The 72089-nt window shown below is 44.6% G+C and overlaps 1 protein-coding gene across 3 annotated transcripts; it reads right to left on the bottom strand.

The window, feature by feature from the left end:
• Positions 1-23336: 23336 nt before the first annotated feature.
• ISL1 (ISL LIM homeobox 1) lies at positions 23337-47405 on the bottom strand. Of its 3 annotated transcripts, XR_008332707.1 has the most exons (7): positions 46783-47405; positions 45357-45546; positions 40480-40739; positions 35109-35395; positions 31637-31804; positions 29701-29822; positions 24736-24822 (listed from the first exon to the last, which is right to left on the bottom strand). XR_008332707.1 is itself a non-coding variant. In XM_053408216.1 (6 exons), exons 1-6 carry the CDS (start codon positions 46808-46810, stop codon positions 24706-24708), a joined length of 1047 nt encoding a protein of 348 aa, XP_053264191.1. In that variant the 5' UTR covers positions 46811-47393; the 3' UTR covers positions 23337-24705. The 3 variants fall into 3 exon arrangements, 2 of the variants coding, with proteins under 2 accessions (XP_053264191.1, XP_053264190.1); XM_053408216.1 differs by lacking the exon at positions 29701-29822 and having other exon boundaries at positions 23337-24822; positions 35109-35392; positions 46783-47393; XM_053408215.1 differs by lacking the exon at positions 29701-29822 and having other exon boundaries at positions 23337-24822; positions 46783-47388.
• Between the last annotated feature and the right edge of the window lie 24684 nt (positions 47406-72089).

Raw genomic sequence — 72089 nt, 5'->3', positions numbered from 1 at the left:
ATCTGTTTTGCATGCTGAAGGTACTGGCTTCAGCCCCTGGCATCTCCAGGTAGAGCTGCTAGTAATGTCCCTGTCTGAAAGCATGGAGTGCCACTTCCAGTCACTGCAGACAATACTGAGCTACATTGACATGTGGACTAATACAGTACAGGCAGTTTCCTCTGCTCCTAGTAGTCAGATCTGCATGAGAATGTCTCTTAATTTCTGTTGTTCTTAGACAGGATCGAGCATTTGGGGGCTATATGCCCGGTGAAAGTTTACAGGTTCCCTAGAAACACATTTCTTTCCCCTCTCATTAATCCAGCAGAACCTCTCTTGCTCACGTTTGTTTGCACTACTTTCTCCCTGCTTTTTTGGCCAATAATCAAAACTTGGGGTCAGTGCACATGCTTGACAGAGCATGCCTCTGAGGGGTTTCCATTTATTCCTATTGGAAAAGAATAATGCACTACATTTGGACACTATTGTGCTTGTTCTGTTTTGATTAGTGAGCTCAGAAGAGGTGAGACTTCAGTAGTACCCTGGACAGAAGAAGAGAAGAAGAGTTTGGATTTGATATCCCGCCTTTCACTCCCCTTCAGGAGTCTCAAAGCGGCTAACATTCTCCTTTCCCTTCCTCCCCCACAACAAACACTCTGTGAGGTGAGTGGGGCTGAGAGACTTCAGAGAAGTGTGACTGGCCCAAGGTCACCCAGCAGCTGCATGTGGAGGAGCGGGGAAGCGAACCCAGTTCCCCAGATTACGTGACTACCGCTCTTAACCACTACACCACACTGGCTCCATGAAGGACTTAAACTGGATATTCCATGAGAGCAGCTCTCATGTTGTTTCAGCAGCAGTCATCCTCAGAGTAAGCCTGTTTTGAATGACAGAAGCCTCTTCATTTAAAGGAGGTGATCTTGCTTTAGGAGTCTATAGAGGGAGGGAATACAGTAAAATAAAAAAGATACAAATAATATGTAAAACACACACATTCTCCTCCCTTTAAGCCAAAACAAATAGAGTGTGGTTTTACACCCTCACAAACTTTCTCATTCCAACAATAAAATAAGTCACCCATCTTTCAATAAATTTATTTTAATATAATACAGTTCTCTTACATTACATTATAAGTAATGCATAATATTATAAGTAAGTAAGTTTATACAGTGTTGCTATGTCCCCAAAACCACTCAGCAGGGCGGGGGGGGATTCCAATATGCTAAAATTTACATTTTAGTTGCTCTTAGCAGGACAGTCATCATTTCAATGACTATATTTTGAATATAGCCCTCTGAGTAATCTAAAAGTACATTTTATGGGTTCTTTGGGATTTCCTACCTGGTTATTTGTTTGATATTAGCTAAGATGTGGCTCCAAAAGTTTTTAGTTTTGCTGCATTAAAAAAAACGCATGTAAAATACCGGTAGTCTGCAGTCCCTTGTACAGGTGCTTTTGATTGGTTCTTCACGTCTGGGACTGGCCATGAGGACAATTCGTTCCCTCAGTCCAAATCCCCAGCCTCATTCCCTGCAGAAGGGGAATCTGGTGCCAGGGTCATGAAAGTGACAAAGCCAAAACCTTCCCTCCCCTCCCCTCCACCCACGCCATGGAGCCCTTGTTAGCAGGACACATACAGCCATACTCCTTCCCCTTTCCCCTTCTATATGCCAGTGTAGGTAACTTTTTCAAGTCTGGACTTACCTTATGAGAGCAGGGAGATCTTTATGTGGATATGTATGGATTACTTCAGTTACATTAACATGTTGTAGGCTGGTGCTGTTGCATTTGTGGACTCTGCTGGTCCCTCTGCTTAGTGATGCTCCAACTCCTTCTTGCTGGCACTGCTGCCTCAGTACACCCAGCCCACTTACTATAACAAAGCAGGCATTTTGCTAGTTCATTGTATTCTTCCACTTTAAAAGCATGCATTCAAAGCATAAAAGAGTTCGTAGCATCAGTCTTGAAAGTATGCATGCGGCAGGTCTATAAACTGACTTTATCCAAGCTGTTTGGTGGGGATATTTTCTCCCCTGGACTGAACTGACCCTGCAATGTAAATTAAAGAGCACAGTCATCCCTGGTGTTTGATCAGATTCCCTTTGCTTATTTAACTTAAGAATGATTTTCAGCTTCCCTCTAAATCAGTATGCAGGCAAGTAGCATGAAATGCACTGATTTATATGTTGCTTGTGGTACACCAATTTATCCAATTGCCTCTTTGGGAGAGTTACAAACCAGAAGCCCAGGACCTGTTTTGTCCCACAGCATTTCAATCCTTTGGCAGATTGGCTCATGTTTTTAATTACCTCCCCCCAAACAAATTGCTCTTTAGTAATGTACCGATTGGCCAACAAGGTTAGATGACATGGCATGTTTATCTGTTTGAGATGTAAACTTGACATACATTTTTATGCAAATTTAAGGGGACAAATTTGTCTAAGAGGATCAAAAAGCCTGCTTTGCAACTCTAATAGGGGCATAAGGAAAGCCAGACTCTATTATTTGTTTCAATTGTTTATTCAGAGGTCTAGTCCAACCTGTCCTAAAGGCTCAGGGTGACTCACAATGGGTTTGAAATAAAAGATAGATGGTTTCATTTGGCATGTACAGGGCTTCCCTTTAAATGTTCATAGCACTTCACACACATTGATGTGCAATGCAACCCTAAGAAAATTTGCTCAGAAGGAAGTCCCAGTATGTCCCAAAAGGACTTGGGGCTCATCCATACTTCCTTTCACACTGTGTTTCTAGGAACAGGTCCATGTTTTAAAGCACCACAACTGCATGCTTTCTCTTTTCCCCCTTTCCCTTTTCCTTTTCCTTTTTCCTTTCCTCTGACAACCACGCTCTTTACCGCTGAGTCAGAGCAAACAGCAATCCGAGGGAAACCCATTTGTTCAAACTCAACATTAAAGAGTAGGTTTTCCTGGGGAAAGCAACTGAGCAAGAAAAGAAAAGAAAAGAAAAAGAAAATGACTTGGACACAGTGCTTTAAAGCATGGATCAGTGCCTGGGAAGTGGAAAAGTTAAATGTGGATGAACCCTGAGTCCCAAGTTAAGTGTGACTGGGACTTAATGCCTTCTCTGTTCTTGGAGGCCACTATATTGCTCATTGGGATCCTTACCTGTGCCCATGGGCTGCTAGCTGGAAGCACCAACCTGAATGACCATTTACTTATGCCAAGTCTCTAATATAAACTGGGATAGCAGACAAGAGTCTGGGGCTGAAAAAACTGATGAACAGTATTTCACATTAACAGCCTGAAATATGGTGAGGTCATTCCCCCTTGCTCCCTTTTCGAGTTCCTTTTTTCCATCCTTGTTCACACTAGAGTAGGGCCAGGCATGTCTTACCTGATAAATTGTTTCCATGTGCTGAACTCCAATTCTGCGAAGCTGTCACATGTGCACATGTATTCATCCACGCGAACTGTTCACTCCAGAGCATAACCATGGCTTTTGTTTTCTAACCAATTGGAAGTTGGTTTTGTGTAAAGTGCATCAAAGAAGAGTATTTTATTTTATTTTATTTTATTTTTGCAGCAGCAGCAGCAGCAGCAACAGGATACAAATGGATTGCGGCTCACGCCATGTGAACTTGGCTTCAAATGCCAGCAATGGGAGTGTGATGTACTCACAGTAAAAGCTGATGGGAATCACACAGCTATGTATTCTGTTTCCCCAATGTGTCCCTAACTGTTAATTTCTGCATTATATTAGAGCTTTCATACAGTGCTTTTGAAAATCTAGCAGAACACAATGGAGGTTTAGTGCTCATTTCCAAATTAAATGGTCCCAGATATAATCTATTTGCAACCCTATCAACTCTGAAAATAATGGTATGAGTAAGTGACAAAATTTGAGGCCATATACTGTCACACAGTCCTTTCCTGCCATTCTCATAGGTGAATCAAGGAAAGAATACATAAGCAGAAAGCATAGAGTGGTGTCAATGTCCAATGATGTTTATTCTTGTGTCACACCACACCCAATGGTGTGAATGAAATTTAGCATGACATGCTGGTAAAAAAGCCAGCATGTCATGCTAAATGCCAGCATGTCATGCTCAAAAAGCCACAGTTTCGTAATGAAACAGGCAGGGCCAGATTTAAGTTTGATGAGATCCTAAGCTAATGAAGGTAATGGGGCCCTTTATATGTCCAGCTGTGCTTTGTCAACAACAAATTGTTGTTTTTTGTGTGTTGAATATGCTATATGAAAATTTACGGACCTAATAGGTATCTAAAGCCATCTGCACGTTGCCATGCAACTAGTCAGTGCAGAATGTAGGCACCCTATATATAGAAATGAGCAAACCAGTGATATTTTAGGGAGCAGGCTAGCAGGCGGGCCCATTACTTACATCATAGGAGCCTACACAACACAAAACACTGTTGCTGTATGTAAGCTTTCTTTTATTTGTTTTTTATCTTATATTTTGGGAATGTTCATCCAGTTTCTTTTCCTTTAAATTTTTTGGGGGCCCTCAAAAGAGTGGGACCCTAAGCTATAGCTTGTTTAGCTTATACGTAAATCTGGCACTGGCAACAGGTACTGCAGTGTGAAAGGAGTATTTAAAATTGGAACAGAAGCACTAGCACTGTGATCAGGAAAACTAACACAATATTCCCTGCATCTCAATATACCCTGAGACTAAAAAACCACACATACACTGAGCACTCCTTTTTTTTACTTTGCAGTCCTTCCACAATCTATATCTGCTGTAATAATAATAATAATAATAATAATAATAATAATAATAATAATAATTTTTAAAGCCAGCCCCTGAAAACTGCTTCTTCAGAAACTGGTTTCATTCCAACAAATAAAAGCTCTTTGCAGATGGATTCTGCATTAACCTGCGGTGCATCCACTTGAAAACAGATGGAAACAGATGTAGGTGGTCTCAGCAATGGCATCTACACCTGCCCAATTGCAGTGTGGGTGGGCATATATCAAGATCACAACCACTGCTTCCTTCTTGATTCACCTGGGGTATGTGCAAGGAGGAACACATATGGATAAGCTTGTCAAGGGAAGGGTTTTCAAACGTGTATCAGGTAACCATACTTACCCTTGTAGACTTCAGGATCTGGACTAAATTTAGGTTGAAAGTAATGTGTTGAGGAGAAGCACCAGCAACTCTAGATTGAGGGAAACTACATTTTTGTGCTACAAACTGATTAGTGTGTATGCAGCCTTAGTCTGAACTGGGCTGGTTTAAAGACAAAGAAACATACATAAGAAGAGAGAGCAGGGGCCCTCACATTGTCTATCAGCCATCAGCACCTAGGCAACATTCTGAAGAGGCACAGAGGTCATAGTCTTCCCCATGATAATAAGATGCATTCCATTTCTATTTGAATTATAGTATATCTATTTTTTTCAAATTTACATCCATATGTAGCATATGTATATTTAATGACAAATGAAATCTTCTTGTCACATGATGGATTTCAACTTTTGGGGCAGTGGAATTGCTCAGAAAGTTCACCAAAGAAAGCCAGCCATACTGAAAGCAGTGTGGGAGAATGGACTTGTAGGTCACTCCTGGAATGGCGCTGACCCCAAATCAGGGCTGACCCTCTATTGTCAGGTCAGTCTCCAATTCACACATGTAGGTCAGAGAATGCCATGAAATTATGTGTGCAGTAACCTTAGCTCCTTGTAAGAATGGGTAGTCCTGTTTGGGCTTTCGGTACGAAACATTTCAAATGCATGTTTGGCTTACAAACTGGGGTTTATTTTTAAAGCATCGTCTTAATTATAAACTGTGCCCTATATTTACAGTGTCCTTAACTGATGGGCTGCAGACAAGGGTGGGGGTGGAGCGGGGAGAGGAAGCTCCCTAAACATTTCAGGTTAATTCCCACCATATCTTACTGTTTATCATGCCCAGTGACCTGTCTCACATTATCTGTACAGGCCTGCTACGTTTAACACTTTTCAAACAACACCTAGTATTTGTGACAAATCAAAATAAACAGCAAGTTCTACCCATGAGAAAAAGGAGGGGGAAACTGGGGCTAGAGGGACCGTGAAAGAAACTTTCTTTGGGAAAAAGAAACAAGGCTGTATTTACACCATCTCCTTAAATATCCTCACAACTTCAAAGGTAAAGGTCAATTTTAGAAGTATTTCATTTTACAGTGGCGATTCAGGAAAGCTCTGAAATGGAACTTGAGTGGATATAAAATGCTGTATATCTTAAAAGAAAAGAAAATGGAAACACCAGGAATTCACCAAACAGTATAGCAAAACCAGGACCTCACACTACGCTGGGTTCATGATTTCATATTGGTGAGAATAAATGCTTGAGATTGGTTTGGGATCTTGGAACAGACACACTAGGACTGAACTCCTGAAGGTTCAAGCCCTGATTTTGTTATACAGCTAAATGTTATGGAAGGGAGGAGATCACACACAAACTGAGCCCCCTCTCGGGCAAAATTAAAGACTTTTCAGTCCTTTTGGTCCCAAAGGGAATGATATAAAGATGTGGTTAACTTCCATTGAATCTGGGACTTTCAGAGTGCAGCTCTCTACATGTCTCCTTCCTTGGAGGTTTTTCAGCAAAGATTGGATAGTCATATGTCATATATGATCTGGTTGAGATTCTTACATTGCAGGGTTGGGCCAGATGTCCCTGGGGTTCCCTTCCAATTCTACAATGTTATGATTCTGCTTAGCGATCAATCCCACTGGGTTCAAAGGGACTTACTACCAGGTAAGTGCATGTAGAATTTCAGCCTAAAAGTGCATAACTTCGGTTGGATTGTGGTCTGGATTCTTGTGTGTTCAAAAGGTTTCATATCATTTGCTCTCTCCACCCCCACCCCCTGCACTCCAGTATATTCCTCTCAAAGATGAGTGGATATTTCAATCTCTTTAGAGGATATATCTAAATAATAAATAGTTGTTGAGTTCAGATCATATAGAGAGTCATTTTCCTTCATTTTGAAATGAGCTTAATTCTTAAAATTTCTTTTTAAAAAAGAAGTACTGGAAGCAAGAACACAACCACCCCTCTGTTCTTGCACAACAATCTTTCATATCTCACTGGACTATGCCTCTTATCTGCCTAGATGTTCCAGGTTGAAAATGATAGAACGTTGCTTCAGTTGGAAGGAATGGACCTTACTGTGCAATTCTAACCATGTCTGCTCAGAAATAAGGGGTTAGGATTTCAGCCTTAGAGGTCGTCTCACCCAACCCAACAGAGTGGAACAACAATTACTTCTCATGAACTGAACAGCAGTGCACCAGCAGAGCTAAATCTGTGCACCAGATTTAGCTCAAGCCCAGTGCTTTTTTTTCTGGGGGGATGCAGGGGTACATGTACCCCTAAACATTTTGTGAATCTAACGGGAGAAGAAACAATTTTTTTAAAAAAAGTTTCTTCTCTAGCACAGTGAATCATCAGTTCCATTGCTACCTCAATGGCAGCCTCCTTTCCTATCACTGTGTTTCCTGAGTGTTTAATGTGTTAAGCAGGAGTTGGAATCTGGCACAGTGATGGGTCAGTTTTGTTATTACCACCTCCGATGGCGGCTTCATTTCCTTTCCTGGTGTAATGCATCTTCTTTGTACTTTTGTCCATTTACTGTATTTATTTCCCCCAATTTGAACTCTAAAATGGTGGTTTTCTTGAGTCAAAATGAGAGCACCCCTAAACATTTTTTAGAGGGGGAAAGCACTGCTCAAGCCTAAACCGAATCAGGCTGATTGAGACAGAACTGGGCTTTGGCTGAGTCCAAATGAGGCATTACAGATCACACCAGGACATGCTACCAAGAGCAATCTGGGGCTTTCAGAAAGTGGGGCAATCAGGTAGTGGGAGGAGAAGGAGAAAAAGAGAAAAAGAGACAGGGAGCCTCTACAAGTGATATGGGAAGGTGCTACCAAAGCAGCACCCAGCAGGCTTGCACTCCCTGCTCACCAGCTCACCCTCCAAATTGATTTAGGGCCCAGATCTGGCTTAGGTTGACCACCAGATCAGCCAGGGCTGAGACTAAACTGAAGTCCAGACCAGTCTCCAAACTGTACTGGGGAGGGGGGGGGACCTATGCACAGCTCTATTGAAAACCATGCTTCTGTTAATGCACCTTAAGATAATATTCGCTTGTTTAGCAGCTGCAGCAAATTTCTATCCCATGCCCATTTGCCATGGAGTCCCACACTTTTTATCAATTATACTGAGGAGAGGGTTTGGCTGTGGTCATTCAATACTCGAGAAAGAAAAGACACTTCGCATGCTCTCAGAAATGTTATCTTCTTATCAAAGGCAACATCTTTCAGGAATGAGCTGTGGCATAGCAAAAAAAAAATGGTTTTGTAACTGTGTGATCCCAGGCACACTTGTCGCTTGAACATAGGGAAACTTTCTTCTGAGCAAATATGCCTGAGATTCTGCTATATGCGCTCTCCTTAGGAAAAATTAATGCTTCTCTCTTCAAAGAGTTGGCTCTGTGACTTTGTGTGTGTTTAACAAGGCAGTTAAGGAGTACATAAAATTCTGGAGGCAAATGCAATTGGTGTCTGCCAAGCTGCCCTTACTCAGCTCTGCTGTAATGTACTTGCTCTGCTTTCTGTGACTAGAATGCTATCAAAACCTGACAGCTATATTCACAACCTCATTAAACTGAGAGCAGAGACACCAGTTCAGATTTCAGGGGAGAGGCTAACTTTTCAGGTGGGCAAAGGTGCACAGCAAGGTTCAGGGGGCTGCTCTGGATATATTCAAATTGCAAAATAATAATATAATAATAATTTTGTAATATTACATTTGCTTGCTTTTTGCATCTCATAATAACTGGAGTAACATTGCAAAATTTCCTCCCCCCTTTCATTGATTATGATAAGCGCCTTTGGTGTGCAAACCTAACACACAGGTCCAGGGCTCATACATACACCCATTGAGACAGAAGCAAAACCCAGTATCCTCTAGTACAGTGGTTCTCAACCTGTGGGTCCCCAGATGTTGTTGGACTACAACTGCAAGGTGCTTTGACATCCCAGCTTCCAGACTTCAGAGCTCCAAATCACCTGCCATCATATATGACATCAGTTGACTGACAGGTGCGTAACTCCACCAACCTATGCAATTTGACTTGCAAGGTAGATCCGGATAAGGATGTAGCCTGTGGAGGCAAAATGGTCCCTCGCTCCTGTTCTAGTGCTGAAGAATTTGGGCTATCTTTCACAGGATGCAGGGAAGAAGAATCAGGTTTTATGCAGCTGATAGGAAATATCCCTGGTTCTTCAACCCATCCCAAACTCCTGGTCATGCAATATGTAAAACTGGGTAGTTGGCCAAAAATATATGTACTCCTGAAGAATGCTTGAGACTGTTAGAAGAACACTGTTGGGACAGAACAAAGGTTCATCTAATACAGCATCCTGTTTCTCACAATGCCCAGTCAAATGTTTCTGGGAAGACCACCACCAAGACATAAAAGCCTATGAATTTTTGGAGAAAAGTATTAGGATGTATAAATACTATTGCGGGGGGGAGGGGTAAAATTGTCAGAAGATGTTATCCTAAACCACATACCAATTATATGAGGTTTGACAACTGGTCAACATAGACAGACTCTTCATGCCCTTACTTCTTCCAAAAGACTGATATTGATTCATTGGAAGGATAATACTATGCCCCGCTTTGATCTGCCGAATATTGCACCATAGGAATGGATGGCTTTTGGATGCAGATTGTGTATGGATAAATATAATGATATTTGGAATGCATTTATAAACAATATAGTGACTTGTTAATGATGGTATACTCAATGGAATAATAACATTACTTATATATCGTATTGCATTAGTTTTGAGCACCCTTTCGTTTCTGCTTTTGCATATCTTTCACTTTATTTGTCCACTGAACAATTTCAATAAAATATAAATATGTTTTTAAAGACATGAAGGCAATAACCATCCTCTACTGTTGTCCTTTGATGGGTGATGTTCAGCTGAACCATTGAGCTCAATCCTTCCAGGTAGATGGGTATAAGATTGCAGTCTTAGGCAGGATTTTACCATGCCAACTAATTTTATTCCACCATGGAACTCATAGTGGGATTTAAAAGTACAAGATGAAGAAACAGCACAGTCCTATTCTTGTCTTCTCAGAAGTCAGTCTCATTGTGTTTAATAGGGCTTACTCCCAGGTAAGTCTGAAGAGGTGCAGTCCAATGATTTGAATATAATCTATGGTGGACCCTAATTTTCTCAAACATATGGCAGCATGCATGATAGCCAAAAGCCATCTCCCATCCAGGCACTGACTGAATTTAGGCCTGCTTAGCTCTAGCAAGTTGGCCAGATCATGTGCCCTCAAACCACATGGTTCATTTTTTGATAACTCTGCCATCAATTTAATTTTCCGTTATTTTATTGCCTTTAGTGAATGAAACTAGGTTAGTGTCGTGTTGGTAAATGATTGTTTGCTTTACTTCTTCCCTGATTGCACAACTTGGTTGTATGACTCTGTGTCCCAGTTGTTTGAGAACAAATTGGCAGACATCAAACATAGTGTGTGTGCTTGTGTGTGTTCATGCGTGCGTGCATAGCACACAAAAATCTGAAAGGAATTTCTTCTACTACCTTTCCAGAACAGTCTTAGTATGGGCCTGTTGTACCAGTACTGTTGTCATAACAACAGTCTGAATGCTTATTTGAGACTAACTCCATCAAACCTGACTTTGCTGTCAACAGTTCATATGTTTTTGTTGCTGAAGTTTTTGCTGCTGTTTAGTGGGGTTTGTTTTATGGGTTATTGTTTGGCTTTTATTATACTGTATTCCTCTTTTGTATGTTATGTTATGCTCTTAAAAATTGTATGTCACTTGGAGATTGCTTTTGTAGCAAGCAATTAATAGATGGAATAATTATTATTGCTATTACTACTATTTTTCAGTGTCTTGTTTTCAGCCACTTTTTACTCTGTGTAGACTCACTGAAATTAATCAGCATTATTAACTTATATTTATTAACTTCAGTGGATCACCTCGGAGTAGAAGGTACTTGAAAACAACCTAATAATAATAATTCTGAGATGACTTGCATAGGGTTGGGAATTCAAGGTGAAAATCTTTGTTCTGAATTAATTAATTTGGAACATTTTTTTGTCTCAGACTTTATCCATCCTCAGCTTTTCCATTACCAGCATAGAGCCTCCAGTTAATTGACCCCAAGCAAATGCAGCCTTCAAGAGAATCAAAGGTTGCCCAGCCTTGTGCTAGGTGCATGTAAAACCACCTTGGGCTACGTTCTGCTTTGGTACTGACCTTCTCCCCTCCTCTACAATCTCTCTGGTTTTTTCAACAAACACTACCATTCTCTTCCCCACAAGGGGGTGCCTATTTGGTGTCCACCATATACACTGGTGTCTAAAACAGAAAATCAAACTGACTCTCCATGAGAGTTTGGTGTACACCATCTCAGTTATAGTTCAATCCCATTAAAATGAATGGGACTTAAAGTCTTGTCCCATTGGTTTCACTGTGACATCACCAATGCATGCCGTGGTCCTTACCTGGGAATCTAATAGGACTTACTTATGAGGAGACGTTGTTAGGATCACACTGTTAGTCTGGATAGAACTCATTACCAATGTTCAGAAGCATTGGCCACCCTTCGGTGACACCCAAAAACTGGCACAGTGGCATTGCCAGATGATATCGAGACATAACCTGACTAGAACGGTTCAATCAGTAGAGCATACGACTCTTGATCTAAGGGTTCAAGCCCAAGGCTAGTGGCTTCCTGGTCCCTTCCAACTCTACAATTCTATGATTCTATGAAGGCAGAGAGGCAAATCTTAGCACATTGTGCTTCTCCTCTATCAAATCACCCAAACAGTCCTTTTATTATTATTTTTTAAAAATCTCTTTTTTCTTATTTTGGTCAAAGGCGACGCTGCTACTGAAGTCAGAAAGAAAAGGAAAAAAGCAAGACAAGACAAACCAAATATGTTATTATTGATCTCATCTGCTTCCAACGCACTCAGCAGCTTGCAATATCCTCAGCCTCAGGATAAAAGAGGCTCATCCAGAGAAACGCAATTTCCAGTTACCAGAGAAGAGCTCTCTCTCTAACCGGACGTCCTCTCTCCCTTAATTGAATTGTTTCGATCGCCACTTAAATGATGTAAAAGGAGGAGCTGACGTTTCTTTCCCTCAGCAAAACTTGAAAGCAAATAAGGAAACCAAGAAAGGAAAATAAAGAGGTGGAGGGAGGGAGGAGAACCTGGTTGTGTGCTTGAAGGAAGTGGCGGGGGGTAGGCGCTATGGTCGGTCTTCTTTCCTCCCAGATCTTTTCCCTCCCATCTATTTATTAGTCCTTAAATCGGCGCTGCCCACTAAGCGACAAATCGGCCTCGTGGCACCCGATCCATGAATTTAGGAGGAAATCTACCTACATATATCAACTCAGCTGCGTTGAGTGCAGTTATTCTTACTCCCCTGTAAGTTGTGCCCTGGCGGGGTTGGGGACCCTGTGGCCTTCCAGGTGTGGTTGGGCTCCCAGCTCCCATCAGCAACAGCCAGCATGGCCAGTGGTCAGAGATGATGGACTCCAATGGGGAGTCGCCGCCCCAGGTGTGTAGGATTAAATAGACGCAACGCATCAAATGCGCGCAGCTCCAGGAAGAGCAGCTTAACACAGGACCGTAGGAAGCATTGCTCCATCGGGCTCAGTATTGTCCACACTGACTGGCAGCGGCTCTCCGGGCTTTCGGGCTGGCGATATTCCAAGTCGTACCTGGAGATGCCAGGGATTGAAAATGGGGACCTTCTGCGTGCAGAGCAATTGCCCCACCACTGAGCTATATGGTGACACTTCCCCGACCACTTAACAGAGGTTAAATCCAAGAGGGGTTAAAGAGGCTTGCCTAAGCAGCCCGTGGATCGCACTGTTGAGGGGCAAGGGTCCCAACTTAAAGTATTGGGGGACCGATAAGTCCCGCCCTGCATAATTGATCACAAGACGTGGTGCACGCACACTATTTGAATAGCAATTCCCATCAACTTGGGGGGGAGCAGCCCCCTTAGATTGGGGAGGCCTGCTACGGATCTGTCCTTTCGGGTGTGACTTTGCACCAAATTAACAGCGCCGCTTTTAGAATCCTCTTAAGGACAAACCTCTTTAATTAATCTCTCCATTCCCAATCCCACCCCCACCCCTTTCGCCTGGAGACGAGACCAATCCAAGGGGAGGAAAGCAAAGCAGCCAAGCCAGGCGGTAGGACCTGTTTGGAAACATGCCCCCGCTGCGCATCCCCCTGGAAAGCCATAAAGGCGGCCCTTAAAGCCTCCAGGTGGTGCGTTTGTTGTCCTGCTGTCTGTGAGGTGTGGCGGCTCCCCCCACCCCACCCCACCCCCCGGCCTTGCCAGATCTGCCGGGGACTTGGGAAGAAAGTCTCCCCGAGCGCCGATCCCGAGGAGAGATAAGAAGCCGCCGGAGTCACCGGCTCTGTCTAGACTGCGGACCTCACAACGAGCCCAACCGGGGCTGTTTGGATTAGCCTCGCCGGCCTCGACCAACCTGAGCAAGCCCCTCGGATTGCTCGCTTCCTATTGCCTCCCGGGGCTGTGTGGGCCCTTGCAGGGAGACGAGCATCGCGCAGGGTCTGGCAGAGCTGAGCACTCCCCGCCGGTCGGGTCTCTCGCCCTCCCCCGTTTCCTTCCTGCTGCTTCTTCGCCCTGGGCCAGCAGCGAGGCTCCTCTGCCACGAAACTGACGACGTGCTAAAAACAGAGATATATAGCCAGGCAAAGGCAGCCGCTCCTTTTTCGCCTCGTAGGTAGGAGCCCGGAGGTCCTTCCAAAGAGAGCAGAGGGACCGTCAGGCGGGACTCTGGGGACACATGTCCGGGTGTCCCTTTAGCAGAATGAACGGGAGGCTCCCCCATTCAAAGGCAGAAATACTACCATACCAAAGTTTGTAATGTGTTTTCCTTCGCTGGTTTCCAGTCGAAAAGGCTACCTGGGTGGGGATCCATAAAGCGCATCGGGGTCCCAAGCCCAGCAGGGCTGCCTTAACACATTTTTAAGTGTATTAGTAGCAGTACCCCGCTCATCTGACTGGGTTGCCCCAGCCACTCTGGGCGGCTTCCAACATATATTAAAACATTGCACATTAAAAAGCCTCCCTATACAGGGCTGCCTTCAGATGTCTTTTAAAGGTTATATAGTTACTTATCTCCTTGACAAGTTAAATGCTACCCATTTGCTTTCTGAGGAGGGGGGGAGACTCCGCCCCACCGCCCGGCGCAAAGCTATGAAGTCCAGGGTCTAATGCCACCTAACTGGAGCTAAATGTCACCTGCTCCAGACCTCTTGGATTTTAAATCCTCATTTAGCATTAAATTTAAGGTGACATACACGCGCGCGCACCACTGCCCCGGCCCCTAGTAAAGCAAGATAGTGGGAAGCACAACAATAAGCACCGTTCGTGTTCGTGTGTGTGTGTGTGTGTGTGTGTGTGTGTGTGTGTGTGTGTGCACCTTTCCGAAGGGCTCCTTTAGAAATCTCCTTGACCAAGCGTTGTGCAAATACAGCGCTCTGCTTGTCTGGTTGCGTTTAACGCGAAGGTCACCGGCGGTGAAATCCACCAAGCTCAAAACCCTGCCTAGGTGCAGATGGCCCGGGAGTGCGAGATCCGCGCACAAAGCGGGTCTCACCCTGATCCCGCTCCTCTCTCGCCTTTGGATCGCCTTCTTCCTCTCTCCCACCCCCGCTCCCTCCTGTAAGCCACCTTCTGTCTGCACTCCCGCCCGCCCCCTCCTCTCCAGGGCCCCGGGAGGTGAAGAGAGATTCTCCTCCATCAGCGGCTGGGACATTGTTCAGGGTTAGGCTGATGTTTGTGGCGCCTGAACTCAAACACCCATTCAGTGGCTCGCTTTGTTATCAAGAAAACAACAAGACAGAAAACACAAATCGACCGGACCGGATCTGTTCCAGAGCACCCCTTGTCCACTGCCCAACATCATACACGTTTGCACCCGAGAATGCTTACCAGGCTTATACAGCAATCCCCTACACACTTTCCTTGGAGTAAGCTTACTGAATTCAACGGGACTTGCACAAGATTATGCTGCCATTAGGGGATTTCTCCGCAATGATCTATTTATAGTGCAATCCTCTGCACAACTACTCTGGAAACCTCACCGAGTTCCGCGCAGTTTACTCCCATGTCGGTAGCTATCAGATTGCGGCTTCAGGGCAGTTGGCAGTTCGACTGGGCAAAGCGATGTTTATCACACGTTTATATAGCATCTAGCCACGGGTGGCGTTCCCACATCACGTTTTCCGCGTGTGGAGAGTCTAGTTAAGATTGAAAGTAGCATTCTTTTAAACTACATCCAATTGAATTATTTATATTCCCCAAACCAAAAATCACAAAAAGGTATCAGATCGAATACTTCTTTTGAGGCACTGATCTTAACGTTATAACCAGCGCCCCAAAAGCAGCTGAGGTTGTTACCTATGGGTTGCTATCTTTAAATGAGAAAAAAGACTGGGTGTAATTTACCCAAGTAAGGGACAGTATGTATTGACAATGTCACACGTTACAACCAAGAAAAAGCAATCCAACCAAAGTCCCATTAATTTCAATGGGAGTCCCCAATATTTACTTTATTATCATCTACTGAAACCAATGAAAATGAAAAAAGACTTCACTTTGACTGGATTGTTCGCTAAGTTTATCGAAGAATTGAGTGACTACAAAAAATAATGGTCGAGGAATTCAAACTAGCCCGAAACACAAATAGGTAGGAGGAGCTTGAATCAAAAATGGAGCCATTTCTCAGCAGGATCCTTGTTAAGCAAAAGTACTTTGGTTTTTAATCCTTAGGTGCGTGAGATCCGAAACACACACGCCTAAAAAATAACACAAACACACAAACACGCATATCATTGGGATTCACTCAAAAGTAAATCGGTTGAGAATTGGGTGTGGGACAGACCCACTGAAGTCGAATGGAAACGTAAAGTGTGAAATCTAAACCTCTTTTAATTAAATCCCAAACACTGGGTTTAGCAGGATGACAGCTCGCTTGGAAACCGGACTGCCTCATGTGCTAGCTCTACGGTAAGAAACAGACAGTTTTACCCAAATTACAGAAAGAAGAAGCATTTGCCAATTCTGCGCCTAAGACCCTTTAACTGGATAAAGCAAATATTTCATTGAACTGGAAAGACCTTGTGCATGCAAAACTGGAACTCTGTCACTGACTTGCCGGCTCTCTCGCTCTCAAACTAGCTTGGAATTGGAATGTGATTTGCAAATACAAACATCACCTTTCCCCCTTATTTGCAGAGAAGAGTCCCGAATTCTAATCCTGCTGCTTCCGGGGGTGGGGGTGGGGGAGATAATCTTAAACAACCAAGTCAAACAATTGCAGAGCTGAGAGACCAAACGTCAACACAATTGGATTACTATTTATTTGGCCACGCTTGCCCTGCTACAACGAAAAAGATGTTACTGAATTTAAACCACCACAGGACTTGTTGCTTTTCAGAGATCCGGTTAATTTTATCCAGATCTTGAAACCACCAGTTTGGAAGCAAAACCCCTCAAGTTCAATTGTGTTTACTCCCAAGTCAAGCTGTAGTTCTGGCCCCAATTCAGCTGAATACACGTGCACAGGGCAAGACTGAAACCCCTTGAGTTTCATGTGTCTTTCTGGAAATTAATGTAGCCCATGATGAACCATACTTATTATAGGTAACAGTAGCCTTGAATAATTGAAGAGAGATTCCTTGAAATAAAACAGGTAATAAGGTGGGTGGGGTGGAGTGGAGAAATGCATGGACAATTGGAAGGAAACAGGGGCAATGTATATAAAGTAGCACAACTTAATTCTGGTTAAGTAATGTAGAATAATTACATTTGGCCTCAACCAAAATTCTGAAGCGAGGGTCTTTTCGGTGGTGGGCCCAGTTTTGGAATTTTCTGAAGAGATAGATTTCCCTAGTAAAAACTTGATATGCTTTACTTGGGCTATTTTTATAGGACAGGTTTTGTTTTTTAAAAAAAGTTGTTTTCATGTATTGTGTTGCAGTCCTGTGTATGATAAGCCTGCATATGACTGATTATTATTTTTAATGGTGATGTACTATTGTAAGCTCTTCTGATGCTAAAATGAATAGAGGAGGTTCTCTCTCTCTCTCTCTCTCTCTCTCTCTCTCTCTCTCTCTCTCTCACACACACACACACACACACACACACACACATCCCCGAAGAATATAGGGGGGGGGACACTGAGCCACTCCTGAACAATGCTGATTTTGTATGTAAACGAGTGCTTAAAATGAGTTAAGGAGTAACTAATTCATAATAACACCACAGACCTATAAGTGTTACCTACTACATTAAAAAGAACTTTCTCCCCACTGAGTACATTCCCGGCTGAAACCTTAGCCAGCGATTCTATGTGCACTGCCTTGAATGTAAGAGCCCAATGAAGTCGCGGGGGGGGGGGGCTTACTTCTAAGTAAACAGAATCAGGCTGCAAGCGACCAGGAGCCCTGTTAGATAGTCTGTTTTCTCCAAACTCAATCATTTTTAGCTGATGTAGCAAGGAGGAGGAGTAATGGACCCCTAAGCGAATTAGGAAGAGTGAAGTAGGCTAGAGAGTTTTCCTTTACCCTTTTTCCTTTGCTTTTCTTCTCCTTTAATAAGTTGATTCATTCTCAGTTTCTAGGCTAAACAAATAGTCTCCTGACATCTGTTTGCTGAGTCCCAGAAAACTAGCAACTGCTCATCTTCAGGCTGAGCGCTCCAACCCAGCATAATTATCTCATTTTAAAAATTAATATGAAGACTACTCTCACTACGGTCCCTCAAATGGGCTGAGTGATCCTTGTTTTTGTTTTTTAAACCAGGCCTTTTATCAGCTACCTTAAAAAAGAAAAGAAAAGGAGGAGGAGGAAGCGGAAATGAAAGAGCCCCAGTCCAGGAGGTCAGCAAAGGGTCTGTAGACGGAAACGGAAAGGTGACCAGCTTCCTAGGCCCTGCCGCTCAGCCAAGCCAAGCTGCCCTCGTCTTTACGCACGGGGCTCCCACGGCACCCCGAAGGGCCATTGCGTAATCTGGGTGTGTTCGGCATTGTCTCTCCAGTTGATTTCAGCACCCGCCGAGATTATTTCAGCTTCTCAAGACAAAACCTGTTAACAAAGAAAACCCTTAGCAAACAAATACAAAAGTTTGTTTATTTTTTATTTTTATTATTTAAAAAAAGTCTACGTTTTACGCAGCGGGGTGGAACTCAAATGGTCTCCGAACACTATTGCAGTTGCGCCGGCAACAATGTACATAGAGACAGGGCAACGATGCAAACTAGTTATTTTCAAACACGAGTGGCAGCAAACCATTTAGGGACCTTGAGGGCTTAAGTATTGGAACAGGTTGTTGAGAAGTCCCTGTTTAGAGACATCCCTTAACAGCGCGATCCTAAGCATGTTTTCTCACCAAACTACAGTCTGAGCCCCTTTTAGCTAAGAGTAAGCCCCGCTGGAGTCTATAGAGCTTACTTCCGAGTAGACGTGGTTAGCTCGTGCTGTAAATCGTCTGTGATTTACAGCCTTGCAGCCTCATCCCACCCATGTTTCAGTGCCGCTGTGCTCCCTGGGGCGGTGGCACAAAACTACCTTCCCTCCCTGGAAAACAGTAAGACTCAATGCGAGTCCCATGATTTCGAGGCGAGTCCATATAAGGCTGGGATCCCGGAACTCGCTTCAGTCCGCATGTTCCAGCCTAAATAGTGCGAGGATCGCGTGGTGCAGAGCCCAAATCCCGAGCCACTGGAACAGCGGCTCACTGCAGAGGTAAATCCTGACCTCAGTGAGGATTACGCCGAATTACATTAACTTTTACTCCCTTGGCTTTATAAGGCACCTCGTCAGGCTACTCCAGCGTAAAAGGAGGAAAGATAATGCAAAGAGGGGGACAGCTCAAAGTTACCTTTTTCTGGTGCTCTAGTTGAGCCTAAAGAGTAGAAGAAAGTTGAGGTTTTTAATTGTCTGCTGTCGAATGGTGCATTAGAGCCGGACCATTTATTTCCAATTTCCAACTTTCCTCCCAAAGTAACAAAGTTGTCGCAACTAAAGTCACAATTCAGTGTGACGCCTTAGATCTTGCTCAACAAGATCCTCTCCTTAAGACACAGTTGCAGTCTCGATCATAGAGGCTTTTACCCTGAGATACTATGTTCAGACAAGTGTGTTCAGACAAGCTGAACTGGCAGTTACGTTTTCCTGGGACTAATGAGAGCGCCAGCCTAAGCATGTCTACCTAGAAGTAAGTCCTGCTGAATTGAGTGAGTTTAACTGCCAGGAAGCGGGGTTAGGACTGCAGCCTCGAGCCTTATATTTGGAAGTCAGCCCAAACGGATCCCTATAGAATGCGTTTCCAAGACACGGCGCGCAGGATCGCAGCCATGCTCCATAACTGGAGGTGGCGATCCAGTCAAAAGGAAACGTTTTGGCGCCGCAATCCTATGCATAGTTTCTCAGGAACAAGTCCCTACTGAACTTATTCACATTTACCCCCACGGAAGCACGCGCAGGATCCGAGAAGGGTTTCCACAAGTGCTTCTCTCTCCTATTGACACGTCTTGCCATGCTTACTCGGAAGTAAGTACCATTAGTTCACACAGGATTTACCCCCAAGTGAGTGGGGATAGCTCTGCAGCCTTAGAAAGGGCTTGACTTTGGCCGGATCTTGTCCATGGCTAGTTTGCTCTCGGAAGCAACAGTGCGAAGAGGTTTTAGCAGGAAACAGAAGCCGCAAACGAAACAAACATCTCTGATTGGTGCGATGAAAGGAATTAATCTGTTTGGGAAAACAATCTTCATAAAAGACACCCCTTAACATGTCTTAATCGGCCTCATTATATAGAAATATAAGTGTGAGGTTTGAGACACTTATTTCTTTCGAATGCAGATTTTCATTTATATTATTATTATTATTATTATTATTATTATTATTATTATTATTATTATTATTATTACTACTACTACTACTACTATTTTATTTATATTTAAATAATCAAAAAAGAGTTCTGTGTTTCTTTTTTAAATGACGGGGAAGGCCGTGGAGCGGAAGCTAATAAACGCGTTTATAGGCAGTGGGGCTTGCAACCTTGCTTGCAGCACAATCCTATTCCAGGTTACTCAGAAGTAAATACGAATTGCGTTCATCATGGGGGCTTATTACTGGACGTGGGAAATCATATCGGGGTTTGTTTGTTTTTTCGTGTGTGGCCCAACAGCCCAGCTGCCTGCATCTGAACTTGAAACAAGAACGTATCCCTCAAAGACTTACATCCCCCAAGTTGCGCCTAAAGAGTCCAGTCCGAAAATCCCAACCGGGTTTTCTACGTCTAATTTGCTCCGGAGGGAAGCAAAAAGAGGGGATGTTAAGGCAACAGTTGTTATGTTTAAAAGCCACTATTTTTAAAACTACCCCCTTCCCCCAGAAGTGAGCCTTTACGAGCGATCCAAGCCACTTAGGACGGGTCATCTGCGCTTCATGCGTGTGTGTATTATGAATTCGTATTGCCCCTTCCATACCCGGCAGGCTACTAGCGAGTTAGCAAATAACGCCGATGTTTTCAAACGCCCGTCTCTGAGAAACAAACAAAGCCTTATGATTATCTGAAAAGTCCACCTCCTTCAGAAACTTCACTCCCCAGAAAAGGAGCATCAGCAAACACTACTAACAAAATTGTTTTTCACACCACTTGCCCCTCCCGGAAAAGGAGGGGGCTTACAAGCCTCCCCGAAAAAGAAAGCTGGCAACCACCGACGGCCCCGATCCCTATTCCGCTCAGGAAGTGGAAAGGAGAAGGAGATATCCTGCCAGAACCAATTTCATCTTCGCTTTCCTCCTGTGTGATATAATGGCTCCTATATCCTGTTGTTACTTAAAAATGAAAATATATCCACACAGAGAGAGATTGCCACGAGTGAAGCTTGAGTTTAAACAACCGATTCCCTTTCCGTGAAATTTCTCTGTTCTGGTTCCCTTCTCCTGCATGAGTTTGAGACTGTGAACCTCTCGGAGCCAGAGGACTTGGCTGCTTGGAAGAACGCAGGCGTTCATTGCAATCCTAAGCACTGCCTACTCAAAACTCAAACCTCCCTTGACTTACTCCCAAGTAAGCATTGCAGCCTTTACGCACTAGAAAACCAACAACAACCCCTATATTGGACGTCGCCATATAAAACTCGCCATATAAATACAATCATTAGCAATAAAGAAGTTACGTTTCCCCCCCCTCAAACTCCTTAAGAAACAGACTACCGGAATCTGACTGCACGACTGCGACTAACCCCACCTCAATTATTCCCTACCATGCCAGCAGGAGGATGGAGAAGTTGCGGCTTAACAGCCTGCAGGACGCCAATAGAGGGTCTCCCCCCCCCATATCAATCTTCCAAAAGATCGCTGATACTTTAATTGGGGGTGTGGGGCGTGTTTATTTTAACCACTTCCCATTAATACAGTTCTACATCGGGGCGGAGGCCAGAACTGCGTTTTTTAAACACAAGCGTGAGTCGGGTTCACTTCCAGGGTTGGGGAAGTGAAACTCATAAGCGTCTCTGGCGCAGCCCGATCCTGTAGCCACGAGGATCGCTGGAAAAGAGGCGTTCCGCTTGGATCGGAGCAGGCTTCCAAGCAAATGGGCGTAGCTTCGGAAACTCTCCAAGTTCAGGAGGTTTCTCTGTTTTAAAAGGCCTGTGGATCGCACCTTTGTTCTGATAATACGGCTATTAGTCTCTCCCCCTCACTTCCCCCTTTCACCAGCGCTTAGCGTCCCCCTCCTTTCCAAAGCCGAAAACGGAAGTCGAAAGAAAAACAACAAACACGGATAGCCCCAAAGCCCCCTCGAGCCAGAATCCCCCTGCAGCATTTCTCAAATGCTCTTGACAGCAAACCCTGATGAATAACAGTCATCCTTCACTTGCTAAGCAAAATGCAGCCCTCCTTATCTTCCTCCTTCTCCCACAAGTAAAAACAAAACAGAGATCGCTCAATCAATCATAAAGAGGAGACGTTGGTATACAGCATTACTTAAGGGAAATTCTGCACGTGTGAATGTGCGTTTGTGAGAGCACTGTATGTTGCTGTTAATTTGGGGCGGAGCAAGACGACACGGGTCCTCCATGTTCCCACCCACCCCTTGGTGGGAAAGGAGACATTCACATATTAGAGAGGCAGGAATCCCAGGCTTGGTATCCCGTGTAGCAAACACGTGTTCGCCACGTTTGGGACAGCTTCGCCCTGAAATGCGCCGTACGGATGGATGGAAGGAAGGGAATTAACTGCAGTTCTAAATCGCCTTTATCTGGGGGTAAGTCCTGCTGAATTCGCTGGGACTTTCTGCTTGAGTAGACATTCGTAATGTTGCGCTTGACTCGCTAGAACTACGCTCTCCAGAGCAACCCAGAGTTTTGAAGCCGATTGAACGTGCCACTGGAAAAAGCTTCAGGAGATTTACTCGAAAGAAAGTAGTTCGGGGTGGTTTTCACCCCTAAAAAAATGTTTCCAGCTTGCCCCAGAGCCCTGGATTCCTACTGGAGGTTGGAGAGGAGGAGAAAGGTGCATTTATTGGATTATTGTCGCCGCAAAACCTTAGAAAATGACATTTATAATACGTGTGACACGAGATCACATCTCCTCCTTGCACCTGCTCGTCGTGTAATATTTTCCTTCAAGTATTTAGCGGCTAGCTTGTAAATGCGTCTGGTATTTTTAATATATAATAAAATTTCTCTCTGTTTTTTATATATTTATTATATATATACGTATATATCTTAAAAGGGGCACCTTGATCAGTTACCTTCCTTATTTTATTGTTTCTCTATACCAAACTGTTTATTTAGCGAAATAGTCCTGAAGAGAGAATCATTCTACATACTGCGCTTTTATTTCACATACTTAAGGAAAGGGGGTGGGAAATAAAGATGCCAAAATGTGAAGGGGGGGAGGGGAAGCCCCACATAGATGTGGACATGAAATTTCAAAGACCACGCTAAAGAAAAAGAGACATAGCCTCCCCCCCCGGAAAAAAAAAAACTATTTTCCCACTTCGTTCTTTTTGGGGGATCTATCCAACGTACATTCTCCTGCGCAAGAAATGTATTACTCTACTTATTCATCCATCCATCCATTCATTCATAGATGACTTGTAAAGGAGAACTGCCCACAGCGTGGATCATCCCCCGCAAAAAACAAAAACTTTAAGCAAAATAAAAGCAACACACACCCATACACCCACACACCCAAAAAACGACAGCAACAGCAAAACAAATCAGGACATGGAAAAAGTGGCAAGTCTTTGGATAATAAATAATAAATTACTTTTATAATTTTTGCAATGCGAGAGCAAACAAACAAACAAAAGTATTTCCTCCTCCCCCCTCTTTATTTCCAGAGAAAGAGAAAGAGTGAGAGAGAAAGGGGTGGGGGCAAAAACCCCCAGTCCATTAAAAAAAAAAGCACACATTTTTTTAAAAAAACATAAAAAACCCAAGAACTATACACATCTTTGGGGAAAGGGGAATGTTACTGAACGGACGCCAGTCAAAAACAGAACCCCGAAAGACGATTCGTTTTTTTTTTTTCCTTTTCATTTTTCATGTGTGGCCAAAAAAGAGGTATACCTTGTTGCGAATGAAGGTTTAAATTGGGATAGATAGATATATATTTATATTTATATTTATATATTTTTAAAAACCGACTCCCTCCTTTAAATTAAAAACAAAAACAAAACGAAACAAAAAGAGTCGCTGGAGAGTGGAGACTTCAGGAGAAAAAGGATGGATCTCGATAGAAACCCACCGACCCACCCGGGAAAAGGGAGAAAGAAAGAGGAAGAGGAGGAGGAAGAGGAGAGGCCAAAGCTACAGTACATGCTATTGGAGGGACGACCCAGGCGCTCCAAGACCTTTCTTGGGGGGGGGGAGGAAACAGAGAAATTCCAAACCGCTCGCAGCTCCAACCATCTGAATAGCTCGTTCTGTCGTGGGATGGTTGGGAGGGTGTCCTTCCTTGATCTTGGAAAAGCAATCTATCAGAGCTGCTTTCAAAGATATATATGTGTATGTATATATATATATAATTTTAAATGTTGGTTTTGTTTGTTTTTTTGGCAAGGGGCGAGGCAGGTCTAGGAAGAACACCATTCGAGTTTGGACGGTCACACGAGGCGTTTTCTGGGCGATGTTTGTGTGCAGTCACTCAACGATGCCATTTGGGAATAGTTGGCGGTCCTGGGTCCGTATCCTCTTGCGTTTCACAAACGTCTTTAAAACAAAAAAACCAAAATCCTTCTTGATCTCCCTACAATCCTTCCGTAGGGGTGGACTGTTATTATTATTATTATTATTTTTAAAAAAGAACGAAAGCATTTTCATTTGCTTTGTAAGAGTATTATTCTAGTAAGATCCCAATGATTGTCTTCACAGTGTTGCTACCTTATCATTGCAAAACGAAACAAAAACGAACGAACAAAGACTCCCCAGACAGTTCATGGAGTTTTTCTTTTCTTTAAGGTTCATGAACACGGTTGTGTTTAAATACTTTTCTTCTTCTTTTAATTTTCTAATTTCTCTTTCTCCTTCTCTCCAAGTCCCCAAACGTGATAGCTTTCCCACTCTCTCCAGCAGGGGGCGAAAACATTTGAGGACTTCAGCACCGCAAGGAATGTTCCTCATGCCTCAATAGGACTGGCTACCATGCTGTTAGGTGTATCCGGGAGTTGAGAGGACATGGATGCTACCTCACTTCCGGTGGAATTGGAACCTGGGCCTCCTTCTGAAAAATTAACCTGCAAAACATTTTTTTAAGAGAGAGAAAGAGAGAGAATAAACGGTTTACAAAAAGAAAAGAAAATGCCCATTTCTCTGGCTTTCAAAATATCATTGCATTTCTTGAAGGGCAGAGACCTTCTGGTGTACATTGTGACAGCATTATATACATAAATACTATCACTAACAACAGTAACTCAAATAGTAACATTATTTCATGTTCTACCGATTTTTATAGCAGCCTGCCATTTCTACTTTTTGCAACCACAGTGCGGGAACAGTGAAATAAGACATATTTGCAAGAATTCATGTGAGGATCGACTCTGGTGTCACCCTGATAGTTCATCATTGCCTCGGAGTAGATTTGTGAACATTCCAAATGGAATATTTACCATTTGGGACACTTAGACAATTAGTTCTGAAATTAAAAAATGGATGGAAAATTTAAAGTTGCACAAATCCCACATGAATGAAAAGCAAGGAATTTACCAGTGAGATCTTGGAACAGCTTTGGTTTTTGTAAAATGTTGGGCTACTGGAGCAATTTATAATAAACATCAGCATTTTATATCAGCAAGAGAGAGTTTTAGTGTTCAGTGTACTTTGCCTACAGCAATCATGTAAGGTCAGTATTAAGCTCACCCTCCAACAGAGACTGAGGAAGAACAAAGAACTGAATAGAAGAGTCTTCACCAACCTTCTGGTGCCTTCCAGATGTTGTTGGACTCCATCTCCCATCAGCCCCAGACAGCAAAGTAAACAGTCAGAGGTGATGCTCAACAACAGCTGCAGAGTACCAGGTTAGGACGCATGCAGCACAATCCTATACATGCTTACCGAGAAGTAACCCCATTGACTTCACTCACATTTTCTCCTAACTAAGTGTATACTTAATGGCCACAGCCCTAGCACAGTTCAGATCTGAGGTTGAATTGGAAGTCAGGTTTACTGTTCTTGTTTATCTTTTTTATTCTAGCTACCACTTTTTATCACTATACTACAGAAAACTATTTTATATTAGAGCTCATAATATTCATATGTTTGGAGCACTGAGCAAGCAATCCGATTTGGAGTGAAAAGATCACAGAATTATCATCATTGTTTGCAGTGGCAAAATTTGTATTTTGGTATGTGGGTACTTTAATGGAGGGCCTCTGTTTTCCCCATCCCCAAGAATTTGCAGTGTACAGTTGTATCAGTTCTGTCTGAAATGTTTGCTGCTCAACTTAAATAGATGTTTTCTGGGGCACAAACCCAATAAACAATTCTGCATAAAATTTCCATATGCTTGTATACACAGATAAGTGCAAATTTAGACTAAATTTTAGAGGGAAAGCTGCTAAGCAAAGTCATATCTAAAATATTATATTTCGGTGCAGAATGGAGAAAGCGTCAACAGTTCCTGGTGCAGAAGACCTGTTGACTCAGGTAACCTCAGTCATCCCTTAACAATGAGCCAACAGGGGAGTATTATGATGGCTCAGCTCAGAAGGGAGCCCACACATTAGGCCCAAATACATGTTCTTATCTGCTCTTTCTCTAGGTAAGAGCTGATCAGAGCTCTGGGAGGTTTTTACTCTCTAGCCCTGATTAGATCTTGGAACCATTAAGCAACAGGTCTTCTGCAATTCACAGTTCTCTGGATCAGGGTCAATGAAGACTATTCTAAGGCTGCAATCCTATACATCCTTACCTATGAGTAAGTCCCTTTTGACATGAATAGGGCTGGCTTCTGAGTAAACACAACTAGGTTAGCACTGCTTGGGTATTTTCACCAGAAAATATGGTAAACTAGAAGGCAGCTTTAAACAATTCTAGTGAAATCAACGTGTACCTTTTCTAAATAGCTTTTCCTGAGCCCATTGAAGGAGAGGCAGAATAGAAACATAACATATACATAAAGCAATTGTGGACCTACATATATAAGTGTAGTGTGTGTGTTTTCCTATGTACACCCAGTATACAACCTTTGGGAAGGGAAGCTGCAGCAAATAAATTCAAAGCAAACAGGAACGTTCAATATTAATAATTACACAAAGAAGAGTTAGTGTCAAGTAATGGATAAGGCTGCAATCCTACCTGCTGGTAAGCATCACTGGACATAGCAGAATTTACTTCTGAGTAAACATACCTAACATTGTGGTGCAAGAGGCTTGAGTTGTAAACAAGAAAATCCTAATTCAAATCAGGCCTCAGTCACAAAATTCTCTAAGGGCAGCGGGGGGGATAAGCCAATATTTTTCTGCCTGAGTCCCTCAAAAATAATATGGTGACATACTGACCTACCTCAGAGAGTTGTAAGGATTTCAGATAAATGTTTTGGTCACACTTATATATAAATGCTATTACAAGCATCACATGATTTCCCCCCCCCCCAGGAAAAGTTACTTTCCGAGTGAAAATTGTAGCACATGAAGCCACCCTCCAAGCAGCCAGTGATGAAATGTTCTGCAGTTGGGTACAAGTTCCCAGCTGCAAAACACCACTTCTGAAAGACTCAGATTTGAAAATAAATAAATAAATAAATAAATAAATAAATAAATAAATAAATAAATAAATGCTGCCCATCTGACTGGGTTGCCGCAGCCAAACAAAATTGTAAAAATTTGTTCTATGATTTTAAAGAGGCACGCAAATTGGAAATGCCATTAAAATCAATGGACTGGAGCCTCACTTTTTGCCCCATGGTCTTCCATGCCCAGAACGGGCTTTCCATGAAGAAGAAGGCCCTTCCCTTCATAAAGCAAAAAGTAAGGATCCCAGTCAATGTAAATTCTTCCAGTTCAATGCCCTGATCCAAACTGAAATTGAATCTCCTTGATGCCCATAGAATTTAGTGCTAAGAAATACAGGAACAAAAGGAAAGTGCCTTAGAATGAGTCAAACCATTGGTCCATCAAGTTCAGTGCTGTCTACATTGAACCTCTGATGAACCACTGCCAATCAGACATAGGACATTCCTAGCCCTATCTGGAGGTGCCAGGAACCTTCTGCAAAGCAGATGTTCCACCACTGAACTATGGCCTTAAATGCTTGAGCACTACAGATAATTGTAGGGATTGCAACCCCTATTTTCCAAGGAATAAGCCCCATTAGATTCTATAGGGCTTACTTCCAAGAAAATGTGCATACTAATTTAAATCCAAGTAACCCTCATCTGTGGAGTGGGGCCTAGTTGGGTTCCTAATGATAAAACTGCTATCTTCTTTTGGTTAAGATTTTCCACATTGGCTGGAGTCCAAACCCGTTAAATTCAATATGAGTTCTTCCATAGATTTTCATCCTAGATGCGGGCTAATTCTTCCCAGTGTGCTGCTGATTATTTAAGGTGTGTTGCAGTGGATTTCTACTTTGCACCCCAGTGGTAAACACATGGTTTAGAAGTAAATCCTATTGAACTCAACGGAATTTATTTCTGCACAGTGTCCAGACTCAAGAGTCCTCTGCTTGTGCATGCTCCACTAATCACACAGGGCTCCTGTGAGAATGGGCTTCCCTATACACTGAAGTGAATGAGGAGGCTCTTTGCACATGGATAGACGTCCTCTCTGCTCAGTGAAACTGGAATATTATTATGGATGGAACTAATCCTTTCCCTGTGAGTAATCACTGAATCTGAGAAAAAGAATGAACAAGAAGCATGGCTTTCAATGGGGTACTATGTACAAGTATTCCTTTTGTCCCATTTTCACCTCTGGTTTAAACACTACAAAAGCCTGCTTATGAGAATTACAGTTTCAAATTGCTTTCTATTCTCTTAAAAACAGACTGCAATCTACCTCCTATCAAACTTCAGCAAGCCAACACCCCGCAGTGGGAATTAAGAAGAATTGATGGTTTCTATCGAGTGTGAGGATCAGGGCCAGCCTAATACATTTTCATCTTCCAAGCAGCTGCACCATGCAATCCAAAAGGAATGTCCCACAATCCCTTGCAACACTGCAGCTGCTCACATTCTGAGAGTCATGTCCCAGAATCCTCTGCAGCACTGTAAGGGATTCTGGGTGTGTGTGGGGGGGTCACCTCTCTGATCACAGACCGCTTGCTTAGCACCCCTAATAATGTTGCTACTCCAAGCAATTGCTTGTGTAGCCTAGTTAGGTGTTTCTGTCTGTAAAGCTCAATATTGGTAATAATAAGATTTTAGACTCTGTATTGAGGCCCTGCATGGGGACATAAAATGCCTCCAGACTTCATTTCAGTTCCTTTAGCAGATGCCTGATAAAAATCATTCCAAATGCAATTTTCTCTCCACCCTACGCTTTTACCCATCTTTGTCATACTGACGTAATTTTTTTTTCACACCGTATCATGTCCTAGAATCTTCCATTGTATCTCCCTAGACTCATTTCCTCCCACAAAGTCTACCCATCTCCTCTATTGTTAAAAGCTGCACTGAATGGTTTAAAGCAGGATAATTCTGCCTGAGTACCAGGCAACACCCAGAACAAAGCAGGAAAAGAAAAGAGCCCCTAAATCAGAATTAAGTAGCCCATCCAAGCTGGCATGGTCACAGCACACTGATCACTATTGGGTTTAATCTATTTTTACCACCATTTGTATTTTCTCTTTCAAGAACAAGAAAGTCTGGAGATCTCTAAAGGCATTTACTCAGAAGTAAACTTCCCCAATTTCAGTGATACTCAGGCTGGACTATTACCAAATGAGTTATGGCATAAATTGTGACGCAAGGATTCTTAGTGGAATTGTTTTGGGCATTGTTCTAGAAGAGTTAAAGCTGTCGTTTTTTTAAAAAAAGAAGGACTTTGCAACATATATTTTCGAAAACAAATATTTAAACTGTTATATTTTTGGGAGACACTTTGTGCACCCAATCATTAGATGTTCTATCATCGGTACTACGAAGTTTAATCACTGAAAAACCATTCATAACATACCTTATTATTTTTAAGATCTGGTTTTAACACACTTAGGCCAGGAAATTGAGTTAAGGTTGAACTTCTGTCCTTAAATCACCTGGTTGGGCTTAAGTATTGCAGATGATATGGTCCCATATGAGCTGCCAAATGATGTAGGCATAAGGAAGTGAGTTAAGAACAGAATTGATTGGTAAATTCCTGTTGGCTTTTTGGTGAAAGCCAGCCCATTAATACTATGCAACTGTTGCACGTTATTATATAACCACATTTTTTAAAATCATGAAAACAAGACAAAAGCATCTATCGACCCATGGAAGTTCAGAAATATATGCTAGCCATGGCATGTAAAAAGAAAAAGAAAATGCAGACAATTGGGCTAAAATATACATTTGCACAAACTGTGCTAAAGGCTAATATTACAATATGCAAAAGTAATTTATGTAAATAGGAAATGTGCATTTCACAGGAAAAAACAGGGGCTAACCTTTGTAATATTTTATAGAAGTGTACATATTTAGAAAGGCGTGTTCATTTTAAACACTGCTACCCTCCAGACAATACTTCAAATAACTTTTTAGATTTATTAGACTCTCACCACCATATTTCAGCCCCACTGTACAACCCAGTAGAAGCAACACACCCACTACCAGGATCCTATTCACTCAGTTTAGTCTAATTGTTAGGATGATAATAATAATAATAATTTGGTGACAACTTGCAGATGCTGGTTTAAATGCCAATAAACTTAAGCATTTTAAGGATCTTGGGCATAAGCTTGGCGTTTGACATTGTGGTTAAATGGCTGAATTTGGTTATGGGAAACCCAGGCCATAAAGGAAGCCTAGCTGGTCATAAAGGTCAAAAGCGGGAGAGAGGGAGGCTTCCCTGTGCCTTCTCACTCTATCGCAGACTAAAACTTAGATGAATATTGGAAAGCACTTTGTGTACTGTGGAAAAGAAGTTGCAAACCACCACACAGCTAGACTGCTTAAATGCCACTGGCATCAGTGGAATACAAGTCTGCTAACTGTGAGTAGGATGGCAGCTAAGGTTTATAAAGCCCTCTGGAAAACCTATTAAAATTACTAGGAGCCTTTAGGACAAATTCATCCTATGATTTCTCACTAAACAACAACACAAGTCCTGCAAATATGGCTGTGAATAAAGTACTGCTTTTTTGAAGGGACGGAAAGCATACTTCCATTTTTATTTTTTAGATAATGTGTGCTTCTGTCACAGGATAGGCCATCTTAAAATAGGCATTTCATCCATTGTTCATGCGTGACAGAAGGGAGGAAGCCTCTTTGCAGGGATGCCTGCAACCTGCTTTGAAATGAGTTAATGCTAAGGGGACAATTTCCCTCCCAAATAATTGGGTATACCTCACTTGCAGTATCAAAAACTTCTTTTACCTTGATTTTTTTTTATTGTCCAATATAGCTACCGCTGCTAATACCACTGCTTCTGATAATAGCCAGCCAGATCATCAATATGTATGCTTCTTAGCAAATGTCCACAGAGCAAGCAGCTCTGCGCTTAAAGATAACTGTGAGGCTAGCACAAATCTCCGTCTGTGGCTCCCTCCTGACTCCTTCCAGCACATGGGTACACGTCTAGGGGCTTCAAATAGGGGTAATCTATGGGCACTGCTATCTCATACAAACCCTCAAGCTGCAACCCGAACCCCACTTACCCGGGAGTAAACCCAGACTGAATCCAGCAGGATTTAACTCCAGAGTAGACGTGGTTTTAGGGTTTGCAGCCTAAAAGCATCGAAGTGGAAGGATCTCTGGTGGGGACGTGAGCTGACCTCCAGGTATTTTAAACTTTGGGGCTGGGAGGGAAAGGGGGGGCGCGGGGGTACAAAAACTTTGCAGGAATAATCTAGAGGAGCGTCGCGCTTGCCTCTGCGCGCACAGTGGCCCATTCATCACAGCCGGGAACTGACACTTACGAGTTGCTGAAAAGCCGGTTGATCTATGTCACTCTGCAAGGCGAAGTCGCTGAGGACTTTCCAGGGCGGCTGGTAACTCTGCACCTCCACCGGGTTCGCCTGCAAGCCCCCGTCGTGTCTCTCCGGGCTGGCCGCCACCATGGGAGTGCCCGTCATCCCTTGGATGTTCTGTAAACAAGGCAGGCAGAGGCGGTGAGGGGCCGCGCCGCACAAACCGCGATTGTCTCGCGGCGCAGAGAGTCAATAAACTCCTTCTCGGGCTTATCAAACGCTCGACTCTATTGACTTTGTTAATCTGCCCTTCGCGGAATTTCGTGTGTTATTATTCTTAAAAACAAAACAAAAAAACACACCACCCACACCTCTCTTTGCTGAGTCGATTAGGCAAAGTAAATTAGGATCCGTTTCCAGTCCTGATCAAGGTCTATATATATATCTGTGTGTGTGTGTGTGTGTGTGTGTGTGTGTACCTCCCGCACGCAGGGGAAACATGTCTATTTCCAAGTAGGAAAGGTGCATACTAGGACTCCATGTTAGGTTGCTTCTCTCTCAGGCAGTAAAGCCCAGTAATCTTAGTGGGGTTTTTGAGTCAAGACATTTTGGATTGTCCTTGTTATCTTGAAGGTTTCCAATGAGGAAGAGGCGGGTAACTCCATGGGAACGCCACAGAGGAGGACAGGAGGCGAACAACCCCGGACAAATAGCACGCTCCCCCAACTGCTAATTACATTACTGGTACCCCACCTCCAACGACTTATTCCACATCTATTTATTGATAGATGAATAACACACTTCTTCCCCCGATTGCTTAAGCGCTAGAATTCACGTCCAGAGCGCAAAAGCTGGAGATCCGAGCACGAGATAGGAGCCCTAGACTAGAGCATGGGACAACTCTAGAGCCAGCAGCTTGACGGCTTTCAGGATCACAGTGTGGGTGGGAATACATACACACCACTCATATTTACCCAGGGGTAAGTCTCGCTGACTGAAAGGGGAGTTACTTACACACACGCCTGCGTCGAAGCCTGCCTTAACGCGTGAGAAAATGCCACCGAGGGTTACTCAGGTCCCTTTGAGCGCCATGGAGCTTACTCCCAGGTAAGTGGGGTTAGGACTGAACCCTTTTCTGCGAATAGTTAGTAGTGGTGATACCACGGGTATTTTCCTCGTGGTTAAGGGAAGTAACTCCTGTAGGTTGACAAAAGTCAAGCCGAGTTGCTCTACAACGCCGCAGATTTCAACCGGACCTCATTTCGGAGTAAGCCCCATGATCCGGAGTTGGCATTTTCCTTCAAGTAAACATCATGCCGAGGCACTATTGATCCTCTAAGTTTAGGTGCGACTGCAATCTTACACCGGGATCCCTAGGCCAGCTGAGCAGAAGAATTGGGAGTGAAGCCGATTCCGTTCCATTCCCTTCCTAAAGACGCAACCGGTTTAGGTCCCAGTCCAGCCATTTCACAGAACTGCAGCCTCTTGAGAAAGTTCGGGAGATTCGCCTCACTTTTCGCCCCGGCATCGACAAGACATTGAAATGGTCTTCGAGTGAGATTGAACTTTCCAGGAAAACGTGATCCGGAACGAGGATCATTTCCAAGGATCCCTGCTTATTTAGCTTTGACTGGGCTCACCCTTTCCTGGCTAACCACCACTATACTTTGTGGCAACGAATCGGGTGGGGAGAAATAAACTCTGCAGGTATTCTAAAGGCTTTGTGTCCAAAATAACTTCCTAAGTCGGAGCAACTTAAAACACTTCAAACTGGGGTTTATTACATTCCACCGCGGTAATACGCAACGCTTTAAACTTCCACTTAAGCAGATAAGCAGTCTTAACAAACATTAATAGCTGTTCCTTTAAGCAACACAACAATGGCCTCGGCATCATCAAGGCCTAAAAGGCAACGGATGGGGTGAGAGCGGTTGTTTTGGAATATCTGCTCCCTCGTCATTCTCATCTGCCGAAACTCTGTTGTGCCGCTAGTGCTAAAGTTCGATCTCATTGGATTTTAAAAACCAGACCTTAAGTCTGTTTCCTCGCAAGTAATTCTCGTTCCTCCCAGCTAGACTTCATCCTAGATCCACTTACCTAGGAGTAAACCCTACTGAATGCCGTAAGACTTGCTTCCGAGTAGACATGTATTGGGCAGTGTTGTGAGCATGCATAGGATTGGAGCCTTACGTGAGTATCTGGCTGAAATCCGGTAGTTGGGAAGGACACAACTGCCTAGGCAACTAGCAGCAGAATTTTCTTTCTTACGAGTAAACCATGTATAGGATTGGTCCGCCCGACTTTCAGGTCTAGAACCAAAAAGTGTGGCAACAAAATAGGTCAATCCTACACACAGTTACCCGGAGTATGGCTGTAATATTAACCTTAATGTTAATATTAAGAGTAAGCCAAACTGAATTCAACAGGGGTTCCTTCTAAGTAGTCATAGTTAGGATTACGCTGTAAGCCTCAGGGGGTTCCAGTTGGACCTACTCCCGAGGAAGCTTTAATTCCATCGAGTGCACCACTATGGCGTTTTGACATGCACACACTTACTAGGTAATAATTGAACGTAGGAGGGATTTACTTTCGAGTAAATATACGTAGGAGTTCACTGCGAAGTTCTATTGAATTCAATTGGCCTTCATCGCATTTTTCTTTGAAATCTGCTTGCCAGAACTCGACAATAACTAGGTAGGACTATAGAAGCCCACTCTATTGATTTCAGTACACCTATTCGAATCGTCTTACATCCGGCAAGTCAGTTGAGAGCCTTTTTAAAAAGGGATCTATCCCGTCCCTCCTCCGACCTTTACCCACCACCCCCACATTGCTGTTATGTATCTTAGACCACAAGAATGTAGGAATTACCCACAGACTGATATCTGTCTCTGTAACAGCCCCAGCGTCTTCAGTAGAACTACTCTAGAGTAAGGCAGTTTGTAAAGTCATTGTAACATGTACTTAAAAAAATTAAAACGGGGGTGCTGTGGAATATCGAGATGTTGTTGTGGGATTTCTCCCTACAATTGGACCATTTATTTGGCAACAAAAAGTAAATAAATGCGCACAATCAAGAGTTCACGGGCCAGTTCCCTAAACCCAGCAAGGAGCAAGCTATTGAAGCCCTGCCCCAATAAAACCCAGATCCCTTTCTAGAAGCGTGCTACTTCCACAGGCCAGCATTCAACAGGTGAAGCGTCCCCTTATCTCTCTGTTCGATTGCTGTGAAAGGCACAGAAGAATGGGGACCTTCTGTTTTTCTGCTGGCTACAGGGAGCCCCGCTAATTGGCGTTCTTGACAGACACACTCATTGGACAGTAATACACACATGCGCACGAACCTATTCCCCCCCCCCAAGCAAATCAAAAGCATCAAGGCAAGAGAACAGCCAAGGCACGCCCACTAACCAAGAAAGTTTTTCCTTCGGGAACTGGCGCCCCCTAGAGGCCAGGAGGAAAGACCGCGGCAGCCACTCACCGTCTTGTCGTTGGGCTGCTGCTGCTGGAGCTGCTTCATCATAATGCTCCTCTTTTTGTCCTTGCAGCGCTTGTTTTGAAACCACACCCGGATGACCCTGGGGCTGAGCCCCGTCATTTCCACCAGCTGCTCCTTCATGAGGGCGTCGGGCCTGGGGTTGGCGGCGTAGCAGGTCCGCAAGGTGTGGAGCTGCTTCTCGTTGAGGACGGTCCGGACGCGGGTGGTCTTCTCCGGCTGCTTATGGACGTGTGGCCTCAGAGCCGGTTGCCTGGCAGAGATAGGTTCTGCTGTGGGGGGTGGGTGGGGGAAGGAAAAAGAAGAAGGAACAGGAATCCCGTAAGTGGCGGGGGAGGGCGAGAAGACGCTGACACGCAACTTCCTGGGGGGCCAACCCCGCAGGGATCATCACTACCTGGACGCCCATCCATCCATCCACCTTTCTTCAGGAACCAACGCTATTGCAAACAATGGGAATCGGGGACACCTCTCTGTCAAGCCCCTCCACTTTTTATGGATCCCCTTAATCCTCCACATTCTCACAAGCGCCTCTCTTGTTTTCCCCATTGTCTCGATTGGAAGCTCCTCGCGGACAGGGGACTGTCAGCGGAGGAGCTGCTGTCCAAGGTACTCTATATGGCGCTCTCTAATGAGCGGCGACGATTGGGACCCTCAAGCCTTCGGATCTCGGAGGTGAGGGAGCAATACTCATTCTATTTTGTTGACTGGAGGAAATCGCCAGTCGTCCAGTTTCGGTGGGACGTCTTGCCGGCCCACCTCACAGGGAACACCTGCGCAACCCGGTAGTTTCTCTCCCCGTCCACCCCGCGTTCCCCATACTGCTTCCAAGGGTCTTTCCTCAGCGCGCAAAGGATGGCTGAGCTGTCAAACGTGCACGGGGAAAGGAAATTCAGCTGGGGAAAAAAATCAGTGGCGTCGATTTTTCCACTTCAATATATTTTTGGATTGTGGAAGGAAGCAGATAGTCATATAATCTGGGGGCGCCATTTCACAATTCTCGAGGAAGAATCACCAGGGCTTTGGAAGGAGCGCGGAGGCGGCTACCACCAAGACCTCCCTCCCTCCCTCTCTGGCGCCACTCACTAGAATCTTAAAGCTCAAACGGATCAATTGGCCACCTAGTCCCTCACCTACCCTGAACCATCTGCCACTTCCGGGTTAATGGATACAACAATGCAAGCCACAGCAAACAACCCAATTGCCTCCGTCGAAAACTCTCCCCCAGGTCCTGTTTATCTATTGCTATTAGCACCTCCTGGATTCTCCTCCTGTCCCATGCACCATTACACAGACTTTCTTTCTACAGCTCCGGACTTTCAACGCCTCCCCCCCCCCCAATTTAGTTGCATAAAAGCCTGCTTTTAATAGCCCGATTCTAGGCATGTTTAGGTGGAAGGAAGGAAACCTCCCTATAGCCAATGGGGCTTGCTTATCCAGATCTAAATGAACACAAAACTGCAGCCTAAAATGTGAAACGGTGGGGTTTTATATCGAATTTTAAAATGAGAACTAATAAACATGTGTGTACTAATAAGCAGTGACGGGGAAAGTGAGTTAGCTGAATTATATAGTTTTAAAGTGGGTGAGTTTGTGAACGCTGTCAAAAGAACACACCGCTAGAAAATCCAGAGCAAAATAAATGTTCCAACAGTTTCTCCTTTAAAAAATGCAACTGACACTCTTAAGGCTGCAATGCTATGAACAGAGATTGAACATCACTGAAGACAGTCAAACTTTCTTCCAAGTAAACAGCCAAAGAGGTTGCTCTATAAAACACACTCTCATTGGAAGGAAGGTTGCAGTGCCATTCATTGGTGAATGGAGTTTACTCTCAGGTAAGTACACAGTAGATTGCAACCTGAGCTACTTCCTTTGCAGAAAAGTCCAAGTAAATGTGTTGAGAAAAATGTACTCTAATGCAGCATTCTGAAGTTTGCTTTCTTGGAAGCAGGTGCCACTGAAATTAGTAGAACTTCCTTCTGAACATATATATGTTGAAATAATTTCTACATCCCCCATCTCTTTTTTTGCCTCAATATCAGACAACACATATAAAAAGACACAATTCAAAATACAAAAAATGCAACCATGTATCAAACAAAATACTTGAGCTAATATTTTTAGAATGAATTCTTTGGGATTGTATCTAGAAATGCAGAGTTATTGGGGAGGGCAGAGATAATCTGATGGTTTCATTGTGCTCCACATTTTTGACTTGCTTTTTTCATAACACTTTCTCCCCTTTCAAATTAGTCACTGTTTTGTATTTGGTATAGCAAGGAAGACTCTACAAGAAGTGCGATTTCAGATTTGGAGGCACACAAGACATCAACTTGTTAAACCCTTACTGCTCATTCTCATCTATTACTTGGAAGGAAATGTTTTTGAAATCTAGTTAAGACTATGGGACTTGCTTCCAAGTAAAGTGCAACAATGGACTCTGAATTAGGAGTCCAACGATGATGCTTAAACCTCTTATTAAAAACCAAGGAAAGACTACCCTGGATTAAGTTACTAAAGACTGGCACTGTAAATAGTGTTCTTGCTGTCCCCACTCCCATGATAGGGCAGAAGGGAGAGAAGAGCAGAAAGACTTAAAAGTTACAAGCTCTTGACTGGGAATTCTCCAAGCCTGTCTTGTTTTGTTTGCCCTGATAGGGTGGAAAAACAAATAAGGCCCATTCCCAGAAGCCTAGACAGGGCAGGCAGCAAAGAAGTGGTCCTGCAATGTTTCAAGTCAAAAGTAATCCTAATGAAAAAGTAAAGCCAGCTCATGGGTTGACACTAAAGTTTTCGGCTTGAAATTCTCACCCAAACCACAGAAAGCTTCAGGAGGAGAAGGCCGAATCCCTTAGAAGGCCAATTACTGAAGATTAGCTTGTTGACAGTTTTAAATTACAGCTTGAAGTGGTGCCTGTAGTTATTAGTCTCTCTTTTTGGAAGCTGGCTCCCCCTCCACACTGCATAACCACCACCCCCCATCCCATGTTTCATTCAGAATACGCCTTGCTGGGAAGAGCCTAAACTCATTGAATAGCATTGCCTCATCTGGATAGGGGGACGCATTGCTGCCTCTCTGCTCTCCCCTGCCCTATTTTTTTTTATTATTTCCTGTTTCCCACATTAATTATCTTGCTTTCCATATTTTCTCAAGACATTTCTAATGGGGCAGCAGGATCATAAGCATCTTTACTTAGAATAAAGACCTAAGTGCAACAAAAGGACACAACATCTGAATCAATTGTGCCCTCTGTAAAAGTTCCTTGCAATGCAAGGTACATTGCTGTTATCTTCTCTTTCCCCCCCACCTCTGCTGTTGTGATCTTTGTGTACTTCTCTGTCTGCTCCTTCCTCTTGCTTTGGAAAGATAGATTGCTGTCATTACCCAGCGCACATACCTGACAGTGAAAGCTACGTACACAACATATACATAAATATTTCTTATTTATATCAAGCCACCAGGAGACTGAAAGTATATTACTTCTTTGGCAATTCAGTCATAGTAGAGCATACTACTCTGCCTGCCCTCTGTACTGTGGCAGACTTCATATCTTTTTCAGATCAAAGGAGAGGAGGAATTATCTCCCATAAAACAACATGGTCCCATACACCAGCTTACTTCCGCTGATTATAACAAAGTTTGCTCTCCAATAAGTGAGCATAGGAGGACGGCCTAACAATATAATCCCAAGCATGTTTACTTAGAAGTAAAAAACAAACAAATACCCCACACAGTTTAATGGTACTAAAGGAGCAATCCTATACACAAGAAACTGGCATAAAGCCAGCCAGTGTGAATTGAGCTAGGATAAAATACACCAGATCCAAACTTCATTCAGGAGTGGGGCTAATGCTGACTGAGATGGCCTAAAACAGGCAGAGGGAAAACAATAAAGTATGGGTGAAACCACCCTTTCTGCTGGTTTAATTTACACCAGGCTGCCAGGTCATGTGACTGAGCTTGATGGGTATAGGATCCATTCTAAATACCCTTTTTCTGGTCCCACCCCCCTCTGGAATGCCCCCTTTTCAGGCCTTACACTGGCACAGCTGGGGAACCCCTGGATCCTAACCCCACCCATCTCAGAGGGTCCCACTATAGGATTGTTCCCTAAAGATGCAACCCTATGCACACTTCAAGTGTGTAGTATTGCAGCCTAACGGTGCCAAACATGTCTGCTCAGAAGTCAATCCTATGGAATTCAGTGGGACTTAGTTCAGGATAGAAATGCAGAGGATTGCTCTATGCATTTCAAGGAAGGGGTTTAGGGCAAGAGCCTTGATTGGATTCACTCATCTGCTTTTGCTCTTGACAACACTCATGTCTAGGACCTAAATACACAAGCTCCATTGATATCAATGGAAGTTCCTACTAAGATTGCATTCCTATGCATATTTACTTGGAAATCTGTTCCATTAAAATTATGGAACCCTTTTGAATGAACATGGATAAATCTGAGCTGCATGCCAAGGTTTAGGGATCAGGGTGCAAAGTTGTTTTACCAATGGATGTTTGCAAGAGTAGAGTTTTGGGGGTATGTCAACGGAGATTCTAAGCAAGTGAGTTTCACTGAAACCCTTTGGACCATGCGAGTTAATGGCTGCAATCAAGGGGAAGTTAAAGATGTGAGAAGCTGCAATCCTAAGCGCGCCTACTAGAGAAAAAAGTAAGCAAACCCTGAGCAAACATTCTTAGGATCCTGGCAGGAAGTCTCATTGCGCTACCGGGAGTTTACTTCCGACAAGCTTGCTACCGATTTGGGCATCACCTCCCAGCAAAGTTAAGCAAACTCCGTTCCTTTTATTTCAACGAAGGGCTCATTTCTGTTGCTGAGCTGCGCTTGGTGGAGATAGTCAGGAAGAGTGCAATCCTTTACACGTCTGCTCAGAAGTAAGTTCTCCCCCGAGTTCAATGGGGCTTACCCCTAGGTAAGTGGGTGTAAGATACCCCGTAAGCGGCATCCTCTTATATGTTTACTCGGGAGTAAAGTGTTCAGAGGTCTGCAGATTTTGAGCATGTGTGTGTGTGTGTGGTTCTGCTTCTTAGTGTCATTTTGCCATCGGAAGCACGGGGATCTCGTGAGCCTTTTCTCCAAAACTCTCTCACCTCTGCAAAAAAACAAAACTAACCTCTGCGAAGCTGGTATCAAAATGAATACGGGGCTGGGCACATCTAGGAGGTATTATTAGCCACTGATGGCCGGGAACCGCGGGTGGGGAGGCAACGGCAGAAGAGCTTGGAGTGGGAGAGAAAACACATATATGGAACAAAGGCCCGGAGGGACCCTCCCTCCCTTGCCCTCCCCCTCCCCTGCCCTCCCCGAAGTCTCTGGGAGGGGGGACCAGGAAGTACCTGCCATCTGCAGCGGCCTGGCGGGGTGCAAGGGGCTGAGGGGGTCCCCAGCTCCGAGGCTGGCCCTTTCCACTACGTCGTGGTCCGCCCGGCAGAAGAGGCCGTCCTCCCGCAGCGCGAACTCGTCCCCGGGGATGAGCTGCCGGCTGCAGGCCACGCAGCGGAAGCACTCGATGTGGTACACTTTGGAGCGGGCGCGCATCACGAAGTCGTTCTTGCTGAAGCCGATGTTGCACTTGGCGCACTTGATGCCGTATAGCCTGAGCCCAGGCCCCGTCGAGGAAAGGGGTGGTGCGGGGGGGGGATTGGGGATAAAAGGGGGGGGGAGAAAAGAAAAGAATACGGAGGTGGGGTGAGGAAGGAAGAGAAAGAGAGAGAGAAAGAGAGAAAGATTTCACTCCGGCCGCCCCGTCGAATCAAGCCAGTCATTCTTTCATTCATTCACGTTCCAGCCTCCCACGTTAGACAGCAAGCCCAGCACGCCTTCCAGGTCGCCCGGTCTACCTCTGGCAAACCAGAAGCTCGCGAAAATAGAAATCGGAGCGAATTCGGTTCCTACCGACTTCCCAATCCTAGTGGCTTCTGAAATTGTACCGTGTACGCGCTCGGACCTTGCAGCAGCGAAGGGGAAGTGTTTTAAAAAATAAATAACCGTACATGCATTTGGGTGTTGATTGGTTTATTATTATTATTATTATTATTGGAAGGGTGGGGCTTTTTCTGTTTGTTTTCTTTCGCGGTCTCTTTTGGAGGGGGAGGGGAGAAAATCTGCCCTATGCACAGAATGGAAGAAACGAGGGTGGCTGAAACTTCACAGCAACCTTTAAAAACCAGGTTAGAAAAGGGGAAAGTCTAATTAGAACAGCAAGATGTGGGGGGTCAATGAGCAACGGGGGCTGCAATCCCGCGAGTTCGCCCCGTGGAGTGCAACGGTGCTTACTTCCGAGTAAACGCCTCCAGCATTGGAGTCACTTTTTATATATATACTTCTGAGATAAATAATAATGCAACCCATCCCGGTCCTGGACAGGGTGACTTTGGAGAAAATCCCACTGACTCCCTTCCTTTTAAAAGATTGCAGTTTTTAAAAAGCCGCTTCTGTGTCTCGTCACATCAAAAACAAAACCAAATATTCCCAAAGAGAAAATGGCAGCTTACCCTTTTATACAATGAAAAGAGGAGGAATCGTGACGCTTAGGGAAACTTATTCCGGGAGCGTCCACTTTTATTGGGAGTTTATTGGGGGCTAAAATGCAATGCTGGAACCAACCCTGCCCTCCAAAAACCGCTCATCAAAAAGGAAGGAAAAAGGCTAAACTCGACTCTTAAAATATAAACACTCAAATACAAAACTCAGGAGTAAAACAGTAGATCTGGAGTCAGTGAATCGCGGCCACCAATATCCTAAGCCCACTGGCAATGCTCAGAGGAAAAACCTTCGGCCTGCCTTTGCTTCCGCACCTTTACGCTCCCGGCTCTGCCTGTTTACTTGGGTGTAAGTCAAGTTCAAGGGGACACTCTCCCAGATCGCTACTAGGCACTGCAAAGGCTTTTCCCAGAGACGAAATTTCCCCGGGAAGGAACAGGCGCGTGGCCGCGAATAAACCCGCAGCTCTAAATGGTTTTATTTGGACCGCTTGAGCAGCTGTTTTTCCCGCCCCTTCCCCATATAACCGCCCCCCCCAATAATCTTAGCTGCCAGCAACTCCTGGTGGTCTTTGAAAGAGCCCCCTTGAAATCAGTGAGAAATTGCTTCAGAATAGTAAGTTTCCCAAAGTAAGACTGGGGCAGAGCGAGCCTATCTATGCACGTCTACCCAGAAGCAAGTCCAATCGAGTTCAGTGGGACTTACTTCCGGGGAAATGTGTGCAGGGTTGCAGCCTAAGGGCGACGTCCGCCTTCTGTTCCAGAATCACCAACAACAAATCAACAGAACTCTCAGTAGCGCTGAAAAGCTCCCGCAGACCACGAATAGGAGGTCGCTTTTCTGTAGAATTCAGAGTTTATAAAGACAGAGTCTTCGGCTAGGCTTTGATATGGCTTCACATTGGACCCATATGTACACATACAGATAATCTACATATGTTGTTGATGTGTAAGTCCCTCCTCTTAAAAGAAGAATACAGTGGCGGCGGCGCGGAAATAGGAGGAAAATGCTTAGTTTTAAAAGCTCAACTCTACCCTGATTCCATAATTCTACCCGCTTCTCTATTAGTATCTCAATCTCAGGCTAAAGAATCAAAGCCCGCCCCCCCAACTCGCTTCTGCCCCAGCTAGACAAGGACACGAAGGGCCAACTCAGGCGCCAGTCGGGAAAGCGTTCCTTTTGAGCCAAGGCAAGTAAATCCTGTTTGAAAGACGGCGAGCAGCAAAAGGCTGAGATCCCTTAGCATACGGGCTTGCATGAAAGGAAGCCCTGATGCCCATCAATGGGATTTGCTTTCCAAGTCACTCTATCTAAAGTTGCCATCCTAAACACATGTTCTGGGGAACTAAAGCCCCGGTGTCGAGACAATGGCGGTTACTTCTGAGTAACGCAGTGGTTTACAGTCGGGGTGCAGGGATCACCGCGTGAACAAATAATATATAATATAAATTCTTATTATTAGTATTATGTATTAGTATCATGGTGGTCCTAGCGTTCCCCCCCCTCTCTCTCTATATATATAGAGAGGGGGGGGGAGGGAGCATGGGATCAGAGGGATCTTTCACCATGCTTTCACTTCCGAGCACCTGATTCTCGGGGAGCTGGGAAACAGGTTTGCCAAGGGATCCCTCCTCTAGACCGAAGCCAGCTGAACAGCCGGGTCTGCTGGACAAAGGCGAACTCAAAGCAGCAAGAAACTCGCTCTCGCCTCGTTGCCAGACTTTCCCGGGAGTGGAGCGGGGGAGGGCTCTCAGGATTGCAGCCGGGCAACTCTGTCTCCTCAGCCAGGAAGCCCCACGGATTTCAGGAGGACTGGCCTCCGACTAGGAAGCCGCACTTTGAGAACCGCGGAGGGCTTCACAAGGATCCTTCTGGCTGAGTGAAAAGAGACTGCCCAAGAAATTGCTGCTGCTGCTGCTGCGTTCGCCTAAAGCCGCGCGTAAACTTCTCTTGCCATTTCCTTGCCAAGGGACCTTACGCAGGAGAATTTCCAGGTGGATCCTCTCCCCCCTTACCCCTTCACCCGGGCTTAGGGTTGCCCAACCTTTGCCCTCTCTGCAAAGATCAAATGCAGCAAAAAGGACAGAGTAGCATAGCGCCGTCTAAGTCAGACTCCCTAAAAAAAAAGCTGTTCAAAAAAGGAGCCCCTCCCCTTTGCTCCCCCCCTCTTTAAAAAGAAATAAAGGTTCCCTTATAATGTCAGCAATGGCCAATTGTACCCCCACACACACACACGTGTGTGTGTGTGTGTGTGTGTGTGTGTGTGTGTGTAATCAGCTCTCAGATTTTCATGCTAGGTAGGAAGCCGCTCCATTATCTAAATGTACCGATTGTTCGCCCACAGATGAGGGGCAATTAGATCTCCTCTGTCCAATTCATCAAGGCAGATAAGATAAGGAAAGAGAGTCAGTCCGAGCGCGCCCAAAGGGTTAATATTTTAAAAGATTAAATGTCATGTTTAGGGTTTGTTTTTGTTTTTGTAAAGCCCCCCAGTCGAAGAAACCGCCCTGCATTCAGGAAACAGAAGGGGACTATTAATTATTATTACCACTAATAATCATCATCACATTTGTTTACCATGCTTTAAGGAGCCATGGGCTGGCGTGATAGGAGGAGGAGGAATGTCCTGTTTTAACTGAGCCCGTGTTGCTATTTTCCTGTTGTAACATAGTTTTTTTAAATATATATATATATAAATGTAAATTTAAATCTATATGTAAATCGTACACGCAGTCATGCAGCTGGGAAGCAAGCAGGCCTGAACGCCACCACTTAATTTCAATTATACTGATATTAGTTAGAGTTGAATGGAGGAAGCGTTGGGGGCGCTTAGTTTAGAGAAAGGCAGTTTGAGCCACCGTAAATGGCAACATATTGTCGCTGCCGCTCCCCTCCCCCGCAAAAAATTTTTTAAAAAATTACACACATTACCACATTTCCAACAATCAAGAAGGTACTCGCACCTAGATCTCACACGCATCTTCTCAGAAGTAACTACCACTAATTTCAACAGCCCTTACCGCCGAGGGGCACCCAGCTTCTAAGATCTTTACCTGGAGGTCAGATCGGCGGATTACTGAGAAATTTTGCAAGTAATTCGCCAGTATGGATCTGAAAAGTCCCACGACCCTGTATACCTTTCCTTAAAAGCACGTCTATCTGATGAGGAAACCCGTTTTTCAAATTACTTTAGATTTGCACCCTCGCAGACTATTTATTTTACACATTTGCTCACAAGTGTCAGCCCAAACTTACTTAGGAAAAAAAGAGAGAGTTGAAATTGTATTTTTTTTTTTTCTGGAGGGGGAGAAGAATTTACCTCTCAACTGTATGTACTCAGTGATAAGACGCAATTCTCTCTTTTTTCCCCCAGTGAGCTTGCACTACAATCCTAGTTAATTTCCCACTGAACTCAGTAGGGCTTGACACTCGATAGGAAGGGAACTAGGCGCTTGTACACACGCCTAAATAATCTAACCCCTGGACGCATTTTCTTGGCACTAATAGGAAAAAACACACACTTACCTCCAGGTAAGCGTGTTTAGGAGATCGCAGTTTCATTTCTTTTAAACGGGGAAGAGGAATTTAAAGAATTGGGGGGTTTTGTTTTGTTTTTGCTTTTACTCTCCCAAACCTTACACAGATAGAAAATAAACAAGGCTCAACTGGAACAGTCTCTAACTGCAACGCGACCGAAGGGGCGGAGGAGAGGAAAAGGCAAACTCCGTACCTGATATAGTCTCTCTTACAGTAGGTCTTCCCATCCCTAACAAAGCACGTACAAGTCTCGTCCAAATATTGGTTGCATTCTGCGCACTTCAAGCAGGCCGCGTGCCATTCCAAATCCGGGGAAACTCGCAGAATATACTGATCGTGGATTTGATTGCCGCAACCGACGCATAGGGAAATCAGCCGTTTTTCTGAAAGGCAAATAATAAAAGACATGATTGACTGACCGTTTGCTCTCCTACGGCGATAAACACACTTTATTAGTGTCGATCACCCGCGTAGGGCTGCTACTCTTTGGGAGCGCGTTGCTGCTGCTGCTGCTGCTGCTGTTGTTGTTGTGGCGTTATATGGGGGGGGGAGGAAGAGAATGATCGCAGAGAGTGTGAGAAAGATAGAGAGTGTGTAGCATTTTAGGATGGTAATTGGAGTGTGTGCCATCAAAGGCTTCCCTCATTTAGAGAGGAGGCGGAACGCACATTCAAATGAAGGCTGGCAGAATTCTAGAACGCGCACATTTTACGCACCTTCCAACGCAATCAAAACATTCCCTTTTGACAATTTGTTCTTTTGGAGGGTGGTGGTGGTGGTGGAATGAAGGCATGTGTGTGGTGTTATTAATTTTGTACCTCCAGATTCTGAATAAGAGAAAAAGAGGGAAGCTGGTGGACTGGGAAACAGAACACGCCGGTGACGCTTTCTCTCTCTCTCTCTGCTCTTAGGAGTTTGATGCAACCGGCAGGCTTTGGTTTGTCAGTTCCATTCCTTTTGTCAATTTCAATCCCTCTTTCGCTAAAAGGTTTGTTCACTTCTGTAGGGCGGGGGTCCTAAAGGCCGACCTGGAGCGCTGGATGCTTACCTCCATCGGAAGCATTATTTGCTGGGGAGGGAACCCCGCCGAGCTAAGAAACCCATTCCTTTCCAAAGCAGCGCGCTTATTTAAAGGGTAGCAACCCACACTTCCCATGCTTTAAATCATCTGCTACGGGAGTATGAATGGATCCAGTTGCACTCCTGGCCCCCAGCCCCGCCGCCGCCGCACCCCCCCTCTGCGATTCCTCAATACATTTAAAGGAAATCCAATCCTATTGTTTGGGGGTTTGTTTTTTATTTTAAGGGAAACCGACTTCCAGCAAATGTGTCCAGGATTTTAGCACCGGAGCGGTCGCCCTGAACGGGAGTCATCTACCGCTGCCTCTGACGCCCAACCCCCGTCCATGTCAGCTACCCCCCCCACCCTCCTTTTCCACACTCTCGCCTCTTCCTTCACGACTTTTAAGCCAGAGGCTCTTCTCCCAAGCCACCGAGCTCGCTCCGGAGGCTCCGACGCCCCACCAGGCGAAGCGACAGCCCGCCAGAGGCTGCGTCCTCCACCGCTCCCGCTTGCCATATGACCACTGCTCAAGAATAACGAATAACGTCTTCCTTACTTTTCGGTGGGTCTCCCATATCTCCCATATCTGTAAGAGGGTATAATGTCCACAGTGAAATGGTGCACGGTTGCGATGGAGCTTCCCAGAGGTAAAAAAACAAAACACAAACACACAGGGAAAAAACAAAACAAAAAGGAGACAAGCTGTGCCTTCTTGGAAAGCGGGAGATGCTGTCAAATGGAAAGGAAGAGAGAGGCTGCTTGATCAGTCGCTCTGAGGATCAGTCCAAGGAGCTGGGATCAAATTGGTTCCTTTATTACTAGGGTGATGTTGATGAGGAGCCTTTTAAAAGAAAAAAAGTCGGGGTCGGGGAGCGAGAGACAGAGATAGAAGGGAAAAGAGCGAGAGAGCAGAAAACGCTTCGCGCACCCGCACAGGCCAGCTCCGGATCGGGAAGCGAGTGGCAGAGGCGCTGCAGTGTGCGGGACTCAGCGCGCAGCGGCCGCCAGCCTCTTCCTTATCTCTTACTCAAACTTCTCTGCTCCAACTCAGCTCCATCGCCATTGGTCGACGTAGGCCTCGGGGACGTCAAACCAGCTCGCCTCTGATTGGACGCAGGGAACACAGAAGCAGCTGTTCTGATTATCATATTTCAGTGGCTGCTGTAGCCTTTGCTGAGAGGAGAGGGAGGGGGGTGCTTGGAGAAAACCCGGGCAGAGCCAGAATTTTTTTTATTTTTTATTTTTTAAAAAGCTGGACTTGGAGAGAGAATCAGAGGCAACTTTTACACTCCTCATTTGATTTCCTCCCCCCCCCCCCTTATAACTCTCCCTTTGCATCTTCGGTTCCACACTCCTCTTCTTTTGGTACCCTAAGGCAGGCAGCTGTCTTTCAGCGCTCTCTGGTTTTAGTGATTTTTAACCTCCCTTTTTTAAAAGAAAGAAAGAGGAAGAACTGAAACGTTGATTTCTCTTAACTATTCCCCCCGCCCCCACGGAAAAAGGAAATTGATCAGGAGCGCGGTCAAATATTGGGGGTGTGGGGGGGGAGGAGGGACGGATTAAAAGCCATGCAAATCTGTGTTATGCCGCCAAAAGGGGGGCAATAAAGGCTTAGCTGCTGATAGATTTCGCAAGCTGTACTTTTTTTTTTTAATTATTCTCTCAGACGGGGAATCGAAGCGCCAGCGAGGCTTCTGTTGATGGAGGCGTTGACCTCGGGTAGGAGCTGTCTATAAAGGCTTCCACATTCCCTCCCCCCACTCGAAAAGAATTGTTTGTGTCCCCTCTTCTCCCGCTCTATCCCCCGACAAATTCGTGACATATATTCTCGGAGAACTATTGACTGCAAAGCGCTTGCAGGACTTTAGCAATAGAGGGCCACTGCGATCTTAGAGCTTCGGTTACCTGGGAGTAAGCCACACTGAATTCAAGGGGATGTAGTTCTCACCAGACGGGTAGGAGGACGCTGCAAGCGCTTTACTCCGAAGTTACGGCTCAGTGGAGTTTCTATGTAAGCCGTAGTAGCAAAGGAGTTTTGAAATTGCTAGTGTTCCTCTGTGGAATATGGAAAATAAAACTGATAGCTGCTTCTTTATGATGCTGACATGACTTTCTTTGGAGAAAGAGTTGGGGTGTGTGGAATCTAATCACCACGATCACTCTGCTGTGAAATCGCTAGAGAAAGAGTAACGAAAATGTAATCACTACCACCGTACCACTCGTAGTAGTAATAACAGTTCCTCTAACTGCTACCACTAGAAACTGAAAAGCACTTTCAAGCTGCCTGTTCTCGTGAAAGTTTCTGCTAGGTTTTTTTTCCATTCTGGACAGACAGAAAGGCATTGCGAGGCCTCTGGGTGCCTACAAAACTAGTGGGAGCCCGGAATCCTTGACTTTACCCTCAGTTTTTACGCTAACATGGCTGTCACCTCCTCCTCAGGACATTCACTTGGGAGTAAACCCCATTGATGGAAAAGACGCCTGTCGTGATTTCTTCGGAGTTCGCACAAAGTCTCAAGCAGCAAGAAAGCGAAGATAACTCGAGTTGCGGATCAGGCAATAGGCAGATAGTAAGGAAGAGAAATAGAGCATTCGTCTAATTATTGATTGCGCCAAAGTTAGCTTGGCTTCCTCAGAGTCAAGGCAAAGCCTGTTTGAAACCCCCATGTAAAACGGCCCTCTTCCAAAATATAAAGGGACCACGCATCTATTGACCTCAACGGGGCAACATCCTCCTGTTTAGCAGTTCACTGGTGTGCAGTTTAGCAGTTCACTGGTGGTATTATGGCATGGCAGAATCACCTAGTCCGTGTTTGCAGATTCAAGCTTCCTTCAGCTCCCAGGCACAAGGGTTGTGGGCTGTTACACCAGCTCACTCTGCCCCCCCTCCCCTCGCTCATTCACTTCAGCAGAGATTGCTGCTGTGGGGTGGGGGTGGGGGGAAGGAGGGCTGCGCTTTTAGATGTTGTTGTTGTTTAGTCGTTTAGTCGTGTCCGACTCTTCGTGACCCCATGGACCAGAGCACGCCAGGCACCTCTGTCCTCCACTGCGCTTTTAGATAGGAAGCGGCATTTCCTTCCCCAAACGATGTGCCAGGATCCCAGCCTGATTGACGGGAGGCGGGACGCTTCTATTTCACTCCTAACATTTGGAAATAAAAAGATCCGAAGTGTATTTAGAAGATAACCTCCCCCCCGCCCATTCAAAGCCCTTCAGAGGAGTCACCATGAGCACGGTAAATAATAAGCCTTAATGACTTTGGAATTCAACGGTTGCTTACCGACGCCCCTGAATTAAGGGGAAAATACACACAGATTTCTAAACACACTAGAAAACAAACAAAAACAAACCGGGGGCGTCGAGGGACGAAACAGAAAGTTATTGTTGTTATGAAGAAGTAGTATTTGGGATGTGCAAGGAGCAGGGGCAAATATACACTTTCCAGTTTACAGCAAGTAAATAAATACATCGCTTTTTTTTTAACGTTCCGGGGGAGATAACTCAGTTGGATGTCTCGAAAAAGATCTCCTGATAAGATCAGAAGGCGGTCTTGGGTTTGTAAACAGACAGGACTGATATACTTCACGTTTCAGTGGAGCAGATGGATGGAGCGAATCATTTGAAATTTGGTGGAATCCAAGAGAGAGAGAGAGAGAGAGAGAGAGAGAGAGAAGCAACCCTCCTCTCCATCTACAGTGTTTAGCTCTGTACACCAATAAGCAATTACCAGGAATAATTGCTCTGGAGAGAGATGCCAAATCGAGCAGGCTGGCATGCCACCGGGAAAGGAGGGCTTCTCTCTCCCAGTAGATAATTTGACGAGAAGAAGAGATCCCACCCAAAGACCTGTCTCGGTCAGAGCACACGGAGGGAAAGAGAGCCTCGGTTTCTCGTCGCCCCTGACTGGCAGAATGCAGAAGGCGAAATTCCGTAAGCACAGATCCGGGAAACTCCTCCGGGTCGGTGGAAGCTGGCTAGAGATTCCCAGACTTGCAGGAAAATGGAATAAATGCTCCCACCCTATTTATAATATATAATTGGGGCAAGGCGTAAGGCATAAATTTGGCATGGTTTCCTAAAAGAAATCTTAATCTGGACACGAATTTCCGTGTTGTGACTAACAAATTTTCCTCCTTTAATAAAACTGCATTAAATACTGGTTTTCAGACATGTGACGACTCTTTCAGCCCATTCTTTGTAGTAGTAGTAGTAGTAGTAGTAGTAGTAGTAGTAGTAGTAGTAATAATAATAATAATAATAATAATAATAATAATAATAATAATACAACCCCCCCCAAAAAAAAACAACCAGTATCTATATCTACATACACCTCGCATATTGGTTCTACATGGATTTTTTTAAGGTTCCAGTCCGCATGCCCTTTAATCAGTTGCAGAACACCCCCTGGTTTAAATGGCTCTGGATTGCTCCTTTCCTATCCCCATTCTAGACATTTGCAGTGTGTGTAGGCACACCAGCAATATGCATCCACTCGGAGCGCATTCGATGCGGACGAAGCGAGCGGAGGGACGGCGGGGTTGCTCGTCGCTCCGACGCGATCGCAACAGCGACCCCTCGTGCCCGAATGCGGAACGCCCCGCCCGGTGTCATGTCAGAGCACCCCAGCCTAATCCTGGTGGCCTTTTACTTCCCGTTTCTCCAAACATAATTAAGCGCTCTAGACTAATGAGGTTCCCTCGTGGGCCACATGAATGGAAGGCTTTTATGTGCAGCAAAGAAAGGGGGAAACTCGTATAACTTTTATAAGACGCCCGATCATAATATAAAAATCGACGGGGGTTAAAAGATTTGAATAGATGGGCTATTTCTCTGCAAATCCCTTGTGACCCCCCCTTTTCTTGCCCCGAAATGTCTGCATTCTTTCTGGCTTAACCAACCTCGATGGGAATTATACAGCCAGGAGACTATTGCTGACTTTTCCAGCCTATCCCCGTTGTTAGAAAATTACCCTGTCTGCTTTAATTTTCCTCTCTGCCCCCCTCCCTCCTTTTTTTTATTTATTTCTGTATGTTTAAATACTGGAGAGGGTGGGTGGCTGCTTCTTCAGTGATGTGCAAGGACCTGTCTCCGCCCCACCAAACTGGGGCGAGGAAGGAAAAAAGGAGGTCTTTTCTTTTTTTGGCATCTAAGGCAGGGATTTTCCCTCAAACCTCCCCTTTTCCTCTGCTACCGATCTGTCTGTTTGCCAAAAGGCGCAGCGGAAAGGAGGTTTCTATTTATTTATTTATTTTTTAAAAAAGGGAACGGAACGGAAAACACAGCCGCTGTCAATGTTAAGGTAAAAGAGGTGGTGGGGGGGAGAGAATTACATTTAGAGCAAATGAAAAGATTTCTTGTTTATGACAGTGAAGACTCTGGAGAAAATTGAGCGACGCGCAACGCGGAGACTCGGCTGGAAACCCATCTGCCTTTCTTCCTGGATGGCGGAGTGCAGACTCGGAGGGAGGGAACAGCCAGAAGTCCTTTACTTAGAAGTAGTCCCACCGAAGCCCGCTAGGCTTCTCCAGAGTAAAGGGAAGAGTGCAGCTTTTACACCTATATGGGCGCGGGGGGGGGGGGGGCAACCGACCAATATAGATTTTCTGGCTCTCTCTTTAAATCGTGCTCTGTGTATGCGTGCGGTGGGAGTATGTGTGTGTGCGCGCGTCTGGTGTGAGTCTCCGCATTGGGGGGGGGGGGAGCCAGGTTAACCCTCTCTCTTCCCCAGACCCTCTCTTTCTCTCCGCGTCGAGAGGTCTGCAACTTGTAGGCGAGTCTCTGATGACGAGGGAAGGAACGTTGCGCTTGAAAACAGATTTCATTTCTTTTGAAAAGCGAACTATTTCATTCTGAACTCAAGGAAGAGTAAACAGCGCCTCTGGGACAGGAACCAAACCAAGAAAGGGAAACGATTCTCAAAGGGGCTTTGCAGGCAACAATTGTCCAGAGATTTGTTTTGCCTCCTGGGTCATTCTCCTCCTCCTTCTTCTTTAAAATATGTTCATTTCAGATGATTAGATTGATATTCGTCGCGGACCAAACGGTGTTGAATCTGAAGCAGGATTGCGTTTAAATCGAAGCTGGCATCCTAAACAATTTACACTGCAATCCTGTGCACGACTACGTAACAGTAGGTCCCATTGAATTCAGTAGGACTTACTCCCAGGTAAGGGAGGATTGCAGCCTCACTTGGACTTCCTTTCTGGTAACTGTGTTTCGTCTAGGGGTGAAAAAAATGGTAGTGAAAGGTGTGTGTGTTATATATATAAATCCACCCTACCCTCTTCAGAGTCCCAATTTAGGCAACGGTCAGTATACTTTATGAATATCGGATCGAGTCTGACATTTTTAATGCCTTTGGACTGGCGAACCGTTCTGGCGAACGCACCCGAACTTCTCCCTCCAAGGTTCGAAAAGTCCTCTTCGGGTCTCTTTTGCAACGTCGCGTCGCGGATCTCTCTGCCTGCTGATGATGCTCCGACCACGAGAACAAAAGTGCAGAAAGGGAAAGGAAGGAGGAAAGCGGCTGACTTTGCCTGCTTGAAATTTTCTATAATTTCGAGGTAGAAATCAATTGGGAAATACCTTAGGTCGCGCTCTGACGCTCTGGAGATGCGCGTTCCCTCTAATCTCCGCGCACTGGGCGATGTTTGAATGTTCAGAAGCGAGCAGGATCGGCGCCAGATCTCTGGACCGCTGTCGAGGTGCTCTACGCGTGCGGTATGCGACAATATCGCAGGCGTGAATCGCTTTGCTGCTTCAGGGCGGCAGAAACTTGTGCAAAGCGCAAACGCAGCCGGCACGTGCCCTTGCTAGGAGGAACCTTGATTTCTTTGGGTTGAGGGAGAACCCAGGGGGAGAAAGGACGGCAGACCAGCTTTCCCACACCCAACTCCTGGTGTGCTTCCCCGATCGCCAACAGTAGCTGGTGCCCATCGGGACTGGCAGGGCGTAAAGCAGGGAAACCAACAGTGGGCAAGTCAGAACCCATGGCAAGCAGAGTCTAACCCCCCTCCCCTCTTTCGCCCTGCTGAGGAGCTCTACAAAGGGAACTCTGAGACTAAGCAGGCAGAAGTCGATAGGCAGTGCACTTGCTCTGGACTGGCCAGAAGTAACAACCAGGGTAGTGTAGTGGTTAGAGTGCTGGAGGAGGGCCTGGGAGGTAAAGGTAAAGGGACCCTTGACCATTAGGTCCAGTCGTGGCCGACTCTGGGATTGTGTCGCTCATCTCACTTTATTGGCCAAGGGAGCCGGTGTACAACTTCCGGGTCATGTAGCCAACATGACTAAGCCGCTTCTGGCGAACCAGAGCAGCGCACGGAAACGCCCGCTGGAATAGTACCTATTTATCTACTTGCACTCTGACGTGCTTTTGAACTGCTAGGTTGGCAGGAGCAGGGACCGAGCAGCGGGAGCTCACCCCATCATGGGGATTCGAACCGCCGACCTTCTGATCATCAAGTCCAGGGCTCTGTGGTTTAACCCACAGTGCCCAGGGTTCAAATCCCTGTTCAGGCATGAAACACACTGGGTGACCTTGGGCACAGTCACTGTCTTTCAACCTAGCCTACCTCACAGGGTTGTTGTGGTGATAAAAATGGGGAGGGGAAAACCATGTGTGCCACCTTGAGCTCCTTGTAATGAATGAGTGAAAAAAAGGCAGGCAGGCGGGCCAGTTGTTCAACTTGCCCAAAGGACCAGCCTCCATTGCTTAGCAATGCACCTAATCTACAAGACCACTATCCAGCCCACAAAATGTGTGTAGAGCCTCACTCTCCATTAATATCTCCTGTGCACGCATTTCCTTATGGCTAGGTCTGGCCTCACTCTGCTTACACTGAAGAGCTCCAAGCAGTGATGGCTCTAAGGGCTGAGGTGGGTCCCTAGTAAACAGCCTTCTGGTGGTACCTATCTAAATTGCTGCACTCCCCTTGACTGGCTAGCAGTGGTGGCCAGAGGTGTACTTGGGTGCCCTTGGCAAGGAGCTGTATTGGCAGCCCCTATCTTTGTACTCTTGGAGCCCCACTCATGCATCTTGCCCAGTCACCTGGAGCAGTGAAAGAGTGGCCTAGGGAGCAGGTGCGCAGATGGGCTCCTAGCCACTCTGAGTTAGGGTAAAGGGTAAAGGGACCCCTGACCATTCGGTCCAGTCGTGGCCGACTCTGGGGTTGTGGTGCTCATCTCGCTTTATTGGCCGAGGGAGCCGGCATACAGCTTCCGGGTCATGTGGCCAGCATGACTAAGCCACTTCTGGTGAACCAGAGCAGTGCACGGAAACACCGTTTACCTTCCCGCTGGAGCGGTACCTATTTATCTAATTGCACTTTGCCGTGCTTCCGAACTGCTAGGTTGAGCAACGGGAGCTCACCCCGTCACGGGGATTCAAACTGTCGACCTTCTGACTGGCAAGTCCTAGGCTCTGTGGTTTAACCCACAGCACCACCCAGAGGTGCAGTTTTAGTGCTCCCCTGAGCCTGCACCTTGGCAGGGACCAACCTCAGCAACCCCTAGGTACATCCCTCATGCACTTGTGATCTGCACTGGAAGGCTGCTCCAGGAGCCATTTAAATTTCCCACAATGCTTGGAGGAGCACTAACTTGTGGGTCTTGTGGGTAATTTAAATGGCAGGAAGCTTGCACTTGATAGGAAAGAGTTAATGTGAGAATTAGCTGATGTAAGATGCCAGGTGTAAAGGGATTTGCAGTCCCTTTGGCTGCAAATGAGAAGAATCGGAAGAGAATTCAGAGGAGAAGCTTGTGCATCAACTAAAAATGTGGTGAAAGCACTTTTGGAGCTGGGTCACTACTAAAATTGTGTATGTTTAGACACGCTCCATGAATTCACATTGCTGCTTGCTGCGTGCTAACTGCCACCCCTTTATCCATATCTGGGTAGGTAAACAACAGTCAAACTACAGTGGTACCTCGGGTTACATACGGTTCAGGTTACATACGCTTCAGGTTACAGACTCCGCTAACCCAGAAATAGTACCTCGGGTTAAGAACTTTGCTTCAGGATGAGAACAGAAATCGTGCTCTGTCAACGCAGCGGCAGCGGGAGGCCCCATTAGCTAAAGTGGTGCTTCAGGTTAAGAACAGTTTCAGGTTAAGAACGGACCTCTGGAACGAATTAAGTACTTTACCCAAAGTACCACTGTACTATCGAAACAATGAACTTCTTCCTTCGGCAAGCCAGGTAGCAGAGGGCCAAACAGGATTTGATGGTGCCTAATACCTTGTTGTTATTGTTGTTGTTGTTTAGTCGTTTAGTCGTGTCCGACTCTTCATGACCCCATGGACCAGAGCACGCCAGGCACTTCTGTCTTCCACTGTCTCCCGCAGTTTGGTCAAACTCATGCTGGTAGCTTTGAGAACACTATCCAACCATCTCGTCCTCTGTTGTCCCCTTCTCCTTGTGCCCTCCATCTTTCCCAACATCAGGGTCTTTCCCAGAGAGTCTTCTCTTCTCATGAGGTGGTCCAAGTATTGGAGCCTCAGCTTCAGGATCTGTCCTTCCAGTGAGCACTCAGGGCTGATTTCCTTCAGAATGGAGAGGTTTCATCTTTTTGCAGTCCATGGGACTCTCAAGAGCCTCCTCCAACACCATAATTCAAAAGCATCTATGAATTATAAAAGTAGGCATGGTCTGGACCAGTAGTGCTCAGCTTTTTCAGACCCAGAACCTACATTTAATCCAAACCTGTATTAAGACTCCTTTCTTAATCTTTTGCCGTATATTTGCATGGATGTAGTGCCGATGTTGTGACCCACTTTTGATCAGGTTGTGACTCACTAGTGGATCCCAACCCACCAGTTGGAGACAGGTGGAGCAGAGAAAGAAAAGAGAGACTTCTTCCACCCCCTTTATCATAATGCTAGAACCCAGGACCATTCAGTGAAACCCACTGGTGGAAGAAGGGCAGACAAAAATAAGTTGTTTTGGTTTACAGAAGTTGCTGATACATGATGCACTGATTGCTACCAGCCTTGATGGTTTTAAAGAACAATTAGACAATTTCATGGAGGGCAAAGTTTATTTATTTATTTATAAGATTTCTTACTTGCCCTTCACCATAGTTGCAATGCTGTAATATGCACTTATAAAAAGAGATAAAACTGTTACAACAATAAAACAAGTAAAACCGTTTCAAATAGAACAGGACACATTTAACAAAAGAAGCGGGTCCCACAAAGTAGCTATTAACTGTTATGCTTCCTCAAAGAACAAGTAAAGTGTGTGTGTGTAGGGGGTGGGTTGAGCATTGGGCTTATTTTTATAGACTGTGTACACACTATACGGGACGCGGGTGGCGCTGTGGGTAAAGGCCTCAGCGCCTAGGGCTTGCCGATCGAAAGGTCGGCGGTTCGAATCCCCGCGGCAGGGTGCGCCCCCGTTGTTCGGTCCCAGCGCCTGCCAACCTAGCAGTTCAAAAGCACCCCCGGGTGCAAGTAGATAAATAGGGACTGCTTACTAGCGGGAAGGTAAACGGTGTTTCCATGTGCTGCGCTGGCTCGCCATAGCAGCGATGTCACACTGGCCACGTGACCCGGAAGTGTCTCCGGACAGCGCTGGCCCCCGGCCTCTTAAGCGAGATGGGCACGCAACCCCAGAGTCTGGCAAGACTGGCCCGTACGGGCAGGGGTACCTTTACCTTTACCTTTACACACTATACATTTATAGCACCCCCCAATGGAACCCCGGGAACTGTAGTTTGATAATGGTGCTGGGAATTGTAGTTCTGCAAGGGGCAAACTGCAGTTACCAGTGATCTTTTAGAATAAACCATGTGCTTTAAATGTAAAGTGTGTTTGCAGCCATAATAACACCAAATGTTCCCAACCCTTAAACTTGCAGTACCTCCCTCAAGTTCTCTGCTTCATCTCCTTCTTCTCCATTACAATTCTCAGGAACAGAGATAAATATTTGGAGGAATACACTGTGGGAAAGTAGAGTATGGGGAGGTAGAAAAATAGTCAGTGATGATGAGCCTTGCTGATCTGTTTCTGGTACTCTTGAAGTAAGCTTCCGCTTCGTTTATATGTGACTGTGGTGGATGCATGAAAAGTGACATGACTGCCAGCACCACCTAGCCTGGTGACTGCTATTGACCACTAATGAAGATGACTGTACAAGCTGCATGGAAACAAATGGCTGACTAGATCAGTACAGTGCTACCTCGGGTTACAAACACTTTGGGTTACAAACATTTTTCACTAGCCTGGAAGTAGCACCTTGGGTTAAGAACTTTGCCCCAGGATGAGAACAGAAATCACAGGCAGCAAGAAGCCCCATTAGCTAAAGTGGTGCCTCAGGTTAAGAACGGTTTCAGGTTAAGAACGGACCTCCGGAACAAATTAAGTTCGTAACCAGAGGTACCACTGTATTCCCCAACCAGGCACCCTGCAGTTGATGTGACTACAAGTCCCAGGGGTTGATGGGAGTTGTAGTCCAAAACAGTCAGAAGGCACCAGTTGGAGAAGGCAAATAAAGACATATGACTGTATCCAACTAAGTTCTCCTCAGAGCAAAGCCATTAAAATTAATGGATATACCTGATTTAGGTCCGTTAAGTTCAGTTGGTCTACTATGAGAATTCAGCTGGACGTGGGGGATGGGTGGGGTGAAATCAAGTTTGTTCTTGAGCATGGAATACATAATGTTACGGAGGGAAATGGGGCATACTTTCCCTCATATAATTATTTGAAATACTTTGCATCCCCCCCTCAAAGGGTGATAGAAATAAACTTTATTTCTGTTCCCAGCATTTTGTCATGTTCTAAGATGACCAAGAGAAAAAAACAGGGCTGGCTTGGCTCCAACTGACGGTGACTTGCATACAATACAATTAGTTTATTCTGGTTTTGTGGGGACTTTCTTCTAAGTATTATGAACGGCATGTTTAAAAAGAGACTTTAAATTGCATTTGCCTTGTATTTTATTGATTTGATCTGCATGCTGTTTCATGCAGATTTTTTTTATTAAAAAACCCAGGCTATGCATTTATTAAATTTAAACATAAATCGATGTAAATTCAGTCAAATACCTAAGGGTGCCATTCTAACATAGCTGTACACAGTTGTAGCCTGCAGTCCTAAGCACACTTTCAAGAGAGCAAAAGCCATTGAACACAATGGGATTTAGTTCTGATTCAACTTGCACAGGATTGCATTGCTGGTTTTAGAGATAGAAAAAAGTGTCAAAGGCAACAGCATTGATTGATTGATTGATTGTTGCCCTACATAAAAAAGCCCCACTGGATCAAACCAAAGGCCCGCATCTTGTTCTCACAAAGGCCAACCAGAAGCAAATGGGTAGCCCACAAGCAGGAGCAGAGTGTTTCAGAGCTCTCCAAGAGGAGACAAGAGGAGAAATGACCTCTGGGAGGAGCACAGAGAAAAGAAATGTCTTGGTGCACCAACCGCAGTACAACTAGACACCTTCACCTGCCCCAGCTGCAACAAAACATATCTCTCCTCTACAGCCACAGCAGGTACTGTAACCAAAATTCTGAAGCTATTCTTAACATCTAAGCTTAAGGAACAAAAATATAAGCCTAGGGTTACCAGACATCCCCGTTTACCAGGGACAGTCCCCGGATTTGTGAATAAGTCCCAAGCAAATTCCATCCCCGGAATGTCCCCGGATTTCATCTGATGTCCCTGGGAAATGAAGCAGCAGCAGTTTCAGTAGCCCGGAGCAGTTGGGTCTGGCTGGCTTCAGGAGCTGCTTGGAAGTCCCCATATGATGATGGTGCAGGGGCTCTAAGATGCAGCTTCCGGGCTCCCTCCACCTTCCCTGACCCCAGCAACTAAGCTGCGAAGGGAGGCTACATGCTGCCTATCGAAGCAGCCTCCAATTCCTACTTGCGTGCAAGCGGGAGGGGGCAGGGATCTCTTAGTTAGGCAAGGGGAAGCCTCCCTTCCCGGCTGAGGGATCCCCGCCCTCTCCTGCTTGCACACAAGTAGGAGTTGGGATGGGGCTGCTCCGAAAGGAAGTGTGAAGCCTCCCTTCCCAGCTGAGGGATTCCTGCCCCTCCTACTTGCACGCAAGTAGGAATGGGATTGGGGCTGCTCTGATGGGAAGGGAGGCATCGCGCTGCCTGAGCCTCACTGCCGCCGCCGCTCTCGGTCCTCCTTCTCCACCTTACATGCCTGACCGACCGCGCACCGCTTCCCCACCACCACCACTGAAGAACCAACAACTCAGGGGCTGAGAAAGGAGGTAGAAGCCGCGGAGGAAGGGGAAACATGGTGGTTGAGGTCAAGGCGGTGGCCGCCCCTCGGCCACCGCCATCGCTGCAGCATCAACACCCCAAATGTGTAGTATTTAATTAATTAATTAATGTGCCCCTGGATTCATTGAAAAAAAATCTGGTAACCTTATAGAAACCTCTTTCCTCCTCCCAAGGCAAGAAATCTTTTGAGAAATTGCAGGACAGGTTTCAGCATATCACTAGCCATCCCTGAACTGATATAGGATCTAATACACATAAAAATATAAACAGGGATTGCAGGCTTTTAGTTGTTTACTCTTTGGCTCTAGTCAACCTTGGCATTATGCAAAATGCACCTTTGTTAACAATAAATATAAAAAAGGTATGTTGATAGAGAGTGAATGGCTCAAGGTCAACCAGCGTCCTTCATAGCTGAGTAGGTATTTGAACCTCGGTTTATCCAGTCTGACAACGCATTGGCTGTTAAAGTATGAGAAGCACTTGATCTGCAATGTGTGTTTCACAAGCCAAGTCTTAATGTACTGAAATCACATCTAGTAATGAACATGCATGTGTGAATTTACCTTAGGAAACGTAAAGCACCACACATTTTTAAAATGAATTTTCCACATTCCAAAGCATTATGCCGTCACTGCTACATACTCTCAACTTTAGCTCTAGATAGCTTCAAACTGTATCTTACGAAAAATGTGCAGTTTTGGAAGACATGCTTAATGCAAGCCAAAACTGATCAAGTTAAGGGCATAAATTCCATTTAAGAGGGGGTCAGGAAATCCAGGTCAATATCCTTAATAAAATGAAAATCTGCAAACTGAAAAATATTTCATAAATGTTAATTACAGTTCTTTGTAATGCCAGCCCCATTCATTCTGTTACACCTATAAATGAGATAGAAGAGCAGCAACAATTAGAAGATACAGAATGGAAAGAAGTTTAAAATAAGACAATGAAGCTGTGCGTAGGAGAGATTTGCTTTGATTAAGAAGGGCTGGCATGTGACTAATTAGAAACATTTAAGTGTTCTAGACTCTTATGTGTGGCTGTCATCTAAAATAGGCAGGCATATATAAACTAGGAAAGGATTTTAACTGTGATTGAAATATACAGGGATATCTAAATGTTTATCAAGTTATGGCTAGAGCATCCATAATATGGTGCCTCTTGGGAACAATAGCAATTTTCCTAATTACATGTCTATTAAAAAAACCACAAGGAATTTGAGAAAAAGTGAAGGTAAACACATATGACTGGCTGTTGCCTTTTATGCTGGAAGTTGTCTGTACCTATTGGTTGAGTTGCTGTGATGTCACAGGAACATAAGTGTGGGAGTTGGAAAATAGATCTGACCCATGTGTGGGGTATTAACCAAAGAATTGGCTGGACATCTAGTTTCAAATCACAGGACTTTGCACTCTTTCTAGTGGAAAAAGGCCCTCAGCAAAAAAATAAATCATTTTGCATATCCTGTTTAGTCTACCTAAAAATACTTGCCCACCTACACCTCTAGCAATGAACAGACCACATATTGTTAAGTAAGTTTAAAGTGATTTACTTACTAAACCCAAAGGCCTGGTTCATGTGTTATTCTATGCAGCAGCAAGGAGAACACAGACAGATTACTCTTGGGTGCAAAATACAGCATATAGCTTCAAACATGCAATCTAAACTTGAAGCAAATTCAGACACATCTGTCTTGGTCGATTACATGGTGAAAAGAGAATGACAGAAAGGGAGAGAAGAGAATCAGCTTCACTTCTCCCTCCTGGACAGGAGGGGGCATGGTTTAGGAACAGAGCTCTGTGGTCTTAACCCCTTAATCATCTAGCCTTTCTGCGAAACAAAATATCAAACAAAATGTATTACTTTGCCATTTAATTGTTTCCATTTTTTCGCCTTGCCACTCTACTTAACCAGCCTTAGTCAATCCTCATGTTTCAATTTTTGGGAAGAAACAAGATGAAGAGAAACCCTCGTTCTTGGTCCACAGCTTCAGAAACTGTTTTCATTCTCTTCATTGCTAAAGGTTCAGATCATTGTCCTCTGTATCTGATCTACTAAGCAGCTGCTTCTGGTTAACACTTAGCACACAAATGAATAAACACTGTGGATTGCATATTTGTGGGAGATTTTCTGTTGACTACTCTTAAGTGTGCTGTAATTAAATTTATAGCTGCCTGTGCTCTGTGTTTTTATTGTGTCTTTGCTTGTCTTTCTTTGATATGGAAAATACTAATAAACTGTTCTTTAAAAAACCCAAAACAATGCATAGCATGATGCTGCCTCTATTGTTGCTACCAGTTACCTGCTTCAGTTATCTTTTGAAGACACACCTTGTTTTCCAGGCTTTCTCTGATTGTTGAAGTGGGACTCTGTCTTCTGCTTTATTGCATTTCAGTACTTTTTATTGCTGTTCTTAGTAGTTTGAGTTGATGGTTTTAATGTATATCTTTGCAATATTTTGTTTTATTTTATATATTATTTTATATATTAAGCAGACTAGAAATGGTCTATAGATCACTAAACAACAAAAATGCAGAGTTACCCTTTGGGGAGAAAACTGATGAGTAAACAACAACACAAACCTTTTGCCAGTGAGCTGTTTGTGGTATCTCAACAACCCGTTTGTAAATTAATCCCTCTTCTAGAAGCACCCAGAGTGAAAAGTGTTCAGGACCGTCCTCAACAACTAGAGTTTCATATGGAGTTTCAGTCCAGGAATGCCCAAAGGTTGCCATCTAGAATGATTAAGGCTCAAACCAACAATGAGAAGATTTGTCTAACTGGGGGAAATACAGGAGCTTCAACTTAACAGCATCATCAGCTGGTTTTGCCACTTGGGGAAAAGAAATAGGCGACCTATTGAAGTAATCTTTAGTTGCAGGGATATTTTAAAATACAAGTATTTCAGCTCAGCTGGGTTATGAAGGCAGAGGGCCTTCTCGGTGGTGGCACACACCCTGAGGAACGCCTTCCCACCAGATGTCAAGGAAATAAACAACTATCTGACTTTTAGAGGACATCTGAAGGCAGCCCTGTTTAGGGAACTTTTTAATGTTTGAATATTCTGCTGGGAGCCACCCAGAGTGGCTGGAGAAACCCAGCCAGAGGGGCGGGGTATAAATAAGAAATAATAATAATTATTATTATTATTATTATTATTATTATTATTATTATTATTGGTAGTAGTAGTATTTAGGGCTGTAATTTAGGGAAAGTGGTGACCAGATGTTTGTGGGTGTGGACTTCCATCAGCCTCATGCAGCTTGGATGATGGTCAGAGATGATGGGGCTGCAGTTCAACAACTTCAGAAGGTAGCCCAATGAACACTTACCTGAAAGTAAGCCCCATTGTTGTTAGGGACTCTTAATTCTGAAGGAGCATGGTTAGAATTGCCCTGCACCTGTAGGGCTGAAAATATATTTGACTGACTGTAATGAACAATGAGTAAAAGAATAAGACAGATTCGTTTTAATATACAATCCAGTTGATATGCGTATCACTGCCTGCTTCATTGTACAGTGTAATTAATGCTTCAGTTTCAAAGTACTGTATGTAACTGTTAGCAAATTACACCAGTGCAGTTAATCAGTTCCTTAACCGATTAATTACAGGCTTTTACAAAGAGACTTCTTTTTCAAAAGAAGGAGAAAAAAAACCCATCATTATGTTCACAGACAAAAGGTAGACTACAGTAACTTTAAGGTGGTGGAAAATTGTGGAGATTCATTGTTGGCAAGGCAACAACAGACTGATGACAATATCTCCTTTCTCACTCTTCTGCCCCTCCTGTCTCATTCAGGAGCCGCTGTTCACTTGCACACATTCTAACCTGCTCAGTTTTATATAGAACAAAAGCAACACAAGGACAATATTTCAAACAATAATAAGCCTTGACATTAATGTCACATTGGTGAGTGTTCGGAGCACTCCACACACACAAACTTGGTTGTGATCCATACAACAACCTTGTAAGGTAGGTCACTCTTATCCTCCCCATACTGCATCGGGGGGGGGCGGGGCTGAGGGAGAGCGAGATGGTGGAGAGAGAGAGGTATTTTTAAGTTCATGGAACAATGGCAGGTAGGTTATATTGTGTGCCAAGAGAGCCTTGATTAAGGCCACTTACTTAGCCCATGACAGAGACAAGATCTGAACCAGAGATTTTCTCATTTGTAGCTTAATCCCTTAGTCATTGTGCCAAATGTGAGAAATTTCAGTTTTGTACTATTTCTTCCGAATGCCAGGTACTGGGAAGCACGAGTGAGAAGAGTGACGTTGCATTCAGATCTTGTTTTCAGCTCCCTATATTCATGTAGGTTGGTCACAGTGAAAACAGAATCCTGGACTAGATGGGTCTTTGGTGTGATCCAGCAAGGTTGTTCTTTTGTCCTTCCTTCCTTTCAAAATGGGTAGCTCTGTGCATGCACTTTCCCTCATAATTACAGAAATACTTGCTTTCAAAACAAAACAAAACAAAACAAAATGTGGAAGTTTTCAACAGCACTTACTGTCAGGTAAGTGAACAGAGGATTACAGCCTAATTCTCAGGTGAATTTTCCCCAGCATGGATGAAAATAGTTTACAAGGCCAGACATCCAAAGAGGTCTTCTCTTCTGACATCAGACTGGAAAGAGTTGTAATACTGAGATGCTTCATCTGCTGAGCTGCCTGATATGTGGAGCAGGATCACCCTGTTCATCCTGGCCAGTCAGCTTAGATGCTAGGCCAAACTGATAGGCTTGATAAAGGCAGGGGCAAGGCGATAAGAGCGATGGGAGTAGCTACTTGACATGAATAGGATTGTTAGAGACAAGGCCTAGAGGTGCCAGGGACTGGAGTTCACACAATGAGTAGTTAGCACATTGCAGATAATGGTCACTTCAAATGAATGGGTTGGGAGCGCATAGCAGAGATGAGGTGATAATGAGCAGGCTTGGGTCACAGGCTCCTGTGAAGGGCCATAGAATGTGCTCGGTTTGTTAAGAACATTATTCAGATGTTCCCTTCTGCTGTTAGGCTGTTTCTAACTTATTCAAATCTGCAGGGCTTTTGTTGTTGTTGTTCTTTGGTTTTGTTTCTCTTGTCCCAAAGTGCATATTAATAATTGAGCGCCCCCTACGCATCCTGTTTCAGGCGGCCAATCCACCTTGCAATGAATCTGGTCAAGACAATAATTAAACAGTAAATAATTCATTTAGGTAGCAATCTGGCACCCAGATACACATGTTTAAGTCTCACCAAAGTCAATGGGGCTTAGGGGCAGGTGGAGACAGGTGCACCACTGGAGTCACACGATAAGGAAACTGATGGATGGATTCTGGACTGTGTACAGGTGTACAGGTATGGCAGAGGAAATGGGTATCTGGGAGCAAAGAAGCCTGCTGGCATAACGGTTGCATTTGGAACACAGATGATGCTTGTAGAATCATAGATTGTAGAGTTGGAAGAGACCCCAAGGTTCATCTAATTCTAGTCCAAGCCCTTGCAATGGAGGAATCTCAGCTAAAGCACCCATGACAGATGTTTTGTGTTTATTTTAGATGGATGTTTTAATGGTTTCAGTGGTGGCTGGTGCCCACTGGGAAATGTTAGAGCAGAAGGCCTGCAGTAAGTGGATCCACAGCCAGTGACAGGCAGATCCCATACCCTCCAATATTTCTCCAATGAAAATAGGGACATCCTAGTCTACGCCAGGAAGCTTCTCCCACATTTGATCTCGCCACACACATAGACGTCATCTGCACATCTACCCTGGGTCACCTTGAGCCAATTACGACTCTCTGCCAATCTACCTCACAGGATTGTTGTAAAGAAAAAATGTGCAAGGGAAGGGATCATGTGCAACACCTTCCACAGATAAATGGAATGAAATAAAATGTTAGCTGTGTTGCTGCCTTGAGTCCCTTCCAGGGGGAAAGGTGGGAATCATCATCATCATCATCTGGGAATAATCAGGAACATACCAGAGTGTAAATCCTATTCAATTCAGTGAGCAAAAATCTTAGGATTACAGGGAGGTTGAAGAGAGTAGCTATGGCTTGCCGACTTGGGGTTGGTAGTGGAGGCAGGCAGAAGGGCCTGTGCCTTGCTTTCTAGGGTGCTTAGAGTTTGGGAGCTGGGAGATAATGGGAAAGGTTGTAGGACAGTGGTAGAGCTTTACCTAGGTTTAATCTCCAACATCTCTAAGCAGGGCTGGGAACGTCCTCTGTCTAAAATGCTGGAGGTCCACTGCCAATCAGGGTTAGGGTTGCCATATTTCAAAAAGTAAAACGTCGTTTTAGGAAGACCACAAAATGTATTCTCCCCGATACAATTTTTACACCCCAAAACCAGTATATGTCAGGAATTTTCCTTATGTCATGGCAAGCCTTATCAGTGTGGACAATACTGAGCTCTTCACTGGACGTTTTTAAGCAGATGCTGGATGGCCATCTATCATGGATGCTTTTGTTGAGATTCCTGCACTGCCAGGAATTGGACTAGATGATCATTAGGGTCTCTTCCAACTCTATGATTCTGTGGCTCAGTATAAGGCAGTTTCCTATGTCTTCATGTTCTCATTTTGCGGTAGGTATCCTGAGTCCCCAGGGTTCGTATCTCAGCCAGGCTCAGACGAGCTCCCACAACACCCCTAAAGCACCATGTAATGCCTAGTTAGGTCTTTATTGAATAGACCACATCAATGTGATTTAATCCAGTTGCCCTTTTATAGTGAACTTATTCCACATAACATTTAGCAGGCATTATTATCATTGGCTCTGCTACATAGTGCAAACGCTCCTTGTCTTGAAGGAGGAGGAGGGGGAGGAACTACTTCACTTTATTAAAACGCTGCTGCTGAATTTGAATTAAAAATGAAAAAGGTATTTCAAGATTATTTGAAGCTTTGAAGTATGTAGTTTCCCCCTAGTTTTAACAAAATATTCATGAAGCAATGTCTGTTACAATAGCATAAAAGAAGCAATCATTTCTTCTGAATAAAGTCCTAAAAGCTGCCTCACAAGTCCAAAACTGGAATTTAGACTTTTCATTAAAAAAAGGAAAAGAAAATATGTGGTCTTTACTGTTAAACTTACTTTGGTAAACGACTGTGAAAGAGCACCATCTACATTCCCTGAATGGGGCAGAGATTTTAAAATTTGTCCTAGTGACATGCAGACAATGGATGGTATTCAACTACGTTTTACTCAGAGTAAACCCATTTAAATTAATTAACATGACTTAGTTCGGGCCGTTAATTTCAAGAAGTCCACTCTGAGTGAAACTGAGTTGAATGCCACCCAATGATTTGACTACATTTCAATAAATATATGTAATTTGAACAAATTGTCTCATTGTCTACTTCCAATACCTGACTTCAGTAGTGATGGTTAAGACTGCTTCTTTTAACAAGATATATAAGAATCAAATCATTCTAATCAAACACTATGCTGTACTTCAGATTATTACGACAAACAGCACTTGGTGTAATTTGCAGTAACATTTTAGGTCAGAGACTGTGAACCTGTGGTCCTCCAGATTTAGTTGGACTATCATCCCTGACAATTGGCCATACAGGCTGGGGCTGATCACAGTTGCAGACCCACATCTGAATGGCCAGTTCCCTTTTAGGGAATGCACTTTGCTCCAGATATTCTTAATCGAATACAAATTTTGGCTCATTTAGTTTTGAATGTATCTTATTTCTTTTAAAAATAGCACGCCCATTGCTATCTTTAATAATAGATAATGCATATCTACATGCCATGCAGCATGTTTACATGCGTATTATCAATTATTCAATTTTCTGCTACCTTCCCTCTCTCCAAGGCCACCCCCTCTGCCCCAATTGGTTTGGGAATGACATGCTTGCAAGATGTGAAACAGCACATAGCATGAAACACAATCCATTGACTCGAGGAATTTTAGAGTGTTATGGGTTTATATTTCATTTTATTATGTCAAAGGTTCCGTAGGCCAAAATTTGCAACGGTTAAGTAGTATGACCTTCACATTCGTCACATGAAATTCAAGGCACAAACGTCAGTATTCAGCTTCTACTTCGGGAGGGAAAAGGTAACCTGACTGCATCTTACAAAGAAGGTAAATCCTAGATACTCCTACTTGTCTGAATCTGTTCATTATCCAATATCTTTCGCTGCCCTTCAAAAAATATAGACAAATGCAAACCCTAGAACTAGCCTGAAACATTTTGACAGACGATGGCCTCCTTTGGCAAAATACTGCTGCATGCCATCACAATCTCTGAGCAGTGAGAGATTACAGGGGTTCCAGGAGTTTATCCAGGGTTCATGTTTCCTTTGGAATGAGGCACAACAGAAACTGTGGTGTCTTTATGATATACGGTTTATTGACACATATGTACAACCTGACCCTACAATGGAGGGGTTCACAGTCTTAACACCCCAAAAGAGCCTTTCTTCCCCATAGCCACAGCCTTTGGTTCAAAGATAAATCAAACATCGCTCCATCTCTCTTGCTTCCCAGCTTGCTGATTTGCTTCTAGCTCACACCACTCCAAACTCTCTGCTCTCAATGCTGTCTTTGTCTAACTACCTACAAGTTGGGGGAAGGGGATCCCACCCATTTGCCATCTCACACAGATCCACTTCCTTTGTTTCTTTAATGGCCCATCTCCCAGGCTATCACTTCAACAGGAAACTAGCCTGGATTACATTTTAATACTTGTTGGATCCAGGGGTTAGGAGGGTTCCTGCATACAGCTTACTTCCTCCCCTCCCAAACTCATAACAGTAGTACGGGTTGGATCCAGATTTCCCATGAGAGGAGTTCCATTGATGTGGTGCTTCCGCTGGCTGAAGAAGGAGGAGGCAATTATTACTGCTTTCCCCTAACCAGCTTAGAAAATATAAAGTGCTTATTTTGTGGGGGATAAATACTAAGGACTCAAGATATGCAAAGACTTGATCATATGTTCTGCTTCTGCCTTGAGTAATCTTTATGCTTATGACCAGGTCTATATAATTCAGAGTCAATCAACAACGTATACCACATAGTACAATCTGACCGCACAGCTAACATTCGGTCTGATAGCTAACCCTAACTGTACACACTGGAAATTAGTGCAAAACCTCCAAACCAGAACATCGCTGCATAGTCATTACTGGAGCAATGCAGCACGTTGCCATTCCTGTCTTTGCAAGTTCATTTTATTAATGTACAAACAAAAACACGATGAATTAAACATGCTATTGCATGCACTTTTTGGCAAGCATTGAAGATGAGGTAATTGAATACAGTTATTATTTCCAGCTGCATGGCAGGAGCACACCAGTGACATTTAGATTGCAGTGACCAAAATAAACAAGATATTTAGGTTTTTTTATTTTAAAAACAACAACAATAATGTCCTTTAAAAGCTTCCAAAAATTTGTTTTTTTAAAAAACGGGATTGCACAATTGCCATATAAAGCAGCCATGAGTCAACTAATGTGATGAAAAATAAGTAAAAAACAGTGAAACTAAATTATAAATAATAATTCTTAGCTTAATGCACACATTCAGGGCATTTTTTTAAAAAAGGACTTTTCATTTGTCTTTCTCACCAGGATGAAGCATTTTATTTATATAGAGCCATCCGTATCTAGAATGAGGTCCCTGCTCCAAAGGTTTACAGACACAACAGAGACAGCAGTGGAAGAGAATGGAGGCAGGATTAAAAGAGGAAGAATATGTAATTATTCTGCTACCAGGGCCAGCCCTACCACTAGGCAACCGTCTCAGATAGCAGATACTGGAGGGCAAGAACAGTGGTGGAATTTCAGCTCTCAAATTTCAGTGGCGCCCTGTGCAACACCAAAATTTGGCACCCCACGCCTCTCGCTCTCTGTTCTACATCATAGTTGCAGTGCCCCTGCAGCCCAGTGTGGCTGAACAGGTTGCACTACCCGAAAAATGCCTGGCAGGAACTTCTCTGGCTGCTTTCCTTGAATGGTCTCAACCACAGGCTACACAGGCCAGGCAGACAACAGGGAAACAACTCTTTTCTCCATAACAGCTATAGGAAGCTTTGGCTGCACCCTAACAATACATCAAAGGCTTGGCTGGGGCAGGGGATTGGAGGTCTTTAACTGTTGCTGAAAATATGGCAGTGAAGGTGCCAGGCAGACCTCAATGGGGAGAGCATGCTACAGACAGGGAACCACAACCAAATACAACCTCTCATGCCAATAGGGTTGTCAACATAATATTGTGGGTATTAAGTGTGGGGGGGAGAGGCTTGGGTGGCAAGCGACAAGGGCCATAGCTCAGTGGTACAGCACTGACTAAAAGGTAAAGGTAAAGGACCCCTGACAGTTAAGTCCAGTCGCAGATGACTCTGGAGTTGCGGCGCTCATCTCGCTTTACAGGCTGAGAGAGCCGGCGTTTGTCCACAGACAATTTTTCCGGGTCATGTGGCCAGCATGACTAAGCCACTTCTGGCAAAACCAGAGCAGCGTGCAGAAATATCATTTACCTTACCGCCAGAGCGGTGCCTATTTATCTATTTGCACTGGCACGCTTTCGAACTGCTAGGTTGGCAGGAGCTGGGACAGAGCAACGGGAGCTCACCCCGTCGCGGGGATTCGAACTGCCGACCTTCTGATCAGCAAGCCCAAGAGGCTCAGTGGTTTAGACAACAGTGCCACCCGCGTCTCTTCAGCACTGACTAAAGGTAAAGGGACCCCTGACCATTAGGTCCAGTTGCGGACGACTCTGGGGTTGCGGCACTCATCTCGCTTTACTGGCCGAGGGAGCCAGCATACAGCTTCTGCGCCATGTGGCCAGCATGACTAAGCTGCTTCTGGCAAACCAGAGGAGCGCACAGAAATGCCGTTTACTTTCCCGCTGGAGCAGTACCTATTTATCTACTTGCACTTTGACGTGCTTTCAAACTGCTAGGTTGGCAGGACCAGTTGCTAAAAACCACAGGAGAGTTTTTTTGTGCTTGGCAGGATCCATTAGCAGGATTGGTAGCAACAGCAGCAGATATGTTCTATGCTCATGAGAATATTTTCTTTTCTTGCTAATTATGCTGTTTTAAATGTGCATTTTATATTTTATTCCTTTAGTAATGTTTTCTTTTGAAATGTTTAAGGAAAGTGGACATCTGTCTGATTGTCCTGAAGCACATCAAATAAAGAGATTTCTAGAGATAGAGATTTGATTTTTTTAAAGACTTTGTTTCTGTGTCAGCTGTATTCAGAAGTTCAATCCACTACATTATTCCAGAGTTATGGGTCTCATTGCATCACTAATGAAAGCTCCTGAGGACAGACTTCTCAAAGACATACTAATGATCCCAGGATGAGATGAATCAGCCTCTTAACTTGTCTTAGACACAGGCACTTCTTTAGGAAATTTAAATCACTCGGGTAAAACTTTTGCATGTTCAAGGGTATTTGTCTGATTGATTTCCCATTAGTTGCAAACTCTGAATTCTTCGAGGAATTATATGGGGATATTTATCTTCCCAGATGCACACATATGGAAAGTTTGGGACCATATTTCATCACAAAAAGACTTTGGCTCTTCTCCTGAATATTGCTAACAGCCATTTTTCTTACATATCTCTAGCTGGGGTCACAGTTAGGTAGAGTGGCAAAAGTATCGCTTCCAGAGCTGGGAATGTGCTCTACAACCACCATAGGCAGAGCTCATGCTTTGTTTCCAGATGTTCCTTTGTTTGATCCCAGGCATCTTCCAGTAGGGATGTAGGGGGAAACCCCTATCCAACCCTGTCTGGAACCATAGAGAGCTGTTGACAGTCAGTGTAGACAATAATGAGCTAGATGGAACAATGGTAAGACTTGCTATGAGGCAGCTTGCTATATTTCTATTGGATACAAATAATTGCCCAAATGGTTGGAATTCAACAAGTTGAACACAGCCCACCACCAGCCATGTGTGAAGGCCACGCTTGAGCTGAGGACATCCGTAGCTGGATCTAGGCCAGGAGTGAGGAATCTCAGTTCCACATGCTTCTAACCGTCCCACAAGACTCTTCCAGCCACACACCCCCACTAACCCTGCTTCACACACCCCTGAATGGTATTGCTGGACTGGAATGTGTCCTCAAGCTCTGTCTCTTGCTTCCCTAGTGGAGGTTAAAAAGGTGTGTGTGAATATATTGGTCTACTGTACAAAGAATAATCAGTCTATTCATTGCTCCCCCCACTTTTGCCTCTGCCCTCCCCCCACCCCAAGCACTGGCGCATGGCCCCCAGGAATTGCCTGGAGGGTGTCCCACCCCTGATCTAAACCAATTTCCCCAGGATCTCTGAGTTCAATGGCTTAATCAGTTTGTAGAAGTGTTTGAAACCACCACACAGTCTGCTCTGGCCAAGTGTAGCCAACAAGGTCATTGAGTTTACAGAGCAACTTCTGCCTCCACAATGGAACTGCTCTACCCTCTCCTTCCCCCAGGCAACCTTTACAAACCTGCTCTGGGTTCTCCCCCAACACTTGGGAGTGCATGGGAGGAGGAAAGGAAAGGACTCTTCTGCTGCATGAATGTGAGAACGATGACTTCCCTGGATACAACCCACTTTGAGAACTTTTCTACAATCAAGTGGTATATAAATTTTGTGAAACAAACAAAGAAACCCTACATGTCTGCCCAACATC

The sequence above is a fragment of the Podarcis raffonei genome, chromosome 11, assembly GCF_027172205.1.
Source record: "Podarcis raffonei isolate rPodRaf1 chromosome 11, rPodRaf1.pri, whole genome shotgun sequence".
In the NCBI taxonomy this organism is placed as follows: Eukaryota; Metazoa; Chordata; class Lepidosauria; order Squamata; family Lacertidae; genus Podarcis; species Podarcis raffonei.
This window is presented reverse-complemented; position numbering and strand designations above follow the sequence as displayed.

Coding starts and splice junctions, on each gene's coding strand:
- ISL1 (XM_053408215.1), bottom strand. CDS start 46,810: ATGGGAGATATGGGAGACCCACCGAAAA. Junction 40,740..45,356: donor TGTAAGAGAGACTATATCAG/GTACGGAGTTTG, acceptor GCCTGGGCTCAG/GCTATACGGCATCAAGTGCG. Junction 24,823..31,636: donor AACCGGCTTTTCAGCAACTC/GTAAGTGTCAGT, acceptor AATGTTTTGCAG/GTTAATTTTTCAGAAGGAGG.